The sequence below is a fragment of the Oncorhynchus clarkii genome, chromosome 9 (assembly GCF_045791955.1).
Source record: "Oncorhynchus clarkii lewisi isolate Uvic-CL-2024 chromosome 9, UVic_Ocla_1.0, whole genome shotgun sequence".
NCBI lineage: Eukaryota > Metazoa > Chordata > Actinopteri > Salmoniformes > Salmonidae > Oncorhynchus > Oncorhynchus clarkii.
The window spans coordinates 65,740,533-65,793,121 of record NC_092155.1 but is presented as its reverse complement, the minus strand read 5'-3'; the positions used below and the strand labels follow the sequence as shown (position 1 = coordinate 65,793,121).

The window sequence follows — 52,589 nt, the reverse complement described above, 5'->3', positions numbered from 1 at the left end:
ACACTTCTAGATTAACTACTGGAGGTAGGAGTAGCCATGGTGCATATACAGGAATAGCTACCATTGGAGTAAACTCCATTCCATACAGTCCCATCTCCTTCCTCTGGGTATTACCCACATACCCAAAGCTTGTGTTCTGTCTTTAACTCGTCTTCTCAGCATGCCTGTAAAATCCCTTTCACAGGATGAGACACCCCATGTCCCTGTAGGTTGACCCAATAATTAATTGCCAGCTGCTGTCTCCTTATCTGCAATGGCATATTCCCTATCTCCACCTGTAGTGCAGACACTGGGGATGTCCGAAATGCTACACTACATGTTCTGAGTCCTTGCCCCTGTATAACATCTAGCCTTTCCAATGAGGTCCTTGCTGCCTGAACTATAGGCAATACTGCCATAGTCTATTACAGATCGAATCAATGCAACATACATGGTCCTCAATGAGGAACGCCCAGCCCCCTACTCCTTCCCTATCAGACAGCGCATCACATTTTGCACTTTCTTAAAATTTTATGACTACTCTCTCAATGTGTTCTGCCCAGGTCAGTCAGTGTCAAGTATATCCCAAGGAACCTGAAGGCCAACCATCTCCAAATTTCTCCCATATAACCTCATGCATTCCTCATCTCCCACCGTCCTCCTGGTAAGCACAGTCTGAGTTTTCTCTATAGAGGACCTGAATCCCCACATTAATGCCCACCTCTCTACTTCATCAATTGCTTCCTGAATCTTCCTGACTATGTCTGGTACATTTCTTCCCCTCTTCCATAAAGCCCCATCATCTGCAAATAACGACCTCACAATATCCGGCAGTACCTGAGAGTAAAAAAATCATTGATGGACAACAGAGGACTAATCACATTCCCCTGCGGTGTATCGTTATCCACCAGGTAGCTGCCTGATAGAGACTTCTCCACCCTCACCTTCCAAACAGGAAATAATTTGTCTGTTCTTCCTCCTACCCTCATAATATCAAGCTTGATTAACAACCCCTCCTTCCACATCATATCATACGCCTTCACCACATCAAAAAAGACACCTACAACAGATTCCTTGTGCTTCTCAAATCAAATCAATTTTTATTGGTCACATACACATGGTAAGCAGATGTTAAGTGTAGCGGAACGCTTGTTCTTCTAGTTCCGACTGTGCAGTCATATCTAACAACTAATCAAACAATTCCCCAACAACTACCTAATACACACAAATTTAAAGGGGTGAATGAGAATATGTACATATAAGTATATGGATGAGCGAAGGCCGAGCGGCATAGGCAAGGTGCAGTAGATGGTATAAAATACAATATATACATGTGATATGAGTAATGTAAGATATGTAAATATTATTAAAGTGTCATTATTTAAAGTGACTAGTGATCCATTTATTAAAGTGTCCAGTGATTGGGTCTCAATGTGGGCAGCAACCTCTCTGAGTTAGTGATTGCTGTTTAGTAGTCTGATGGCCTTGAAATAGAAGCTGTTTTTCAATCTCTCAGTTGAAATCTCGGTTGAATCTTTGATGCACCTGTACTGACCTCGCCTTCTGGATGTTAGCGGTGTGAACAGGCAGTGGCTCGGGTGGTTGTTGTCCTTGATGATCTTTTTGGCCTTGGGTGCTGTAGGATGTTGTCCTTGATGATCTTTTTGACCTCCTGTGACATTGGGTGTTGTAGGTGTCATGGAGGGCAGGTAGTTTGTCCCTGGTGATGCGTTGTGCAGACCGCACCACACTCTGGAGAGCCTTGTGGTTGAGGGCGGTGCAGTTGCCGTACCAAGCTGTGACACAGCCCAACAGGATGCTCTCGATTGTGCATTTGTAAAAGTTTGTCGGGGTTTTGGATGACAAGCCACATGTCTTCAGCCTCCTGAGGTTGAAGAGGCGCTGTTCCGCCTTCACCACACTGTCTGTGTGGGTGGACCATTTCTGTTTGTCTGTGATGTGTATGCCCAGGAACTTAAAACTTTCCACCTTCTCCACTGCTGTCCCTTCGATGTGGATAAGGGGGTTCTCCCTCTGCTGTTTCCTGAAGTCCATGATCATCTCCTTTGTTTTGTTGACGTTGAGTGAGAGGTTGTTTTCCTGACACCACACTCCGAGTGCCCTCACCTCGTCCCTGTAGGCTGTCTTGTCATTGTTGGTGATCAAGCCCACAACTGTTGTTGTGGATTGTGACATCTACTCTTAGAATACGTCTAACAACATGGACATCTACTCCTAGCATGTGTGTTGTTTACTACCTTCGCCACCTGGAGGTGGAAAGTCCAGGACCCAGTTGCATAGGGCGGGGTTGAGACCCAGGGCCTGCAGCTTGATGATGAGCTTGGAGGGCACTATGGTGTTGAATGCTGAGCTGTAGTCAATGAACAGCATTCTTACATGGGTATTCTTTTTGTCCAGGTGGGATAGGGTCTGTGGACCTGTTGGGGCAGCATGCAAACTGAAGTGGGTCTAGGGTGGCCGATAAGGTGGTGGTGATATGATCCTTGACTAGCCTCTCAAAGCACTTCATGATAACAGAAGTGAGTTCTACGGGGCGGTAGTCATTTAGTTCAGTTATCTTTACCTTCTTGGGTACAGGAACAATGGTAGCCATCTTGAAGCATGTGGGGACAACAGACTGGGATAGGGAGTGATTAAATATGTCCGTAAACACACCAGCAAAGGTGGTCTGCGCATGCTCTGAGGACACGGCTTGGGATGCTGTCTGGGCCAGCAGCTTTGCGAGGGTTAACAAGTTCAAATGTTTTACTCACGTTGGCCACGGGGAAGGAGGGGGGGTGCTGTCTTTGTTAGCAAGCCACGACGGTGGCACTGTATTATCCTCAAAGCGGGCAAAGAAGATGTTTAGTTTGTCTGGAAGCGACGACGATGAGACAACCTATAGGGAGTAGGTCAGAGACCTGGCAGTGTGGTGCCAGGACAACAACCTTTCTCTCAACGTCAGCAAAACAAAGGAGCTGATCGTGGACTACAGGAAACTGAGGGCCGAGCATGCCTCCCATTCACATAGACAAGGCTATAGCGGAGCGGGTCGAGAGCTTCAAGGTCCTCGGTGTCTACATCACTAAGGACCTAAGGAAGTGAAAAGATTTTCCATGGGCCCTCAGATCCTCAAAAAGTTCTACAGCTGCACCATTTGAGAGCATCTTGACTGGCTGCATCACCGCTTGGTATGGCAACTGCTTGGCATCTGACCATAAGGCGCTACAGAGAATAGTGGGTACAGCCAGTTCATCACTGGGGCCAAGCTCCCTGCCATCCAGGACCTCTATACCAGGCGGTGTCAGAGGAAGGCCCCAAAAAATTGCCAAATAATCCAGCTACCAAAGTCATAGACTGTTCTGTCTGCTACCACACTGCAAGCGGTACCAGAACGCAAAGTCTGGGACCAAATGGCTCCTGAACAGCTTCTACTCCCAAGCCATGTGACTTCTGAACATTTAATCAAGTGGCTACCCGGTGTATTTGCATTGATTCCCTTTGTTTTGCACTGCCTCTCTTGCACTGGCTCTATGCATACTCACTGGACCCTACCGACACACTAACACATGCTACACTGACACACCAACACACACATACACATACACACACATAGACACACTTTCACCCTCTACATATACACTGCTGCTACCTATTATTATCTATTCTGATTGCCTAGACACTTTAACTGTTACCTACACGTACATATGATCTCAATTTCCTCAACGACCTCATACCCCCTGAACATTGACCCAGTACACCTTTTATATAGCCTCGTTATTGTTATTTTATTGTGTTACTATTTTCTTTTTTCATTAAGAAAATGTTTCTTAATTTTTAATAATGCATTGTTCTTAAAGGGCTCGTAGGTAAGCATTTCATGGTAAAGTCTACAGCTGTTGTATTAAGCACATGTGACAAATTAGATTTATTTTATTTCATTTGCTGTGTTTTGAAAATAGACATATAAATGGTTAGGAAATAGCAGAAAAGTCAGTAAATTACAAATAAGTCCAAGCAATCATGAGGCAGATCAGATTAAGTTCAGTTAAACTTTAAAGAGAAAAATAAGCTCAAAACATTTAGCAATCAATAGCAAAAAATAAAACAAACGTACAATTTTTTTTACACACAAATTACTATGTTTTAGAAATACATTTGTGAGAGACGGAGCACATAATAACTACGTACAGATACATATTCCTTCATTGTTTTATACAGAAAATTGCAACCCAGTGCTGAGCACCAATACACCTCCAATACATGTAACTCTTAAGAAATATGGTTATGGACTCACACTTTACAATTGAGACACAAAAATGAATACGAAATCGATCACATATTACATGTAGCCTATACTGTACGTCCATGTTATTTTTGATAAATTACTTTATGGAATATGATGTACTGTTATGCCAATCATCTAAAATGGTTTATTATAATCTTCTTTCTGCTATTGTGCAGATCTTCTGATTTCTGGGAACATTTCCGGCATCTGTTAAATCATAATGCTGTAGGCAGAGATGATGTCATCCATTGAAGAATAATAAACTCAAAAAATGGAAGCAGAGCATTGCCAGGTAATCTTACTTAACCCCTATTTTATCACTCTCAGTTTGTCTCTCTGTCTATAGTCTCTTTGTCTATAGTCTGTGCTTTGCGTCCTTGATCTCTTCTCTCATCCTCCTCAGTCATTTGGTTCCCTGTTCACAGATGAAGTTGCCAAGTTCTAACCCCTATTTTCTCTCATTTTCTTTGTGTGCTGTGCCCTTTAATCATCCCTCCTCCTCCTCCTCCTACTCAGTTGTCCCTGGCCCCAGAGGAACCACAGCTGGGGTAGTCACTCTCCAGCGACATGTTACTCCCCAGCCCGCCTATCCTCCTGCGTAACAGGAAGTGTGTCCGTCTTTGCAGTAGCCTCTGCTGCTCCTGCTTCAGCTCCACATAGGACCGGGAGAATGTATGGAAGATGGAGGTGACTGGGAACGCCATGAGAAGAATCCCGCTCAGGATACTGCTCAGAGCCACCACCTGACCCGGGATGCTCCTCGGAACCATGTCCCCGTAGCCCACTGTCGTCATGGTAATGACGGCCCACCAGTAGGTGGCGGGGATACTGCTGAACTCGTGGGTCGTAGCCATCTCGTTCTCAATGAGGTAGAGCAGCGGGGAGAAGAGGGCAATGGCCACGCAGAGGAAGAGGAGGAGTAATCCGAACTCCCGCGTGCAGCGCCGCGCAGTAAGCCCCAGAGTCTGCAGGCCCAATGAGTGGCGGGCCAGTCGCATCACGTACAGAATCCTCAGGGCACGGAGGATCCGGAGCACCAGACCCACCTTGTCAAGGTAACTGCTGCCCGAGCCCAGCTTCTTCTCCCCCTGGTAGCTGTCCACTACTAGGGTGATGTAGTAGGGCAGGATTGCCACCACGTCTATGAGGTTCAGAGGGCGTCTCAGGAAGGCAAGTTTGTCCCGGTCCTGGATGAAGCGCAGGGTGAACTCAAGGGAGAACCAGCCCACACACACCGTCTCCACTATGAAGATGTTGTAGCACATCTGGGAGCACTTGCCCTAAGAGGCACAGGAGACACTGGTTAGCACCTGTACATACATCTAATATTATGCCTCTAGCATATACAACAGTATTCTTCACCATTTGTCCTATAAGGCCACAGGGTGTGTAGGCTTTTGTTCTGAACTAATTTTGGACCTTTTGTTGTTACAAGGATGTAGTTAGACACTAGAGGGAGATATTATGCTGCCTAAAATCTAAGGGACATTATTGTGGTATACCAATTTGCATTCCTCAAATGTCAAATTGTAGACTGCAGGGCATCAAAAACAGACTCTATTTATAACAGACCGTTTATTTTCTAGTCACAGCTTGTTGCCAATCTTTTCATGTTAAACTCCAAGATTGCACCTTCTCTGTTCACTGCTCAGATGGTTCTGTTCAGAGTGAGGTGTTGTGAGTGTAGGTGTTGCTTTATTAAGCTACATAAAAGATGAGAATGCAATGTACTGAACCAAAAACCTGACAAAACTCCTGAATGTAGTTAGCACCAGAAAATCCTCTCCAAGCCCGATGGTTATGTATTATTTGGGAGGTTGTTTCTAATAAATTGTTTTTGTGAAGATGTTTCAATTGATATTCAATTGTTAACCAATTCAAAACACATAAAATATAATATAAAATGGCCTTTGAGTTGATTCTATTTCAGAAGAAAGCACGCAGTATTATTATGAAACACTCCCACACAGTCGGAAATGACTTATACCAGTGTATCTCATCTACACAGTATGTACAATAAGCTTTTTTTTCAGAAAGAACAGCTTTTAGAAAGCAACATTCTCCACTTCAATTAATTCTAACTGTGTAACAATATAATATATCAGGGATACAATTTTGGAATGCACTGCTCAGGTACCAGCCTTTGGAGCCCCATATGAAGTAATTCCCCTCTGGGGTAATGAATTACCTTCTGGGTACAAAAATATGTTCGATAATGTTTACATACAGGTAACTGAGGCTAAAGACAAATTAATTGCTTTTTCTCCACCTGAAAGTACTCTCCTAGAACTCACAATGAAACCAGTGAAGTGCAGTGTGTGCGTGCGTGTGTGTGTATGTGTGTGTGTGTGTGACTCCAATTTTCTATTTATTTTCTTTTTATCTGGCTACTGAGGCCAGAAAAAGTTAATTACCGCAGTGATTGAAGTCAGCCATGATAATGAGCACCTAAATTAGATTAGAACGAGACTTTTCCAAATGTTTTCTTTGCAAATTAGAAGAGTGGTCTGATGCCCACACACATAATCAATTATTAATTTTACTTGCCAAATGCTCTTTGAGCTTTGATATAAAAAAAGTTATTTACAATTTCAAAGTGCAGGCTTTGTTATCAAGGGTCGGGGAATAGAATTCTGTGTTGATGTAATGGCTATGTTAGTAATTATGTAATACGTATGGTGTAATTATTATGTCCATATGTAATAACTATGTAATATCCATGGTGAGAGTGTATGTCCTGTTGCCCTGTGCTGACGCTTCCTAGTCCTCATGATGTCCATCTACCTGCTCCTCCTCCTCTCTCATGGCCGGCATGGTGCTGATGGACAGGTTGACAGCCGTGATGGTGACAAACAGCACCGACAAACAGGCAAAGATCTTCCCTGGCAGGCCTGAGTGAGGCCTCTCCACCATGTCTCTCAGCTTGTTCATATAATGTTCCATCCGGGTCTCCGTAGCCCGGGCGGCGCTGCCTCTGCGGTGCCCGCTTTCGGTGTCCATCATCAGCTCCTCCTCCTCATCCTCCTGGGCTGCCCGCTCCAGCTCGTCACACTCCTCCACCCGCTGGATGAGGCGGCGACGGCAGCACCATTCTAGGTTCTCCTCAGGGACCCCCCAGTAGAGCAGCTCCTCCCTGAAGGAGAGGGCACACATCTCCCTGAGGGATCGCAGCTTCCCGGCCCGCAGGAAGGTCAGGATGGTGCGGAAGGCACAGGGCGAACGATCGAAGAAGTACTCGTTGCTGGCAATGTCATAATCGTCGCAGACGCACATGATCTCGTCAAAGCTGCTGCAGAGGCGCAGCTGGCCAAGTCGGGACAGGGGGAAGTCCTCCAAGGTGGTCCAGGGTAATTGATAACGCAGCCCGCCGACATTGATAATGGCATGGAGTTTACGGGCAGCGGAGAGCGAGGTGGAGTTGGTGAGGAGGTGGTCTGGGTCCTCAGGTAGGAGTTGGGCCCGTTTGTAGTAGGCCCCCTTGAGGGCCTCTTGCTCTGACAGGGGCGGGGGTTGAGGAAGGAGGAGGGAGGCATCGGAGGCACAGCTCAGAGCACTGTAGTCATAGTCTGAGCCGTCGCCTGCCAGCAGAGTCATCTTTACCTATACAGGCACAGAACCTCCATGTGCACTCCCACCGCAGCTCACATTCCTGTGGTCAACCTCTCACGGACACACCTTTACCTTCAGGAGGGAAAGGACAAACATAAAAAATCATGTACTATACACTCTTAAAAATACTCTTAAAAGGTTGTTAGAACTTTGTTAGAACCTATGGTTCTTGAGGGAAATATGGCCTTTTAGAATGTAAACATTTCTTGACACTTGCATTAAAGGGACAGTTCACACAAATGACAAAATTACATTAGCTTCCTTACCATGTAACCAGTTTATGGACATGGTATGACAATAATGCATGCTTTGGTTTAGTTTACCTGGCACGGTTTCCAAATGATAAATCCCATCCCGTTTTGTGGCACAAATCCCATTCAAGTCGTGGAACTGACATTAGCATTTTTTGAGCATCATGTCCAAATTGTTCTAAAGAATCTAAAATGGATTGTTAAGCTCAACAAAAGTCACTTATAGATCATTTGAATATGATGCACGAAAAATGCTAACATCGGTTCTATGACTTGCCAGCCACTGCCAGGTAAACTTAACCAAAGCATGGATTGCTGTCATACATTATCAACCGACTGCTTACATGGTAAGGAAACCAATATGTCATTTTGTTATTTGGGGGAACTATCCCTTTAAGAGTATAAGCCCCCAACATTCTTTAGGCATAGTTAGCCTCTTTCGTCAGTGGCCCGGGGCCCCAAATGCAGTAGTCCGGCCCTGTCTTTTGTATTTGCTTGAAGCTTAATGTCATACAGTACATCAAACTTAAGGACATTTTCTCCACGTCCTCCTCCACCCCTCCCCACAAGTTATCGTGCCACTTTTTCTGAGATAATATCACGTGAAGTTGAACCTCAACCTCTGTCTGAAGAACACGTGCCTGGGACGCCAGAATTGAAACTTTAGGGGAGTTACTTTTTCCTAACATTACTTCTTTGCATTTAACTGAATAAGACCTACAGTACATTAGGTAGTGTATCTTGCTAGTTAGCTACATTTATATTGTTTCTTCTTTGAGTTGGCTCGTAGCATATCAATCAGCTGGCTGGGAAGCTAACTGCTCATTCCTGTCTATGCAACTAGGTGAACATTTCTCTATGTAGGCAGAACCAGTGCCACACCTATTGTTTTTTGTTGTTGCCTATTTTGCATGTTATTTTGCCATGAATACGTGTCACATATCAGTTTGAAAACAATGTAAAAAAATCAAAAAATCTTTCAATTAACAAATCCACCTACAAACATGTCTCCTTTTTGCTTTCTTGAGTAAGGCAGCTCCAAAATGCAGGTGTTTCAGCCTAGCTCAGTGCTTTCTGTGGTGGTGGTGGGGCAGCCAGCGGAAAATACGGAGCGTAGGGGTTGGTAATGTTCTCTAGTTGCTCAATGTTTTGTCACTCATAGGGACACTACATCGCCACAAAATCTAGGTGTAGAGCTCGAAAATGTAAGCCCCTTAGGTGCTACCACAGAGTTACATTAGAAGTGCCTATCCAAGAAGGCTCAAAGTCATTGGCCACAGATAAAATTATGTCAAATCACGTTATATCCACCGTTGCTTTGATTGGACTAATCATGTCAACATCATACTTTCAAAAATTAGCTGGCAAGCTAGCAGTCATAATCATGAATCAAGTCCACAATCAACTGGCAAAGCCTTTTTAATCCTTTTTGTATGAAGATAAATTAATGATATAACGTATCGGTGCTCATCGACTATTGGACATAAACATTACACAACAAGTTGTAAATCGGAAATTCAACAATGAGTGGTTTGGAAGGAATGAGTGGCTAACTGCAAGCATTGAAAGGCAATTCACTAGCCTGGTATTAAGGGGAGTGGGTGTGTGGTCCAAGTCTGGGTTTAAGGGTCTCTTTCCAAGCTTAAAAGGATCAACATTCAACATGATTTGCCAGTTTGAATACATTGGCCATGCTGTCAATCCAGCATGACTTCTGCCGTGTTCAAAACAACTGGGAACTCGGAACTGGGAAAGACTTCAGTGAGTTCAAGACAACTGGGAACTCTGAAAATAACGAAAAGACTGGGAAAATACGTTTTGAACAGTCATCCAACTCGGGAACTCGGGCCTCTTTTAGCGCTCCGACCTGAAGATCACCGACGTCTTGATTCAACCTTGTTCCCAGTTGTAATGAAAGCACCATAAATCCAGAGAATGTCATACTTTCATGACAATGTTTGATGACAAAATTTGCCCATGAAGGACCGTCGCACCACTTTCCTATTCAAGTGAGCACAACACAAGAAGGTCCAAAAATGTATTGTATGCTGCTGCATAAGTGATGTAATATGCCAGGGAGATATGTATACTGTAGCTAAGTAACACTAAATGTATGTTATGGAGTAAGGTATTAGTAGCCTATGTGCCTCACCCTAATAATTTGGTCCCTTTCCCCCTCATGACTAAGCCTACTGTTCTGACTTGGTGGTCCACATGTAGCCTATAGTCTGTTTTAGAGAAATGTCATCATCTAATATTGTAAGAGCTTTCATTGTCTGCTTATATGGCCCCTTTATTTATCCTGCGGTTCGGACTTGCTGTAAAACAACACATTTCACTGCACCTATGTGACAATAAAACATTTAAGTTTTAGGAGTATATATTGAACTTTCAACATTAATTTTCAATGGTATTGTCCTTAATCAGGTAAAAACTGCTGAATGAGTCCAAAAACCGCTGTAATTTATTTATTTTCATGGCAGTTCATTCAGCCTCATTCACTGCTGTTAAAAAACATAGCTGATATAGCTGACTTGCTTAAACAAAATGTGGTTTCTACTGACAATTGGCATGCACAAACTATGACATAATGGGGCGACGAGCAGATAAGAGGCAATCCGTCATTTTGATTAAGACATTAATGAGCGAGCCAGGATGGACATAGTCAATATAACTATTTGTTCAGCCCTTTGAAATGTACAGCGACTGAATTAATAACATGGGCTACAGTATTACAGTATTCTCCCTGAACACCAAGTCAGAAGTGGAGGATAAATAAGGGGGCATATAAGCAGACAATGAAAGCTCTTACAATACTCAATGATTATATTTCTCTATAACAGGCTATAGACTACAGTACATGTGCACCATCAAGTCAGAACAGTAGGCTAAGTTATGAGGGAGGAAAGGGACCAAATGTTTAGGGTGAGGCACATGGGTTACTAACAGCTTACTACACAACATGCCCTTAGTATTACTTTCTTGGCTACAGTATACATATCTCCCTGGCATATTTCATCATTTATGCAGCAGCACACATTAATTTTTTTGACTCACGTTGTTGTGCTCTGCTCACTTGAACAGGAAGCGGCACAGGGGTCCTTCTTGTGGGCTCTAGAAAGAGGCCTGAAATCCCGACTTCGAATTCAGAGTTGGATGACCATTCAAAATTATTTTCTGTATTTTCACAGTCAGAGCTAGTTTGATCCGAGCTCCCAGTTGTCTTGAATTCACTAAAGTCTGAGATTTCCCAGGTATGAGTTTCCAGTTGTTTTGAACGCAACAGAAGTCATGCTGGATTGCCAGCATGGCCAATGTATTCAAACTTTTCTGGCCCGTGGCGTTACCCCCTTTTTGGTGATATCCAATTGGTAATTACGATGTTGTCTCACCCCTACGGACTCAGCAAAGGTCGAAAGCCAAGCCGCACTGCTTCTTGACACACTGCTCACTTAACCTGGAAGCCAGCAGCACCAATGTGTCGGAGGAAACACTGTCGAGCTGATGACCGAAGTCCACTTGCAGGCGCTCGGCCCGCCACAAGGAGTCGCTAGAGCACGATGAGACAAGGACATCCCGGCCAGCGAAACCCTCCCCTTACCCGGACGACGCCAATTGTGCACCGCCTCATTGGTCTCCCGGTCACAGCCGGCTGTGACACAGCCTGGGATCGAACCATGGCTGCAGTGGCGCCTTAGCACTCATTGTTGAATTTGCAATTTCCAACTTGTTATGTAATGTTTATGACCGATGAGTACTGATACATTTTATCTATAATTTCTCTTCATATGACAGGGATTGAAAAGTATTTGCCAGTAGATTGCAGACTTGATGCAGGATGATAACTGCTTGTCTAGCTTGCTAACTAAGATTTTGAAAGCATGATGTTGACATGATCAATCCAATCAAAGCTACGGTAGATATAACATGATTTGATGTAATTTTATCTCTGGCCAATGACCTTGAGCCTTCTTGGATGGGCACATCTAATGTAAATCTATGGCAGCACCCAAGGGGCTGGAATTTTCAAGCTCTACCTGTAGATATTGCGGTGATGTAGTGTCCCAATGACTGACAGAATACTGAGACAATCTCAGCGAACATTACCAACCCCTATACTCTGTACTTTCCGCTGGCTGCCCCACCACCACAGAAAGCACTGGGCTAGGCTGAAACACCTGCATTTTGGAGCTGCCTTACTCAAAAAAGCAAAAAGAGACTATGTTTGTATGCAGCTTTATTAACTGAATTATACATTTTTGTACATTGTTTGCAAACTGATATGTGACATGTATTAATGACAAAATAACATGCAAAAATATATATACACCTACTATATACACCTACTCATTCTGAGGCTGGTAACTCTAATGAACTTGTCTTCTGCAGCAGAGGTAACTCTGAGTCTTCCTTTCCTGTGGTGGTCCTCATGAGAGCCAGTTTCATCACAGCGCTTGATGGTTTTTGCTACGGTTTTGCAACTTTCAAACTGCTTGATTGACTGACCTTCATGTATTAAAGTATTGAGGGACTTGTTTCTCTTTGCTTATTTGAGCTGTTCTTGCTATAACATGGACTACCATATAGGGCTATCTTCTGTATACCACCCCTACCATGTCACTACACAACTGATTGGCTCAAACGCATTAAGAAGGAAAGAAATTTGACAAATTAACCTTTAACAAGACACACCTGTTAATTGAAATGCATTCCAGGTGACTACCTCATGAAGCTGGTTGAGAGAATGCCAAGTGTGTGCAAAGCTGTCATCAAGGTAAAGGGTGGCTACTTTGAAGAATCTCAAATATAAAATATATTTAGATTTGTTTAACACTTTTTTGGTTCCATATGTGTTATTTCATAGTTTTTTCCACTGTTATTCTACAATGTATAAAATAGTAAAAAATAAAGAAAAACCCTGGAATGAGTAGGTGTGTCCAAACTTTTGACTGGTACTCTATATATTTTTTATTTACTTTTTTTAGCTAAACAGGTAGTGCTCAAAACAGGTGGGTCTGCCCTGAATGACGGGTCGCGACTGCACCAATCTGAGGTAAAATGTTGGGTAATATACATTAATTAGATACGGGAAAATTATTTAATTTTATAGTTTAGCATGATAGTGAATGAAGCAAACTCGCAGATTTTTTCAGTAATTAAATATATTTCTCACTAGTTAAAAAAATGAATCAAATCAAATGTTATTTGTCACATGCGCCAAATACAACAGGTGTAGACCTTACAGTGAAATGCTTACTTAAAAGCCCAGATTTAAGAAAAACAAGTGTTAAGAAAGTATTTACGAAATAAACTAAAGTAAACAATAAAGAAATAAAAATGAAAAAAATAGGAAAATGGAAAAATAAATAATTAAAGAACTGTCACGCCCTAACCTTAGAGATCCTTTTTATGTCTCTATTTTGGTTTGGTCATGGTGTGAGTTGGGCTGGGCATTCTATGTTTTGTGTTTCTATGATTTTCTATTTCTATGTTTCTATGCTGTCTATCATTGTCTCTGATTGGGAACCATACTTAGGTACCCTTTTTCCCACCTGTGTTTGTGGGAAGTTAACTTGGTTTGATGGCACATAGCCTTAAGCTTCACGGTTTATTTTGTATTGTTTATTGTTTTGTCGGCGTCATTTCGAATAAAAGAGAAAATGTACGCTCACCACGCTGCACATTGGTCCAGTTCTTTTAACGGCCGTTACAAGAACAACAATAAAATTTAAAATAGTGAGGCTATATACAGGGGCTACCGGTACAGATTCAATGTGCCGGAGCACAGGTTAGTCAAGGTATTTGAAGTAATATGTACTTGTAGGTAGAGGTAAAGTGACTATGCATAGATAATAAACAGAGAGTAGCAGCAGTGTAAAAAGTGGGGTTAGCCATTTGGTTCGCTGTTCAGGAGTCTTATGGCTTTGGGGTAGAAGCTGTTATAAGCCTTTTTGACCTGGACTTTGTGCTTTGTATCGCTTGTCATGTGGTAGCAGAGAGAACAGTCTATGACTAGGGTGGCTGGAATCTTTGGCAATTTTTAGGGCCTTCCTTTGACACCGCCAGTTATAGAGGTCCTGGATGGCAGGAAGCTTGGCCCCAGTGATGTACTGGGCAGTACGCATTACCCTCTGTAGTGCCTTATGGTCGGAGGCCGAGCTGTTGCCATACCAGGCGGTGATACAACCAGTCAGGATGCTCTCGATGGTGCAACTGTAGAACTTTTTGAGGATCTGAGGAACCATGCCAAATCTTTTCAGTCTCCATAGGGGGAATAGGTGTTGTTGTGCCCTCTACCTGACTGTTTTTGCGTGTTTAGACCATAACAGTTTGTTGGTGATGTAGAGACCAAGCAAATTGAAGCTCTCAACCTACTCCACTACAGCCACATCGATGAGATTGGGGGCGTGCTTGGCCCTCCTTTTCCTGTAGTTCACAATAATCTCCTTTGTCTTGATCATTTTGAGGGAGAGGCTGTTATCCTGGCATCACACTGCCAGGTCTCTGACCTCCTTCCATTAAGCTGTCTCATCGTTGTCGGTGAACAGTCACTGTTGTGTCGTTGGCAAACTTACTGATGGTGTTGGAGTCATTCTTGACCATGCAGTCATGGGTGAACAGAGAGTACAGGACGGGACTGAGCATGCACCCCTGAGGGGCGCCGTGTTGAGGATCAGCGTGGCAGATGTGTTGTTACCTCCCCTTACCACCTAGGAGTCGCCCTGCAGGAAGTCCAGGATCCAGTTGCAGAAGGAGGTGTTTAGTCCCAGGGTCCTTAGCTTAGTGATGAGCTTTGAGGGCACTATGGTGTTGAACGCTGAGCTGTAGTCAATGAATAGCATTCTCACATAGGTGTTCCTTTTTGTCCAGATGGGAAAGGGGGCAGTGTGGAGTGCAATAGAGATTGCGTCATCCTTAGATCTGTTGGGGCAGTATGCAAATTGGAGTGGGTCTAGGGTTTCTCGGATAATGGTGTTGATGTGAGCCACGACCAGCCTTTTAAAGCACTTCATGACTACAGATGTGAGTGCTACAGGTCAGAAGTAATTTTGGCCTGTTACCTTGGTGTTCTTGGGCACAGGGACTATGGTGGTCTGCTTTGAACATGTTGGTATTACAGACTCGGTCAGAAACAGGTTGAAAATGTCAGTGAAGACACTTGCCAGTTGGGCAGCGCATGCTCGGAGTACATGTCCTGGTAATCCGTCTGGCCCTTTGGCCTTGTGAATGTTGACCTGTTTAAAGGTCTTACTCACATCATCTATGGAGAGCGTGATCACACAGTTGTCCGGGAACAGCTGGTGCTCTCATGCGTGCTTCAGTGTTGCTTGACTGGAAGTCTGCATAGAAGTAATTTAGCTCATTTGATAGGGTCGTGTCACTGGGCAGCTCGCGGCCATGCTTCCCTTTGTAATCGTAATAGTTTGCAAGCCCTGCCACATCCAACGAGTGTCAGAGCCGGTGTAGTAGAATTCAATCTTAGTCCTGTATTGACACTTTGCCTGTTTGATGGTTCATCGGAGGGCATAGCAGGATTTCTTATAAGCTCCTTCAAAAGTGGCAGCTCTACCCTTTAGCTCAGTGCGAATGTTGTCTGTAGTCCATGTCTTCTGGTTGGAGTATGTACAGTGGGGAGAACAAGTATTTGATACACTGCCGATTTTGCAGATTTTCCTACTTACAAAGCATGTAGGGGTTTGTAATTTTTATCATAGGTACACTTCAACTGTGAGAGACGGAATCTAAAACAAAGATCCAGAAAATCACATGATATGATTTTTAAGTAATTAATTTGCATTTTATTGCACGTGTTACCCAGTCATTCACAATAGCTTGATTAGTGATTGCTAACTGGCTAAAGTTATATGGACTAGACATATGGGTCTATTTATTGGGGGAAAATTGTACTTGATAGTTAGGATTTCTAATTGACATTCTATATGTATCCTGCAATTTAACTTATAAGTTAATTCAAAGAAGTGATGAGTTAATTTCATAGCTGTAATATATTTTTGTTACTTTTAAAAGGATTATTTTACAATCATGTAAGGGATAATCAATGAGGAGCTATGCGTTCTAAGGAAAATAAAGTATGTCGTGGAAGTTGTTAGTCACAATGCATAGCCTAAGCAGAGTGGCACCAAGAATGCATAGAACTCTGAGTTGATTATCCCGCTTATACTACAGCTATAATTTAACACATTTGCCACTAGAAATGTGTTAATTTCCGGGTAAAAATGTGTTCTCCATCCACTGCAGTAGCTAGAAAATGCATCAGATAGCTACAGCCTTGGTAATCAAACAGACTTGCTAGCTTAGCGAACCAAACCATCAGTCCTCCTACAGTAGCTTGCTGTTATGAACATTTAATTCAACAATGCCAATAATGTTTTCAATTCTACTTTCAAACGCAGCTTAAACATAGAACATGTAAAAATGAACTTCATAGCCTTTGAATATTGCTGGGCATTATAGGGAAATCATGCATGCCCTAGAATGCCCTTCAAGCCAATCAGAAACAAGATTTCAAAAATCCCACGGTATAAGTGGACATAATGTACATCACTATACCACAACATGCATGGCACCAAATGTACAGGGTGTTGTGACAATTATGGGAAACATTGAACACTACAAACATGAATAAATCATTGATTTAGCCTACTGTCTTTTCTCATTATGCCCCTAATGGAGAGATTATTGTCACAGCAGAGCAAAAGCCTCAAAAACAAAAAAAACTATTGCATTTAGTGGTCGATTCAGGATGTTTGAAACAGTTACTGATTGTGGCTGATTTCCCATTAATGCACATAAAAGCTTTGCGCATCAAAAATTCTGACTCAGGATTTTAGGCAACAACATGATTTCACTGTGATCAAAAGCTGAAATGATCCTGGCTTCTGATTATGTAGGGGGTGTCATTGTGAAATATGTCAATGTGAATAATTGTTGTTACGTGTCACCACACACACACTTTGTTCAATTCAGCCAGAGGGGAACCATGTATCATGTAGTGGAGTCATGTACCCATGAAAAACACTGGGTTGAAATGAAATATTTACTTGTAACCAAAACACAAGTGAAAACACATTCAGAGCCAAAGGTGAGGTGGTTCTGTTGTGATGGGAATCAAGATCTTCTAGAAAACTGCTTCTATTTCAGGAGCTTTGCATAACAACACTTATAGACAATAGACACACACACACACACACACAGATACACAAACGCAGATAGCAATATGACATCATCAAACACAGCGGGGTGACTTCCTGCTTACAAAAATGGATTTCTAATCTGCCAAGACTGTTACTATCGACTCTTCCTAATATGGACATTCCTGCCACATTGGTTCTGACTGCATTGTTGTTCTTGATGGCTGGCCTTTAAGCTGTCGAGGCAGCAGAACATTTATTTTTCCAGACTATATGTTAGCAAGAGCATTTAGGGCTGGATTGATTGCATGTAGTATCTAAGACCAAAACTATGTATGTACTGAACACTTTTTAACAGTACAATCACCTCTGCTTTATACAGCTACACTCCCTACAACTAAACTCAGCAAAAAAAGAAACGTTCTCTCACTGTCAACTGCGTTTATTTTCAGCAAACTTAACATGTGTGAATATTTGTATGAACATAACAAGATTCAATAACTGAGACATAAACTGAACATGTTCCACAGACATTTGCACCCCAGTATCTATACTTGCACATTCATCTTCTGCACATCCTACCATTCCCATGTTTAATTGCTATATTGTAATTACTTCGCCTTCATGGCCTATTTATTGCCTTACCTCTCTTATCCTACATCATTTGCACATGCTGTATATAGAGTTTTCTACTGTGTTATTGATTGTATGTTTGTTTATTCCATGTGTAACTCTGTGTTGTTGTATGTGTCGAACTGCTTTGCTTTATCTTTGCCAGGTCGCAATTGCAAATGAGAACTTGTTCTCAACTAGCCTACCTGGTTAAATAAAGGTGAAATAAAAAACATTAAAAAAAACATGTGACTAACATAAATTGAATAATGTGTCCCTGAACAAAGGGGGGGTCAAAATCAAAAGTAACAGTCAGCATCTGGTGTGGCCACCAGCTGCATTAAGTACTGAAGTGCATCTCCTCCTCATGGACTGCACCAGATTTGCCAGTTCTTGCTGTGAGATGTTACCCCACTCTCCCACCAAGGCACCTGCAAGTTCCCAGACATTTCTGGGGGGAATGGCCCTTGCCCTCTGAACCAACAGGTCCAAGACGTGCTCAATGGGATTGAGATCCGACCATGGCCATGGCAGAACACTGACATTCCTGTCTTGCAGGAAATCACACACAGAACGAGTAGTATGGCTGGTGACATCGTCATGCTGGAGGGTCATGTCAGGATGAGCCTGCCGGAAGGGTACCACATTTCTTCTCTGTAACGCGATTGCCTGCAATTACAGCAAGTTCAGTCCGATGATGCTGTGACACACCGCCCCAGACCATGACCGACCCTCCACCTCCAATTCGAAGAGGCTGTCTTACTAACAGGCCTACAAGCCCTCAGTCCAGCCTCTCTCAGCCTGTTGCGGACAGTCTGAGCACTAATGGTGGTATTGTGCGTTCCTGGTGTAACTCGGGCAGTTGTTGTTGCCATCCTGTACCTGTCCCACAGGTGTGATGTTCGGATGTACCAATGCTGTGCAGGTGTTGTTACACGTGGTCTGCCATTGCGAGGACAATCAGCTGTCTGTCCTGTCTCCCTGTAGTGCTGTCTTAGGTGTCTCACAGTTCGGACATTGCAATTTACGGTCATTGCAATTTATTGCCATGGCCACATCTGCAGTCCTCATGCCTCCTTGCAGCATGCCTAAGGCACGTTCACGCAGATGAGCAAGTACCCTGGGCATCTTACTTTTTGTGTTTTTCAGAGTCAGTAGAAAGGCCTCTTTAGTGTCCTAAGTTTTCATAACTGTGACCTTAATTGCCTACCATCTGTAAGTTGTTAGTGTCTTATCAACCGTCCACAGGTGCATGTTCATAATTTTTTTATGGTTCATTGAACAAGCATGGGAAACAGTGTTTAAACCCTTTACAATGAAGGTCTGTGAAGTTATTTGGATTTTACGAATTATCTTTGAAAGACAGGGTCCTGAAAAGGGGACGTTTTTATATAAAATTGCCTTTTGTAACACTTCAATTTCCGTCATGTGTGAAATACCGTAACTACCAATCCCACAACACAATACATTTTGTAGCTGTAAAAAAAAAACATGATTACAATAAATATTCTAATAGTATTTCTCTGATTCCTGACAGACTTTCCTTGGCAACGCCATAACAACCAAAAATACCACTAAGAAAACAAAATTGGATTTCAATTTTTAGAAGTTTCAGTGTGCAGCCATAAGACCAACCACAAATTAAAACTATTCACTTCATCAGTGGCTCTGAGGGCCTTGTGGCTTATGTCCAAACTAATTAAATAAATGATTGTGATTAAGGAGAGGCAGGTTAGCAAGTCGCAAATTGTGACAAATTAATGTCAGAGCGCAGGCGTCTTCAGCCACCAATCACTGGGTGAGGAAGGATCCAAGGGGTTCTAAAAATGGATGGATCGGAGTGCGTCACGGTCAGTGGATAGTTATTAGGCACCTGCACTGTCAGTTCCTCTGAGCCAATGATTACAGTTACTGTTGGCCTTCTCTCTGTTTCCCGCCTGTCACATTAGAGTGAACCACCCCAAACGAAGCCAAAGATTATGGAGTACATTGACATTCGCCTATTCCTCTCTGGCAAAGCATCACTGTAACATTTAGCCTGCTTGGTATCCAATTGGAGGAATCTGTGTTTGGTTTGCCACTGGTTGTTTCTAAAGAACAGAGGGAACCAGCATTACTCATAGAAGGATATGTGTAAGATGAGGAGAGACACTTAGGTCACAATGATCAGCATCTTGAATCGACTCAACAGCTTGAACAAAACCAGCTTGAACAAGGCCACTGTTGTGATGGTCAATAGAGAGCAATAGTAATAGCATCTTTTTGTAGGCACTAACTCCACCATGGTTCGTGGACAAAGCTTATAATGTTTTTATTTTTTATTTCCTAATAAACGCTGAAAATATGTCCTGTGGTAAACACATGCTTAGGATATCTTATAGGTTTTGTTCTGTGAGATAGCTGATGAAGATTAACATCACTTTTTTGTGAATTTTTAAGCATTTATGTAATCACAATGAGCACATAAAGAACATAAAGACCTCATAATTCATAAAGTCCATGTTAACTGACTGATATCTCATAGAACAAAACGTATACGATCTCCTTAGCCTGTGTTAACCTCAGACCTTATTTTCTGCATTTATCCCAAAACTCCATTAATTTCCCCATAGGAATGATTGAACGAACTCATTCCCGGTTCTAAGGACGACAAGCTGGTGAGCTCTATGACACTGCAGTGACTCCCAACAGCATTCTCTGTCTTTATGGAATACCACAAAAGTATAACAAATAGACCGTTTTAGTTTCAACAAACCATATCCCATCTGCTTCTAAAATCCTAAATATCCAGTAAATCTTTCATGAAAATGACGAATTTATTGATGCTCCAAGGATATTATACTGATAAAAATCAAGAATAGAAGTTATTGAGGCATTCTTCAAATCCTCTCCTCTTCTTTGCCCAAAGACAGTAAACATGTGTTCCACTCTAAATTGCAGAACAATTAGTTATTTATTCTTCATGCTCCAACGGTCAAAATTCTCAAATAAATTATCTTAAAAATTCCTCTCCTCTTCTTAGCCCAAAGACATGGATGGCAAAGATACGATAGATAAAAGCCTTATATTCTCCAGTTTTGTTTACTCTCTAGGGCCAGTAGTAACAGGTGTCTCCAGTCACAGGAGAACCCTTGTAGTTGTGGTGTTTTAGAACTCTGCTGTGCCTTTAAACACCTCTTTCAGGGAGATTTGTATTTCCCAGGGACCTCGGAGAAAGAGATGAAACAACACAGAGCCAGATACATTTTTCTCTTTCCACCAGATCGGGTGAGGTCTGGCCCTCTCTCGATGTGCCTCTCTGTGCAGGCTCTATGCCATGCTATCTATCGCAGCTTTGCCACAGGGCATGTTCTCTCCAGATTGCTTGTGAGTCACTGGCCTGGGCTGTGATTCCCTCTGTCTGCAGTGCTCATGCATTTCCAACTGTGCCTCGAGAAACTGACTCAAACTGTCTTTGGAAAGCACTACCAGAACATTTCAAGGGTCTGAGAAATATAGGATTGACTGTGGCTTTGAAATGCAACACGAATGAAGCAGATTTCCAACAGTACCTTGAGAATGTGACTGAAATTGCTTGGGAAATATAGTGAGCAACATACTTCATGTGTCTAATGAAGGCTATGACTGAGATCCTGGAATTGTGCCATTCAGGCCATCGTAATGTGACAAATATGAAGTTGATCCTAAGTGATCCTTATTTGGTGACATTTTCTGGTCACACTTTGAATCAACATTGACGTTTCTGTTAGCTTTCAGAGGTCATTGGTTTGGTAATGAGTAAAAGGTTTCAGAGAAGTCTGTGTAAACACAAGTACATTATAGTTTATTAACTATACGAAGCTTAAATTCATCATACATTTTTTATTTAATATTTTACCCCCTTCTTCTCCCCAATTTCAATCTTGTCTCATCGCTGCAACTCCACAACGGGCTTGGGAGAGGCAAAGGTGGAGTCATGCGTCCTCCGAAACATGACCCGCCTTAACACCCGGCTGCTTAACCCGGAAGCCAGCTGCACCAATGTGTAGGAGGAAACACTGTTCAACTGGCAACCGGGGTCAGCCCGCAGGCACCCGGCCCGCCACAAGGAGTCACTAGATCACGATGAGCCAAATAAAGCCCCTCCGGCCAAACCCTCCCTTAAGTGGGACGATGCTGGGCCAATTGTACTACGGACCCACGAATGGACCCTGTATTAATGCCTCTAGCACTGTAATGCAGTGCCTTAGACCGCTGCGCCTCTCAGGAGGACCCTAAATACATCGTCTTAAATTATTTTTAAACTAGACACATTCATGTTCAGTTTAGATCAAATGACCGAAACCGAGTCTAAATGTTTCAAATCTCTTATTAATGGAATATTTGGCATTTAAAACAGAATCTCGGTCTGTTAAATATAAAACTCACACCGAGGTTGAATTAAGCAAATCATATATCTTATTTATCATACTGTTGGTTACTTTGATTAGTTTTGTATTCTCTGTCATTATTTAATAACCCTGTCTACTTGGTATGAGCAGAGAGATTTGTTTCACCCTCTACTATAGACTGGTTTCTAAATAGACAATTTTCTCTGTTTCTCCACACGTTATGTGAAATGGATTTTTGACCACAGAGATACTGAGCTCTGTCTGTCACTCACTCTCTCTTCCCCTCTCTCTGGCTCACTTGCTCTCTCTCTCTTTCTCACTATGTCTCTCTCTCTCTCCTCTCTTTTCAAATCAGTTTTTTTATGCAGGCTAGAATCAACGCCTGGAGCAAACCTTATGCTTATGAATCGCGGAATCGAAAAAAGGCCCTTTTATGATGCAAGTGGGTGGATTTAATAAATTCTGAATACATTGGCACAAGAAATATCTCCAGGGCTATAATTGTTTTGCTAGCCTTCAACATTGTCCACCATATCCAAACGTCATTTACTTTAATCCACACAATACTACTACTTTACATTTTTTGTACAGTATAATGTACGATGATTAAAAGCTCTCTGCGCTTTTAACGGACCTCTGAGACTATCACAGTGCAGGTGCATTTATACGGAGACTTGATTACACACAGGTGGATTGTATTTATCATCATTAGTCATTTAGGTCAACATTGGATCATTCAGAGATCCTCACTGAACTTCTGGAGAGAGTTTGCTGCACTGAAAGTAAAGGGGCTGAATAATTTTGCACGCCCAATTTTTCAGTTTTTGATTTGTTAAAAAAGTTTGAAATATCCAATAAATGTCATTCCACTTCATGATTGTGTCCCACTTGTTGTTGATTCTTCACAAAAAAAATACAGTTTTATATCTTTATGTTTGAAGCCTGACATGTGGCAAAAGGTTGCAAAGTTCAAGGGGGCCGAATACTTTCGCAAGGCACTGTACATAAGTATTCCGACCCTTTACTCAGTACTTTGTTGAAACACCCTTGGCAGCGATTTCAGCCTCCAGTCATCTGGGTATGGTGTTACAAGCGTGGCACACCTGTATTTGGGGAGTTTCTCCCATTCTTCTCTGCAGATCCTCTCAAGTTCTGTCAGGTTGGATGGGGAGCGCCGCTGCACAGTCTCGCCGCTGCACTGTCTCAAGTTTGTTTCATCCGGTTCAAGTCCAGGCTCTGGCTGGGCCACTCAAGGACATTCAGAGACTTGTTCTGAAGCCACTCCTGCGTTGTCTTGGCTGTGTGCTTAGGGTCGCTGTCCTGTTGGAAGGTGAACCTTCGCCCCAGTCTGATGCCTTGAGCGCTCTGGATCAGATTTTCATCAAGGATCTCTCTGTACCTTGCTCTGTTAATCTTTCCCTCGATCCTGACTAGTCTACCAGTCCCTGCCGCTGAAAACGTCCCCAAAGCATGATGCTGCCACCACCGTGCTTCACCATATGGATGGTGCCAGGTTTCCTCCAGACATGTTGCATGGCATTCAGGCCAAAGAGTTCAATCTTGGTTTCATCAGACCAGAGAAGAGAGTCTGAGAGTCATTTAGGTGCCTTTTGGCAAACTCCAAGTAGGCTGTCATGAGGCTTCCGTCTGGCCTGATTGGTGGAGTGCTGCAGAGATAGTTGTCCTTCTGGAAGGTTCTCCCATCTCCACAGAGGAACTCTGGAACTTTGTCAGAGTTACCATGGGGTTCTTGGACATCTCCCTAACAAAGGCCCTTCTCCCCCGATTCCTCAGTCTGACCAGGCGGCCAGCTCTAGGAAGAGTCTTGGTGGTTCTAAACTTCTTCCATTTAAGAATGATGGAGGCCACTGTGTTCTTGGGGACCTTCAATGCTGCAGACATTTTTTGGTACCCTTCCCCAGATCTGTGCCTCAACACAATCCTGTCTCTGAGCTCTACAGACAATTCTTTCGACTTCATGGCTTGGTTGTCATGACTTCCGCTGAAGTCGGCTCCTCTCCTTGATCGCCGTCACCGGCTTTCTAGCCATCGCCACTCCATTTTTTCATATGTCCATTTGTTTTGTCTTGTCCCATACACACCTGGTTTTCATTCCCTAATCAATTTATATGTATTTAGCCCTCTGTTTCCCATCATGTCTTTGTGTGTAATTGTTTATTTGTGTTGTGGATTATTGTCGGGTGCATTACTTTTGCCATGTTCTGTGTTTTTGGCACGTTATTGTTTTTATGTGCTGTATTTTGTAGTACATACAGTGGGGAGAACAAGTATTTGATACACTGCCAATTATGCAGGTTTTCCTACTTACAAAGCATGTAGAGGTCTGTAATGTTTTATCATAGGTACACTTCAACTGTGAGAGACGGAATCTAAAACAAAAATCCAGAAAATCACATTGTATGATTTTTAAGTAATTAATTTGCATTTTATTGCATGACATAAGTATTTGATCACCTACCAACCAGTAGTATTAGTATCCTGTTACAGTATTGTCCATTCATGTCTCGGTAGGCGCAGGGGAAGCAGGTTAAATTCAGGTTTATTTGAGCCCCAACTCTGCTCTTCAGCCATTGGTAAAAGCATCCCAGTAGGGATGTGTACCTGAAGGCAGACAGCTTGACACTGCATGGACAGAGTGTTTTTAAAGGATTGCTCTATGGGATTGCTCTGCTTCCTTAGAAGGGATTGCTCAGTGTGGCTACCAGACCAAACCAGACCCCACTACAAGCCTCAGCGGGATGGTCTGGCAGGGAGGACAGGGAATGACAGATCAAAGAGATGGAGGGATGAGGGATGGATGGTGTTGGACTGAAAAATTGAAAAATCAACATCCAGTCTTTCTGGACAACATTATTAGATTGTGTCAGCCTGAACAGAGAGGGGAAACTACTTTAGTTGATGGGATTGATTAACAGAGCTGGGCTCTAGGTAATACCAACAGGGGGAAACTTGTTTTGTGTGGAGTTGAGTGAAGAGTTGAGTGCAGTGGTAGCAAATAGGATTGTATAGAATGGTAGGGCCTCAAAAGGAAAAGCTATTTTACTTGGAGCGGATTTAAGACTGATATATTCAGCAGTGGTTTTGGTAGCAAATCGGATAGATTTGATAGAATGTGTAGTGGCTCAAAAAGATGGACAGTAGGTTCCTCTGTCATTTATAAACTCTTGCCAGCAGGGATTTGTACTATAACATGCAATTGTACAAAATGAGATATAAAATGACAATCTGCCCTGTTGGTAAAGTATAATGCAGTTTAAATGCACATAATTAGATGTAAGCCTCTGTCTGCTTACTGTTCAGCCAGCGTTGGTTTACTACCCAAATGACCTAGACCCCAAAAATCTAAAATCATTCTAAACTGGGAGATTTGTACTGTACATCAATTGCTATTGAATACATCTAGGAATAGCAGTTTATAATTACTCTGGCCTTGGCCAAATCTGAGAGTGGGGGAAGCATGACTGCTAAAGATGTAGGTACAAGAAAGTCATTAGTTCATCTCATTCAAATCTGAATGACCCTGTAGAGTGGGAGAAATTGATCCATGGGTTACACACCATACATCATAAATAGGTCTAAAGAAGAAATGAGCATTTTGCGCACTAATACATCTGCGGAAAATCATGATCAGGTTATTGATATTATCACAATTGATGAATGACCCTACTAACAAATCCTGTGATCAACAGGAGTGCAAGTAAATCAACTCTGCTCATTTTCCTTCACTTCTTAGCTCTCTTATCGCTCATCATTTCCCAATAGGCTATTTCCAGTAGTGGATTTAAGAGATGTAGTCAACGTTTTGAGCATTGCCACCTTCATGTTGCCTGTTGCAAATGAATATAGAAAGTCAGTGTGGGGTTTACAGTGTATAGCAGAAATATTTAGGGTTTTATGGAACAAAAAGGAGCTTAGGTGGTGGGTGTGGCAGGGGGCGTGGTAGGGGGCATGCCAATGGGTGCTGTCGGCCTGTCGGCATGGCTGAAGTTTTGACAAAATGTTTGTCTGTAACCAACTTCCCACCCAACCTTTTTGTCAGATGAAACATGACAGGCCTGATGGAAACAGAAACATTTTCAGTCAACTTTCCAAATGTGACAAAACAAAATACTATTTTTGTTTCTGTATAATTAATTATGTGAGAAATCGGTGGAAATGCTTTTATTCGCAAATATTGACATAATAGTCCTCAGGGAAGCATGCTGTTAATTAGGCTACAGATTAAATAAATTATGATGAACTTCACAGGATGGTGATGCTTGTGTCACAACTTCCGCCGAAGTTGGTCCCTCTCCTTGTTCGGGCAGCATTTGGAGGTCGACGTCACCGACTTTCTAGCTACCGCTGATCCACTTTTCATTTTCCATTTGTTTTGTCTTTGTTTCTCACACACCTGTTTTCAATCCCACAATCACGTGTTCATTATTTAACCCTCTGTTCCTCACATGGTTTTTGTGAGTGATTGCTTGTTGTATGGTGGTCCGTATTGTGTGGTCGTATATATTATGTGTATATATTTAGATTTTTTAGTAAAAGTGTTTTTATTACTCATATCTGCTGTCCTGCGCCTGACTCATCTCACCAGCTACACACAGACGACGTTACAGCTTGATGCTCTTTTCCAATTAATATCAAGGGTCTTATTCTGGTGACATGATGATCGTTGCCTGTCTGTCATTTGACAAATCTTGCTCTTTTGTCCAAATGTTATTTTATTTGTCACACGCGTCAAATACAACAGGTGTTGTTACCATGAAATTCTTACTTACAAGCCCTTAACCAACAATGCAGTTTTAAGAAAAATAATAGTTAAGAAAAATATTAACTAAATAAACTAAAGTAAAAAATAAAAGAGCAACAATATAATAACAATAACGAGGCTAGGGTGTACTGGTACAGAGTCAGTGTGCGGTGGTACAGGATATTTGAGGTAGTTGAAGTAATATGTACATGTAGGTAGGGGTAAAGTGACTATGCATAGATAATAAACAGTGAGTAGCAGCAGCATAAAAAGGGGGGTGGGTCAATGCAAATAGTCAGGGTAGGCTTTTGATGAGCTGTTCAGAAGTCGCATGGCTTGGCTGTTAAGAAGCCTTTTGGACCTAGACTTGGCGCTTCGGTACCGCTTGCCGTGTGGTAGCAAAGAGAACAGTCAATGACTAGGGAGGCTGGAGTCTTTGACATTTTTTAGGGCCTTCCTCTGACACTGCCTGGTATAAAGGTCCTGGATGGCAGAAGGTTTGCCCCCAAGTGATGTACTGGGCCGTATGCACTACCCTCTGTAGCGCCTTGCTCTCGATGGTGCAGCTGTATAACTTGTTGACGATCTGAGGACCCATGCCAAATCTTTTCATTCTCCTGAGGGGGAATAGGCATTGTCATGCCCTCTTCATGATAGTGTGTTGGTGATGTGGACACCAAGGAACTTGAATCTCTCAACCTGCTTCACTACAGACCTATCGATGAGAATGGTGGCGTGCTCGGCCCTCTTTTTCCTGTAGTCCACAACCATCTCCTTTATCTTGACCACGTTGAGGGAGAGGTTGTTGTCCTGGCACCACCCTTCCAGGTCTCTGACCTCCTTCCTATAGGCTGTCTCGTTGTTGTCGGTGATCAGGCCTACCACCGTTGTGTCGTTTGCAGACTTAATGATGGTGTTGAAGTCGTGCTTGGCCACGCAGGTGTGGGTGAACAGGGAGTACAGGAGGGGACTAAGAACGCACCCTTGAGGAGCCTCTGTGTTGTTACCTACCCTTACCACCTGGTGGCGTTCTGTCAGGAAGTCCATGATCCAGTTTCAGAGGGAGGTGTTTAGTCCCAGGGTCCTTAGCTTTGTGATGAGCTTTGAGGGCACTATGGTGTTGAACACTGAGCTGTAGTCAATGAACAGCATTCTCATATTGGTGTCCCTTTTGTCCAGGTGGGAAAGGACAGTGTTGAGTGTAATAGAAATGGCATAATCTGTGCATCTGTTGGGGCGGTATGCAAATTGGAGTGGGTCTAGGGTTTCTGGGAGGATGCTGGTGTTGATGTGAGACAATACCAGCCTTTCAAAGCACTTCATGGCTACAGATGTGAGTGCTACAGGTCAGAAGTCATTTAGGCGGGTTACCTTGGTGTTCTTGGGCACAGGGACTATGGTGGTCTGCTTGAAACATGTAGGTATTACAGATTCGGCTAGGGACAGGTTGAAGATGTCAGTGAAGACACTTGCCAGTTGGTCAGTGCATGCTCTGAGTACACGTGCTGGTAATCCGTCTGGCCTTGCGGCCTTGTGAATGTTGACCTGTTGAAAGGTCTTGCTCACATCGGCTACTGCGAGCTTGATCACACAGTCGCCCGGAACAGCTGGTGCTCTCATGCATGCTGCAGTGTTGCTTGCCTCGAAGTGCACAGGATGCACCTGAGCTCAATTTTGAGTCTCATAGCAAATGTTCTTTATACTTGTGCAAAAATGTCTAAAAACCTGTTTTCCCTTTGTCATTATGTGGTATTGTGTGTAGATAGAATCCATTTAAAATAACGCTGTAACGTAACAAAATGTCAAAAAAGGGAAGGGGTCTGAATAGTTTCCGAATGCACTGTACGTACATACATAAAATACATGACCAAAAGTATGTGGACACCTGGTCGTCGAACATCTCATTCCAAAATCATGGAAATCAATATGGAGTTAGTCCTCCTTTGCTGCTATAACAACTTTAACTCAACTGGGAAGGCTATCCACTAGATGTTGGAACATTGCTGCGGGGTCTTGCTTCCATTCAGCCACAAGAGCATTAATGAGGTCGGGCAGGGTTCTGTGCAGGCCAGTCACGGTCTTCTACGCTGATCGTGACAAACCATTTCTGTATGGACAGGGGAATTGTCATGCTGAGACAGGAAAGGGCCTTCCCCAAACTGTTGCCATAAAGTCGAAAGCACAGAATCGTCTAGATTGTCATTGTATGCTGTAGCGTTCAGATTTCCCTTCATTGGAACTAAGGGGCCTACCCCGAACTGTGAAAAACAGCCCCAGACCATTGTTCCTCCTCCACCAAACTTTGCAGTTGGCACTATGCATTGGGGCAGGTAGGGTTCTCCTGGCATGCTCCAAATCCAGATTCTTCCGTCGGACTGCCAGATGGTGAAGCATGATTCATCACTCCAGAGAACGGGATTCCACTGCTCCAGAGTCCAATGGCGGCAAGCTTTACACCACTCCAGCCGACACTTGGCATTGCGCATGGTGATCTTAGGCTTGTGTGCGGCTGCTCGGCCATAGAAAACCCCATTTCATGAAACTCCCGAAGAACAGTTATTGTGTTGACATTGTTTCTAGAGGCTGTTTGGAACTCGGTAGTGTGCTACGCACTTCAGCACTTGGTGGTCCTGTTCTGTGAGCTTGTGTGGTCTACCACTTCACTGCTGAGCCGTTGTTGCTCCTAGACATTTCCACTTCATAATAACAGCACTTACAGTTGACCGTGGCATCTTTAGCAGGGAAGAAATTTGACGAAATGACTTGGAATGGAAAGGTGGCATCCTATGACAGTTCCACGTTAAAAGTCACTGAAAGCTGCAGGACAGCCATTTTACTGACACTGTTTGTCTATGGAGATTGCATGGCTATGTGCTAGGTTTTATACACCTGTCATCAACAGGTCTGGCTGAAATAGCTGAATCCACTCATTTGAACGGGTGTCCACATACTTTTGTATATAAAGTGTATGTATGTACTGTATGTATTTGTGTTTTCTTGTTGGTCTTAGGTGGCCCATTAAAATGGGGGGGGGCACACCACTTACAACCAAATATGGGTAACTGTTGGCAAGGAATATAATAAAACATTGTTATGCAGATCTTTACTTTAGAAACATTTATATTATGTTCAGAATGATCTGCAGTTATTATTATCCACTGCTTCAAATGTCTGTCTGACAGCAAAATGACTAAATACCAATAATACTGGAATGTTGTCGTGTGACTGTTTTTCAATTCATTCTTTTTATATATACTCCTTGCCAACAACAAATACTGTATGTTGCTCAGATGCTACAGCTACGGAATTTCAACAAAATCTGTCCTCTAAGAAGAAATACATGTGACTCACTATGTAGCGTATCTGCTGTATCTGCCACTCTTTTACCATGGGCTGATCAACAGTATGCTAATCATAGTCATCTGTTAGAGACATGGAGATGGAGTGATACAACGAGAAGAAATGAACAGATGGAATCATTGGATAAAATCAGAGTGGACAGTAGCTAAAATGTTTCATATGACACTGAAAGGACAGTATATTACTATGATTTAATTCAGAACCTGGGGAAAAATATTAACTTGCAATATGCCCATAGATACTCAAATGGGTGCTGCGTGCAAGAGTACCAGTATCAAAACTTGTTAACGCTGAAAACTATGATCTCTGGATGACTGATTTTTCCAACTAACTGAAAACATGCTCACCAGATGAACATGTTGATTGATCACCATTCGTTTACATTTTGAACTGTTTAATCATAACCATGTAAACTGTGAGGGTGATTAGTACAGTAGCAATACTGCTGTTACACCACCCAATGTTTTACGTCTCCACTGAAAATTGAAAAGTAATACAATACATTAAATGTTGAAAGGGTGCTCAGCGTCAACAGATGCACACTTGTTGTAAGTCTTGGTAAATACTGATAGCGCGTGATAGCACTATGCATTTACTATTACATGAGCTGTGAAAACTGTATTGTATCAATATCCTCTGAGATGAGCTAAATAAGAACAAATATGATGAAATACTCACTGTGGTTGTGCATCAGTTCTTCCAACAGTTGTGAGTTTTAGTTGATACAAAAAAGCCAGCGGCTCTCAAAGTGATCAATAAGAGAAGAAAACATGAAGTCCTAACTGTTGCTGTTGCTTCTGCATCGCACGACAACTCTGCTCTCTCTGCACACAGACACAAGGCATGCAGAGTATTACCAGGTTATTTGATGATCATGAGCAACAGGCTACAGCCTCGCCCCTCCCACCATATCAACAGCTAGCCTCACAGCTCTGACATCACAGGTGGGATGTGCCATTCTAACATTATTCTGAGAGCTTTTCACAGAAATCCATAGCAACCAGCATCTAGCTAGCGAGCGGAGCGAAGGGTTCCCCCCTGAAACAGGAATAATCACTCGCTTTTGGCCGTAGACTCATGTGGATGGTTTATATTTTTACCCTGAAGTTAGCGCCTAAGAAGCTTCACTCACTGTGGTTCCTCGTTTTTGTATATTTTTTTATTTAACCTTTATTTAACTAGGCAAGTCAGTTAAGAACAAATTCTTATTGACAATGATGGCCTACCCCGGCCAAACCCGGATGACGCTGGGCCAATTGTGCGCCGCCCTATGGGACTCCCAATCACGGCCGGATGTGATACAGCCTGGATTTGAACCAGGGACTGTAGTGAGGCTTCTTGCACTGAGATGCAGTGCCTTAGACCGCTGCGCCCCTCACTCTATGTACTCAGATAGCCGTCGCTGAGTCCAAAATTTGACAGGTGTGAACTCACTGTTAGAATGAGTTGTTGGAGGTACAGTCTACCATTATCAACAGTAGGCTATCAGATATCCTCTTCCTCCATCCCATTCTCTATGTCCATTTCTGGTAACACTTTACAGAAAGTAGATTTTATACCTGTGTAGTAACTTTGTAATTACACTCTTAATAATCCCTCAGGCATTCGACAGATGTTGATAATGGTAATGCCTATACTTACTGTAGCTTGGAGAGCCAAAGGGTCTCTGTCTTGTAATTCTGATCAACTCACAGTAGGCTCTCTTTGGGTTGATTCCCCAGTCAATACATGTAATGCCTACTTAAGAATATTTGTTTATCTTCTTGTTGATATGGCTTTATATATCATGGCTGAATATTGCACACATAGAAGAAGTAGCTATGGATGTATCTCACGTATTGGCTATTACAGAATGTTTTGGACCATCATTAACTCTTTACAAGTTTTTTTCACAGACAGCTAATTGTCATTTCACAGTTAATGAGGCCAAGGGTCCAAGACAAAAGCAACTCTGAGTTCATCACTTCTGAAGTTAATCCACATTATAGTTAACATGCAGTTGAGTTGATTTGGTCCTTACTTTATACTCAGTGGCCTGTGAAGGGAGAATCCCTATAGGTTTCAGGACTATAATCCAAGGAAGGTAACTACCACATTATTCCATACAAGGAATTTTTTGATGGAAAATCAAGGTCTTTAACTGTATGATGAGATCGAATCGGTCTGTCTTTGGTGGTTGAACTGACTGGTTTAATCCCTGGTCCAGCTTTCAACTGACCCACACTAATCACCCCAGATCTCTCCCTGATATAACGTTACACACAGAATCTCATTTATATGCAATACACTGGAGGGGAAATGAAGGTCTCCTTGAGAGTATTGTAGTTTGCTTCATTAAATTGTTCGTAGTTCACCTGATTTGTCTTTTGTGAAAGGATAATACTCAAATTGTCTATTGACATTTTATTGTAGCAGGTTTCATTCCATCATTTTTGTCACATTGTCAATAGAGCATTGATAACTGCGTATCAGCTTCCTACAGTAGGGTTGTCTTGCTATACTGTACTGTTATTATTAGGATGTATGTAAAGCTACAATGCAGCAGCATCACACAGTGGGGAAGTATGTGGGAGGCAGCTATGACCCCTGGCTATTTCTGACAGATTTCAGCTCTCAAATCCCTGTGTAATTCAGGTGTGAATAACAGCTTGATTGTACTGTACATTCACTTTGTTTACCGTTGGATAACAGACACCTTTACAGTATAGGTATAGCAATATTGCAAAAAATTCAATTGGTTAAGAGTAATTCTTGAATTCAAGTAACTCTCCTCTCTGCCATGTTAGGTATTCAACTCACTTCTCATAATATCCTCCTCTCTAGGGCCAGCAGTGGAAAATATCAGCTCACAGACAGTACTTCTGGACAAGTCCTTCAGTATATCTGCATTATCATTCATCACAGAACACAGAGTATGAACTCAAACAACTATCCTCTTCACTGTGTTTGGTATTCAACACACTTCCCCTTCCACCTCATGAAATGTTAAGCCGTCCACCTAGTAGCTCTGAAAACAGCCTCATCCATTCAGTTGTACTAGCTAACACGTCTGTTGTGTGAACCATCTTGCCAAAGGGTAGGTCTTCCAAAGTATTAGCAAACAGTTGATTCAGATTAGTCATCATTTTGGGGTAATGGCCACTTTGAATTAAAAAGACACTAAGTATCCAAGCAGTTTGGATCATTGTAAAAAATAACCAAATGTTTTTAAAAATCTGAATACAAATTAGGAGGAATCTAATTGCGCTATTAAGTGTATTTGACCATGGCATGGGAGTAACATATATTCATATTCACTCACATTACTTATCATGAACATAACAATTATTCCAATTCTGTAAGTGGTTTATGTACAGGTAACTGCCAAAATAATGGAATCGCCAACATAAAGTATCTTAATAGGGCATTGGGCCACCACGAGCCACCAGAACAGCTTCAATGTGCCTTGGCATAGATTATACAAGTGTATAGAACTCTGTTGGAGGGATGTGACACCATTCTTCCAAGAGTAATTCCATCATTTGCTGATGGTGGTGGAAAACGCTATCTCAGGCACTGCTCCAGAATCTCCCATAAGTGTTCAGTTGGGTTGAGATCTGGTGATTGAGACGGCCATGGCATATGGTTTACGTCGTTTTCATGCTCATCAAACCATTCAGTGACCACTTGTGCCCTGTGGATGGGGGATTGTCATCCACTCCCATCAAGATAGAAAGGATTCAACGTAGGTTGAACGTTTACCTTGCCCTCTTAGGGGTTGAGTGGACCTAAACCATGGCAGGAAAATAAACTCCACAGCATAACAGAGCTACCAGAACCCTCATTTACTCATGTGTTTCCATTATTTTGTCAGTTACCTGTATATTAGATGTGTGCATGCACTGTTAATTTTCATTTTTACAATGACAAGTTAATAATAATAAATATAATGTAATAATATAATACAATTAGGCATCTATTTGTTCCTTGTGAAAATGTTTATGCATGTTGACAATTAATTTAATGAACCATAAACTATTCAGAACATTAAATGTATATTGCCACATTAATTACATCAATACAATACATACAGATGAATCTTAACCAGAACAAAAACTACCATGAAGTCTGTTTATTAAGCTTTCTCTAGACTGAAATACAAACAATCAATTAAATTAAAGTAGGTTGTTTTGCAGGCTTTATTTCAGACACATTGGCACTTAATTAACTGACTGCTTTTTGTTCTCCTTTTTATTGAAATTTTAATGACACAATTAGGAACCAGTGGGCAACTTAATTCCTCTCCTCACCAGCAGGGCTGGAGCAGAATGTCATTTGAGGAGCGTACAGTGTCAGTCATCCCTACTCCCGTTCCCTTTCTTCGGCCCTCGACGTCGCCAGTCTACAAACCACCAGTCCTGGCAACCCACATCACGCACACCTGGCAACCATCATTAAGCTCATCTGCTCCCCTTCGTTAAGCACACCTGGACTTCAAAATTACCTTGATTACTTCCCCTTTATTTAGCTCTCAGCAGCCTCAATCTTCAGGTAGTATTGGCTTTGTTTACGTTCAGTACGCTACTTCTGTTTTGATATTCTTCATGTTTCTTATTATTAAACTCACCTTCTGCACCTGCTTCCTGACTCCCTGTGTATACGTTACATACAGAGAGCAGTATGACTGACCATGATGGAGTCATACAGTTGAAGTCTGAAGTTTACATACACATAGGTTGGAGTCATTTTTCAACCACTCCAAAAATGTATTGTTAACAAACTATAGTTTTGGCAAGCTGGTTAGGATATACTTTGTGCATGACACAAGTAATTTTTCCAACAATTGTTTAGACAGATTATTTCACTTGTAATTCACTGTAACACAATTCCAGTGGTTCAGAAGTTTACATACACTAAGTTGACTGTTCCTTTAAACAGCTTGGAAAATTCAAGAAAATGACATCATGGCTTTATAAGCTTCTGTTTGGCTAATTGACATAATTTGAGTCAATTGGAGGTGTACCTGTGGATGTATTTCATGGCCTACCTTCAAACTCAGTGTCTCTTCGCTTGACATCATGGGAAAATCAAAAGAAATCAGCCAAGACATCAGAAAAAAATTGTAGACCTCCAAAAGTCTGGTTCATCTTTTGTAGCAGTTTCCAAACGCCTGAAGGAACCACGTTCATTTGTACAAACAATAGTAAGCATAAATACCATGGGACCACGCAGCTGTCATATCGCTCAGGAAGGAGACGCGTTCTGTCTCCTAGAGATGAACGTACTTCGGTGCGAAAAGTGAAAAAAATCCCAGAACAACAGCAAAGAACCTTGTGAAGATGCTGGAGGAAAAAGGTACAAAACTATCTATGTCCACAGTAAAACGAGTTCTATATCGACATAACCTGAAAGGCAGCTCAGCAAGGAAGAAGCCACTGCTCAAAAACTGCCATTAAAAAGCCAGACTATGGTTTGCAACTGCACATGGGGAGAAAGATCATACTTTTTGGAGAAATGTCCTCTGGTCTGATGAAGCAAAAATAGAACTGTTTGGCCATAATGACCATCGTTATGTTTGGAGGAAGAAGGTGGAGGCTTGCAAGCCGAAGAACACCATCCCAACCATGAAGCAACATGTGGTAGTAAGTAACATGTTGTTGTGGGGGTGCTTTGCTTAAGGAGGAACTGATGCTGTTCACAAAATAGATGGCATTATGTGGAAGGAAAATTTTTGGATATATTGATGCATCGTCTCAAGACATCAGTCAGGAAGTTAAAGCTTGGTCGCAAATTGGTTTTCCAAATGGACAATGACCCCAAGCATACTTCCAAAGTTGTGGCAAAATGGATTAAGGACAACAAAGTCAAGGTACTGGAGTGGCCATCACAAAGCACTGACCTCAATCCTATAGAAAATGTGTGGGCAGAACTGAAAAAACATGTGTGAGCAAGGAGGCCTACAAACTTGACTCTGTTACACCAGCTCTATCAGGAGGAATGGGCCAAAATTCACCCAACTTATTGTGGGAAGCTTGTGGAAGGCTACCCAAAATGTTTGACCCAAGTTAAACAATTTCAAGGCAATGCTACCAAATACTTATTGAATGTATGTCAGCTTCTGACCCACTGGGAATGTGATGAAATAAATAAAAGCTGAAATAAATCATTCTCTCTATTATTATTCTGACATTTCACATTCTTAAAATGAAGTGGGGATCCTAACTGACCTAAGACAGGGACATTTTTACTAGGATTAAATGTCAGGAATTGTGAAAAACTGAGTTGAAATGTATTTGGTTAAGGTGTATGTAAACTTCCGACTTCGACTGTATATAACCTGCTCTTCGCACATAAACAAAAGCATACAAAATGGCCCAAAGCAACTAAATTTCACTTTATGGCTTTGTAACTAAATGTATTAAGATTGGAAGATGTGTCCTCTCCACTCTCCCAAATACCACCCTAACTAATTGTCTGAAGTATGAACATAATCCAGTGGCAGAGCAGGGGTACTGTATGCAATACTGTATGCAGTACTGTATGCATCTCATTGAGCAGGTCCATATATAATGGTTCAGAATTCTACTGTAATGATCAGGATGGAGGTTTGAGCAATCAACCAAGATGAATATGATGAATGGTACTGTACAAATCAATATATCAGTAATGGATCAATACATCTTAAATGATACCTCAACTCCTGTAATGTCGAAGAAGAATCTTTCTCTCCAGTTTGAGTTATTTACCCATTGTGAATATGCATTATGCATGACGGAAAACCCATCCTGCCTCTGCCTGGGCACACTCTCAAATTCTGTTGCTGCAATTTTGAGACACAGCACATCAATCATGGTACTGTTGAAATATGTGCAGAAAATACCTAGACCTCTCTATCCATCACTAGTTTTACAATAAACTGGGGAGCAAAGTTTTATTGTGGATGAACTTGGAAGGGACATCTGGGTGCAGTAGCCTTCTTTTTTATATATCCAACAGCAGTCAGTAAATCATTAATGCAATCAGGAGCAATACTAACTGCAAAATAATTATAATGCTAAAATACTAACACTAAAATAATATCAACTCTAAAACAAACATCAATAAAACACTCGTCCCTATCTGTCTACTACAGTAACTGAGGTTCTTTTGTTATTCTGGCCGGGCACTCAAAGATCTGTGAAGAAGAAGGAGAGGATGAATTTGACCGCTCCACTCTGCTGAAGAGCCTTTGATGGGCTCTTCGGGGGAAAATCAATGAAGTGTTACCGCTAGTTCAGTCACAACTGAGAGTCAAGACAATAACACACAGCAATACTATAGGTGCTCCAAGACAAAGCAATAAGAGCACATTCACAGGATGGGAAATGTAGGCCATTCATGTCTTACTTGTCTTTATTGATAGATGCTTTGTCGTTCTGGAATGTTTTTGTAGAAAGAATGTACAGTAGACAAATTAAGATTTTCTAGTAGGTTTTGCAGAACAGCTCTGCTTGTTACAAGCAAACTGAGCAGACCTGATAACAGATATCAAGGGCCAGAGACATGAAAGCCTTCCATTCTGCAAAAATCTGTAAAGTAACTAAGTTGGAATCAATAATCATCTTGTCATTGGAAGGGAGAACAAAAATAAATTGCTTCATCAATAGTTTTTCTATGTGGTCTAGCTGTAACTTCAGACAAGAAAGCAAAGGACTCTAAATCAAATCAAATTGTATTTGTCACATACACATGGTTGGCAGATGTTAATGCGAGTGTAGCGAAATGCTTGTGCTGCTAGTTCCGACAGTGAAGTATCTAACACTTGTGCTGCTATCTAACAAGTAATCTAACAGTTCCCCAACAGCCTCTCTGAGTTAGTGATTGCTGTTTAGCAGTCTGATGGCCTTGAGATAGAAGTCTCTGGGTCCCATCTTTGATGTACCTGTACTGACCTCGCCTTCTGGATGGTAGCTGTTATGTTCTGTTAATTACTGATGTCCCCTTTAAGGATGGAGCACCCTTGGTCATGCGCAGTATTGTTCTATGTTATTCTGGTACTAACTAGTTTGAGTAAATGTGAAGCTCCAGTTCAATTGCTTGTATTCCGAGTCTTTCTTATTACATAAATAAGTACTAAGTGTTAAGACACTACAGTAGCGGTGTGAACAGGCAGCGTCTCGGGTGGTTGATGTCCTTGATGATCTTTTTGGCCTTCCTGTGACATTGGGTGCTGTAGGTGTCATGGAGGGCAGGTAGTTTGCGATACAGCCTGACAGGATGCTCTCGATTGTGCATCTGTAAAAATTTGTCAGGGTTTTGGGTGACAAGCCAAATTTCTTCTGCCTCCTGAGGTTTGTCTGTCATGTGCACGCCCAGGAACTTAAAACTTTCCACCTTCTCCACTGCTGTCCCTTTGATGTGGATAGGGGGTGCTCCCTCTGCTGTTTCCTGAAGTCCATGATCATCTCCTTTGTTTTGTTGACGTTGAGTGAGAGGTTGTTTTCCTGACACCACGCTCTGACTGTCCTCACCTCCTCCCTGTAAGGGTGTCTCGTCGTTGTTGGTGATCAAGCCCATTACCGTTGTGTCGTCTGCAAACTTGATGATTGAGTTAGAGGCGTGCATGGCCACGCAGTCGTGGGTGAACAGGGAATACAGGAGGGGAATGAGCACGCACCCTTGTGGGGCCCCAGTGTTGAGGGTCAGTGAAGTGGAGGTGTTGTTTCCTACCTTCACCACCTGGGGGTGGTCCGTCAGAAAGTCCAGGAACCAATTGCACAGGGTGGGGTTGAGACCCAGGGCCTCCAGCTTGATGATGAGCTTGGAGGGTACTATGGTGTTGAATGCTGAGCTGTAGTCAATGAACAGCATTCTTACATAGGTATTCCTTCTGTCCAGGTGAAATAGGGCAGTGTGCAGTGTGATGGCGTCATCTGTGGACCTGTTGGTGCGGTATGCAAACGGAAGTGGGTCTAGGGTGGCCGGTAAAGTGGAAGTGATATGGTCCTTGACTAGTCTCTCAAAGCACTTCATGATGACAGAACGGGGTGGTAGTCATTTGAGAATTATGTTCTCAATGTTCATAACCCAAATCAATTATACTACTCAGTCTGCAACCCAGAATTTGTAAGATACTGTCAAGACCCGGTTACGAACTCGGGTCTCCGGTGTGAGAAACAGTCACTTAGCAAACTGAGCTACTAATAGTCGGCAGAACCGAGAAGATGAGGCAGACACAGCAGTACTTGAGACAGTTTTTTTATAAAGTAAAAAGGACAGTTCTTCAGGCAAAAATATAAATCCACAATGTCAAAAGTAATTCCAAGAGAACAAAGGTAATCCTCCAAGTCAAAAGGTAAATCCACAAGGTGGTAGGTACAGCAGAAAAAGCCTCAAAAGATAATCAAAAATAAATAAACGAGAACAAAAACAGAGTACCACAAGAGAGTCCAACTGGAGCTACAAATGTTCACAGCATCGCTGGGGCTGGGTGCTAACATTCAAACACAGAGCAAAGAACTGAGGGTTTAAATACATTCAAGGGAAACGAGGCACAGGTAATAACTGGGAACAAGGGAAAACAAAAGGGTCAAAAAGCACAACGGGGGCCTCTAGTGGCAAAAGAAGGAACAACCCTGGCCAAATCCTGACAGATATTCGTAAACGGAGGCCCAGCTACGATAGTCAGAAAGTTTATTTACAAGAGCACTGGTTAGTTGTACAAAACCATTCATTTTATACTGGCTTCTTACGCACATACTTTCACACACAAACAGACTCCTTACGCACATACAGTACTTACACACACAAACATTAAGGATCCTACGTACATACTGTCCTACTACCCAGCCGACAAAGATTAGGTGAGGCCGTGAGAATCACTCCCCATCCTCCCTCAAGATAGGGAGACCGTGTGAAGTACCTCGCGTCCCTTCCTCAATATTTCAGAGGCCCCTAGCCAGGTCAGCACTGAATTCTGCTAAGACAGTCTGTGTTTAAGATACCATAGAGACATATTGTACAATTATATTGTTTTACTCTAATTCTGACTAAAACTACACACATCATGACTGAAACTACACACATCATTAATTATAATTTTATGATTCTGTTCAATTTCACTGTCCTTATTAGAGGTCAACCAATATGATTTTTTCAACGCCGATACCGATTAATGGAGGACCAAAAAAGCGGATGCCGATTAATCGGCTGATTTAAAAATATATAAAAAATGTATTTGTAATAATGACAATTACAACAATACTGAATTAACACTTATTTTAACTTAATGTAATACATCCATAAAATCAATTTAGCCTCAAGTAGATAATGAAACATGTTCAATTTGGTTTAAATAATGCAAAAACAAAGTGTTGGAGAAGAAGGTGCAATATGTGCTATGTAAGAAAGCTAACGTTTCAGTTCCTTGCTCAGAACATGAGAACATATGAAAGCTGGTTGTTCCTTTTAACATGAGTCTTCAATATTCCCAGGTAAGAAGTTTTAGGTTGTAGTTATTATAGGACTATTTCCCTCTATACCATTTGTATTTCATTAACCTTTGACTATTGGATGTTCTTATAGGCACTTTAGTATTGCCAGTGTAACAGTATAGCTTCCGCCCCTCCCTGGGCTCGAACCAGAAACACAACGACAACAGCCACCACATCGAAGCGTTACCCATGCAGAGCAGGGGAAACAACCACCCCAAGGCTCAGAGAGAGTGAAGTTTGAAACGCTATTAGCGCTCGCTAACTAGCCAGCCATTTCACTCCGGTCACACCAGCCTCATCTCGGGAGTTGATAGGTTTGAAGTTATAAACAGCGCAATGCTTGACGCACAACAAAGAGCTGCTGGCAAAACGCACGAAAGGCTTTCAACACTGGATCACACCTTATTTAATCAATCTACGATTGGCTTAGATCGGTCTGCTTGTAGCTGGTTTGAAAATTATTTAAAAGACAGAACACAGTGTGTACTTACTGACTGCGTTAAAATCAGGATTTCTAGACATAACAAAAGGTGTCCCACAGGGTTCGATTCTTGGTCCAGTTCTTTTTACTATTTACTATCTGTACAAAACTGTAACTTTCATCTGTACGCAGATGACACTGTTGCATAAGCTACTGCCCCTACGGCACCTCAGACTCTGTTGATTCTTTAATCTGCTTTTACTACCTTGCAGAAAGCCTTGTTGGACTTGAAGTTGGTACTAAATGCTGGTTAAACCAAGTACATGTTTTTTTCCAAATCATGTAATAATGTAACTGATGATTTGTGCATAAGTACGTTAGATGGTGCCACCATTGATCGTGTCCCCGCCTATAAATATCTGGGCATCTGGATTGATGAAAAGCTATCTTTTAAAAATGAAGTTTGGCTTCTTCGATAGGAGTAGGGCTTTCCTTTCGTTAAATAGTAGAAAACAGATAATTCAGTCTACATTAATTCCTGTAATAGATTATGGTAGTATTATATAAATGACTGCAGCTACCAGTGTTTTGAAGCCCTTGGACACAATTTATCACAGCGCACTTCGTTTTATAACATCTGGCAGTTTTGACACTCACCACTGCATCCTTTATCATAAAGTTAGTTGGACCTTGATAAAAACTCATAGGTCACTTCATTATTCTGTTTTTGTTTATAAAGCCTTACTCAGAAAACTACCAATTTACTTGACGTCGTTGTTGAAATGTACTGTAGAAACTCAGATTACAACACTAGGTCAGAGGGTTAGTTAATGCTGGAGACTCCACGTGTATCCACAGAGTTGTGTAAATCTGCCTTTAACTACCAGGCCCCTGTCAGGTGGAATAATCTCCAGGTGACGTTTCATTTGGATGTGTTGTTGTCTCTGGGTCAGTTTAGGAGAAAGTGATTATTATATAGATAAATGTGTTTGTTTTGTTTGATTGTTTATGTGTATATAATATTAGCTATTTAATTAATTTTGTGTTTTAAATTGTGTATAAATGTATTTTCTGTATTGTTCCCAGGGCACATTTGCAAATGAGGCCTAGGTTTCAATGTATTTTTCCCTGGTTAAATAAATAAATCAAATAAAAAACCGAGGAAGGCTTAGGCCCTTATTTGTTTAATTAAAATACAGAAGATATTGTTTCCTTTTAAGCATAATTAGTCCTAAGAGACAGAATTTGCCCATCAGTGCTCCTTTCCTAAAGAAAACAAACAAGAGGTGCACAACACAGCTGCTCAACACCGCTGCTCAACACCGCTGCTCAACACCGCTGCTCAACACCGCTGCTCAACACCGCTGCACAACACAGCTGCTCAACACCGCTGCTCAACACCGCTGCTCAACACCGCTGCTCAACACCGCTGCACAACACAGCTGCTCAACACCGCTGCTCAACACCGCTGCACAACACCGCTGCACAACACCGCTGCTCAACACCGCTGCTCAACACCGCTGCTCAACACCGCTGCTCAACACCGCTGCTCAACACCGCTGCACAACACCGCTGCTCAACACCGCTGCTCAATACCGCTGCTGTATTTTCAATACATAACATTCATTACAAAGTGGGTGGGGATGGCTAAGAGTTAGGGGATAGTAAACATTTGTTGATCACAGAAACAACGGCATACCTGTCACGCAATGTCATTTTTAAGTCTGTAGTGTTTTCATACTGGCCTTTTTACCCTAAAGGGAGATAAACTTGTTATGGACCAGTGTCACCCTTTTATGAACAGAACACAATCAGAGAATGGTCTCACAGACCTACAGTACAATTGAAAACTGTGGCACTCACTCAAAGTGCTTTTTATGTACAATATGGTCATAATTTTTTTCCCCGACATGTTAATTGCAGTGTATCAGTAAGAGGTTGCAGAACTGGGCCAATCATCCCTATTAGCCCTACGGTATAATAAAGTGATTAGAACAGATTCCCTTCTTCCAAAGTGGATAGAATGGCCTTTAATTGATAAATTAATTACTAATAGTCCATTTTTCACCATATTCTGTTGCAGTATTCTGTAAGAGGGATGGGACAGGAGCTAGCTAGAATCCCTTAGCTACTAATGTAATGTTCAATGTTTTTCTCTGATAAAATATTGTCATGCAACAGCACCTACAGTATAGGTTGAATCTTTTTGATTAATATCCATACAGTATCATGATGGGAGAGAATACTGCGTTGGAATTCATTTCTGCGCACAAACAGTCAAAAAGATGACAGTGGAAAAAGGTTCAGTGACAGTAATCGAAAAATGGTCCTCCGATTTCCATCATTTAAAAGGGTCATCCATTCCCTTACTGTCCTTCCCATCTTTATGATCATGTCAAGTCAGTGGACCACAGGAAGAGTAGCTGCTGCTTCAGCAACAGCTAACGGGACCCTAATAAAATACTAAACATTAACACATACTGTATGATATGAAAATCCTGTCTAAGTATAATTCCATCATTATTTGGATAAGAAACTCATGAAGAGGTTAAATCTCAATCTAAGTTAATTCTCAACATACTATATTTATTTCCTCGTGGATGTCTGAACCCTGACTTGAATTGTTTTTCTCTCATCTCTAACTCTCCGAAAGAAGAGTCTGAGTGGGCGGAGAGCTTATATTCATGAGCTCGCCTTGACTGACAGCACTTTGAAACGCCCTTGTGGTGGTTGCCAGGTAACAAGGTAAACAATGGCAACATGTTATTGCTGACAAGGTAAACAATGGGCCACATGTCATTACCAGCATAAATAGTATGCCTCTCCATTTTCTCAGCAAAATACTATCGTGCTCAACAGAACTGATCATGGACTGTTGGATATCAGACAAACAGCAGCAATACACAATTGCATTTCTATTGTTTTGTAACTAATTAAGGAATACAGTTGACTGATACACTTCTTCACAATAATTAGACAAGCCGGAGTCACCTTAGAAGCTTAGATATAAGGGAATGTACATGAAAACAGAATACAATAAGTGTACTGGACAATTTATTCGTGCCTCTGTAAATGACTATGTTCAGAATTGTATCCATTGATCAGACATTTATTGGACCATTTAAAATAGGCCAGCCAAAACATTGATCACCCTGAAGTGTGCAGGACCCATTGATCCATACGATTTGTAACACTAATCTCCCGTCTGCATGCTTGAAAAAAATTAAAAAGTAACAAAATGTGATATCATATAAGATAAAAATGAATTACTTTTAGGAAATGGCTTTAGGAAATGCAACTAAATACAGACATTGATGGGGAGGGGAGCGGGGGAGGGGATCCATGCACCCCGCTTCAATGAAGCAGGCTTCAGTCACCCCCAAGATTGAAGCGGGAGACAAATCCAGCTATATCCTCCTCCTTGTCAGGCCTCACACTGCGCAGACAAGGGTCCTGGGGTGGACAGCTAGCACAGCTTCCCCACATACGATGCTGGATCAAGGGTGACCTCATTGAAGGGGAGATCCAGGAGCCTGGTTACCTAGCCGATATTTAACCTTTATTTAACTGTAATATTTTTGAAAAGGAAACATTCGTTAAATGGTAGTGACTTTCATTTCCTTTTATTTACTGGTCTGAGTTATGATGCTGCATATTTGTTCATGTAGTGATCTAGTCATTCTAAAATGTGTTTTCTGGTGTTTTTGAAGTACTCAATTTGAAATATGCAATATTTGGTCCAGCACTTTTAGTGAAACTTTTCAATGTTTGTATTTGGAGTTTTTGTGGCCTGAAAAGCTCAATGGATGCAGATTTGAAATGAATAACGACACTACATGGCCAAAAGTATGTGGACAGCTGCTAGTCGAAAGTCTCATTCCAAAATCATGGGCATTAATATGGAGTTGGTCCCCTTTGCTGCAATAACAGCCAACACTCTTCTAGGAAGGCTATCCACTAGATAATGGAAAATTGCTGCGTGGACTTGCTTCAATTCAGAACACAAGAGCATTAGTGAGGTCGGGCACTGATGTCGGGCTATTAGTCCTGGATTGCAGACAGCATTCCAATTCATCCCAAAGGTGTCCGATGCGGTTGAGGACAGTGCAGGCCAGTCATGTTTTTCCACATCGATCTCTCTTTGTGCACGGGGGCATTGTCATGCTGAAACAGGAAAAGGCCTTCCCCAAACTGTTGCCACAAAGTTGGAAGCACAGAATCATTTAGAATGTCATTGTGTCCTGTAGCGTTAAGATTTCCCTTCACAGGAAATAAGCGGCCTAGCCCGAACCACGTAAAAACACCCCCAGGCCATTATTCCTCCTCCACCAAACTAGTTGGCAGTACGCATTCGGGCAGGTAGCATTCTCCTGGCAACCGCCAAACCCAGATTTATCCGTTGGACTGCCAGATGGTGAACCGTGATTCATCACTCCAGAGAACGCATTTCCACTGCTCCAGAATCCAATGGCAGAGAGCTTTACACCACTCCAGCCAATGCTTTGCTCGTGACGGTTCCACATTAAAAGTCACTGAGCTCTCCAGTATGGGCCATTTCACTGGCAATCTTTGTCTATGGAGATTGTGTGCTCGATTTTATACACCTGTCAGCAACGGGTGTTGCTGAAATAGCCAAATCCACTCATTTGAAGGGATGTCCACATACTTTCAAATGCTGACATAGTGTATGTCAGCATCTGCAAAGCCATCATGGTTGAGTACATGGTTTTGAACTGGAATGTAAATTGAACAGCAGAATATATCCTAATATGTGCCTTTAACTTGTCTTATTTGTCTGGATTAAAGATGACCAAGTGAGGTACAGTATATAGCAGCAGGGAGGTAGAGGTTGCAGATGGGATGTTACCAATGAGGGGCTGGCTCTTCCACTGTCTGAAAAATGAGCCTTTACTGTAGGAACATTTCCACTCCACAGACAAGAATGTTCCCTTCACAAATCTTGTGACATTGCACACCCTTGTGCAGATGGGGCAGTCTTGGAAAAGTTCCAACAGGCAATCCTCATACACAATGTATTTTGGTATGTCCTACATAGATTTCAGGGGTCATGTGTGAGGAAATAACGCACGCACGCATGCACACACACACACACACACACACACACACACACACACGCACACACACGCACACACGCACACAAAGGACTCAATAAATCTCCCAACTCGCCAAAAATTGTCAATCATGGAACTAAGGTTTTGCAGATGAATCTACATTATTACAGTATGAGTGTAGGAAACATGCCCATAGTAAATGTCATATCAGAACTCCAAGCTCTGTCTCATGTCAGAATTAGATGTTCATCTGTGTTTCTCAGACGTCAAATTTCTAAGTTGTTCCAAATTTCAAAGTGCTTAAGGTTAAGTTTAGGCATTAACTCTGAATTGTTAAGGTTAGGCATTAACTCTGAATGGTTAAGGTAAGGGTTAAGGTTTTGGATTGGCCACCATCCCACTCCACAACACCCACAAAAACAAACTTGAAGGTAACAGAATTCACTGTTGCCCCTAGTGGCCGGTTTCCACATTATCTCCTGATGTTCTCAGACATGAGTGGACGTTAAATATTGACTTGTATCACAGGTAACCGGCCCCTTTCAGAATTTATTAGAGTAACTGTCAAATCCTTGCTTCCTCCCATCACTGTTGTCTCTATTATTCACAACCTCTCTAAGCACGATGGATGAGAGGATCAAATGTCTATCCACTTAGATCTCCTCCTCCAATGAGCAATGACATTGAGACGAGGAATTGAGGACACGTGGATAGGAGTAAATAAGTATTTGATGTCTAGTGTAGAGACACTGAGAGCAGTGTCACAACCAGTCCCAATTCACTCCCCAGCCCTCCCCTTTTGCCCTAATCCTTTACTGTTTGTTGATATGTAAGGTGTAAACAATATGATGGAAGCTCCGCTAGTACTTTTACCTATCCACACTATTCAGATCTGGAAACATTGAAGTGTTCGGGACAAGGGGAAGTGGGGGGATTTGGGACTGGTAGTTCCTCTTCCAATGCCATGGTAGAGGATAATAGAGAATATCTACAGATCCATCAAGATTTACAGTAGCTTACTGTTTAATTGGAGATTCATCCAAGCAACTGTCAAAGAAGCCACAGCCACAGTTGCATTATCTAACTTTAGCCCCCCGATCCCCGGAAAATGTTGGCTACCGTGTTAAACTCATCAAACTCTGATACTTACATTTGTGGTCAGCGCTTGCAAGATCCACTGTCAATGAAGGTATAGCATCCGTCTTCAGGATTGGGCAAGACTCATCGAATGTTCTCCTAAATTGATAAAGCAACTTCACTCTAAATGCACAATGCATACATACATGATTGTAATTTTCAGTGCAGATTTTTCACCTGAAACGAAAAGCAGCACCTGCTCTCTGATGTCTTCATTCTTCGGAAAATAGTTTAAAGTTAAATTTACACTATGGCATTGAGTCACAACACAGTGTGATGTTGCTGACGTGCTGGTAAGTAGCTTGCTAGCTAACACACTACAGATAAAAGGTGAAAGGTTACTAGTGACTTTGGCTGTATATTCTGCTTGAGCTAGCTAACTTCCAGTTTGTAAACAAAGTCAAAGAAGGCATAGGTACACATGTGATGATGGTTTTAAGGCGGTACATATTTAAATGAGTTAAGATGATAAGACGCTACCATTGGTGTATTACATTTCTTGGCTTTGTGTGACATTGCATAAAGCCCGGAAGTAAATCCTTGGTAATGCCTGCCTCCTGAATCCAAGTGTTTGACACAGGGGAAGGGGACCTGTACCTTTATGATAAAACTTTATCAATGTACTAGCTACAGTCATTTTTCATTCTTGCGTCACCCTACTTTGAACTTGTTTCATAGAAAAACCTGATTTTCACTGTTCGGGACCTTTAATACTCTGAATTGAATTGATATATTTTCTATATGAATCATCACCCTTTTATCATTGCAGACATGTTTATCTAGAAAACAAGTCAGGAATTCAATCAGAAATTGTTGTCACGTTTTATTGCTTTGGCTTGTTTTTAAAAGCAAAACAAACACATTCCCAGAATGTAATAAATGAAACCTAAAAGAATTCACTTTGTTGATCTGCTTGAGTGGAACTTATTCAGCACATATCCTGCAATGCTGTGACTGTGAGGGCACTCATTTATATTCAGAGAGAAATATGATGTGTTAAAAAGAATCAGCGCCGCAGAGTTTAATAGATCACAGATTGGGGGAGCATAATTATAACCTAGTGTGACATGCATCACCTGACTATGATTGTGCCCAGGTGCGTCTTGTTATTGTGTGATACGGTTTTTCCCTATAAAATGCCAGCATTTCCCTGTGCCCAGCAGATTCCTATTATTCACAAAGGTTGCATTTCGCTACACCCGCAATAACATCTGCTAATATGTGTTTGTGACCAATAAAATTTGATTTGATTTGAGGAGACCTAGCTAAGCTTCCTTGGTCGGTGCTGCTCTCTGTCAACCAGTAACTAACAATTGAAATGCATTCCTCATCAATCATTTGGAAAACACAACAAGGACCAGGCCAGATTTTGTCCACCATCTACAGTATATGTACCTTAAATGGAAATTGTTATGGTAATACAGTCATTGAACTGTCAGTATTTTACTGAGCTGAGTGCAGGCTATTCATCTTTTCACCAATACATTTTTTTGTTGTTGATACAGACATGTTCATAGCAAAGTTGAAAATATGTTAAATATAATTTATGTACAATGTAATTACGGTATCTATAGTTGAAAATGTATAATCTATATTAAATATCTATATACAATTTAAATATCTATATTTGAATATCTATACACAATGTAAATATCTATAGTTGAATATCTATATACAACGTATGTAAATATCTATAGTTCGAAAAGTGTAATGAATGCGAATTAATGTACAGTTTTCATAATAATCTATAAACTAGTGGTAGGATGACATTTCACTGTGTGACTGTGACACATTTGGCAAGGCTTGTATCTGAAAAATAGGTGCTTCATTTTCACATCCCTACCAAAATGAATATAATGATGGGGTTATGACATGAGGAAACAGATCCGTAGGAGGGGTGCTTTTAAGGTTCAGCTCTGTGTTCTTAATTGTGTTGTTGCCATGGACAAGTGGCTCGTCTCCCCCTCACTTCCTCTTTCCGGAGACCATATTATAGTGTGACCCTGTTAGACTGTCTCATTTAGCATATTCAATTAACTCACTGTGCTATATGTCTGCTTCCCAAATTAGCACCCTATTCCCTATGTAGTGATCGACTAGAAGTTTTTAATAGACTTCTAATAAAATGCCAGGCCAGTCAATGAAAACCACAGCACACTGGTGATCTTTGCTCCACAAACAATTTAATGGATCTCACACCAGGTCTATACAGTCGTGGCCCAAAATTTTGAGAATGACACAAATATTAATCTTCACAAAATCTGCTGCTTCAGTGTCTTTAGATATTTTTGACAGATGTTACTATGGAATACTGAAGTATAATTACAAGCATTTTATAAGTGTTAAAGTCTTTTATTGACAATTACATGAAGTTGATGCAATATGAAGAGTCAATATTTGCAGTGCTGACCCTTCTTTTTCAAGACCTCTGCAATCCGCCCTGGCATGGTGTCAATTAAATTCTGGGCCACATCCTGAGTGATGGCAGCCCATTCCTGCATAATCAGTGCTTGGACTTTGTCGGAATTTGTGGGTTTTTGTTTGTCCACCAGCCTCTTGAGGATTGTCCACAAGTTCTCAATTGGATTAATGTCTGGGGAGTTTCCTAGCCATGGACCCAAAATATCTATGTTTTGTTCCCCGAGCCACTTAGTTATCACTTTTGCCGTATGGCAAGTTGCTCCATCATGCTGGAAAAGGCATTGTTAGTCGCCAAACTGTTCCTAGATGGTTGGGAGAAGTTGCTCTCGGAGGATGTGTTGGTACCATTCTTAATTCGTGGCTGTGTTCTTTGGCAAAATTGTGAGTGAGCCCACTCCCTTGGCTGAGAAGCAACCCCACACATGAATGGTCTCAGGATGCTTTACTGTTGGCATGACACAGGACTGATGGTAGCGCTCACCTTGAAAAAAGCTTTTCTGGATACCCCAAACAATCGGAAAGGGGATTCATCAGAGAAAATTACTTTACCCCAGGCTTAAGCAGTCCAATCCCTGTACCCTTTGCAGAATATCAGTCTGTCCCTGATGTTTTTCCTGGAGAGAAATGTTTTCTTTGCTGCCTTTCTGGACACCAGGCCATCCTCCAAAAGTATTTTCCTCACTGTGCGCGCAGATGCACTCACACCTGCCTGCTGCCATTCCTGAATAAGCTCTGTATTGGTGGTGCTCCAATCCTGCAGCTGAATCAACTTTAAGAGACGGTCCTGGCACTTGCTGGACTTTCTTGAGCGCCCTGAAGCCTTCTTTACAATAATTGAACCGCTCTCCTGGAAGTTCAAATCAAATCAAATCAATTTATATAGCCCTTCGTACATCAGCTGATATTTCAAGGTGCTGTACAGAAACCCAGCCTAAAACCCCAAACAGCAAGCAATGCAGGTGTAGAATGGTGTAGCATGGTGGCTAGGAAAAACTCCCTAGAAAAGCATAAACCTAGGAAGAAACCTAGAGAGGAACCAGGCTATGAGGGGTGGCCAGTCCTTTTCTGGCTGTGCCGGGTGGAGATTATAACAGAACATGGCCAATATGTTCAAATGTTCATAAATGACCAGCATGGTCAAATAATAATAATCACAGGCAGAACAGTTGAAACTGGAGCAGCAGCACAGCCAGGTGGACTGGGGACAGCAAGGAGTCATCATGCCAGGTAGTCCTGAGGCATGGTCCTAGGGCTCAGGTCCTCCGAGAGAGAGAAAGAGAGAATTAGAGAGAGCATACTTAAATTCACACAGGACACCGAATAAGACAGGAGAAGTACTCCAGATATAACAAAAGGACCCTAGCCCCCCGACACATAAACTACTGCAGCATAAATACTGGAGGCTGAGACAGGAGGGGTCAGGAGACACTGTGGCCCCATCCGATGATACCCCCGGACAGGGCCAAACAGGGAGGATATAACCCCACCCACTTTGCCAAAGCACAGCCCCCACACCACTAGAGGGATATCTTCAACCACCAACTTACCATCCTGAGACAAGGCCGAGTATAGCCCACAAAGTTCTTGATGACCCGATAAATGGTTGATTTAGGTGCAATCTTACTGGCAGCAATATACTTGCCTGTGAAGCCCTTTTTGTGCAAAGCAATGATGACGGCACGTATTTCCTTGCAGGTAACCATGATTGACAGAGGAAGAACAATGATTGAGCACCACCCTCCTTTTGAAGCTTCCAGTCTGTTTTTCGAACTCAATCAGCATGACAGAGTGATCTCCAGCCTTGTCCTCATCATCACTCACCCCTGTGTTAATGAGAGAATCACTGACATGATGTCAGCTGGTCCTTTTGTGGCAGGGCTGAATGTTTTTTGGGGATTCAGTTCATTTGCATGGCAAAGAGGGACTTTGCAATTAATTGCAATTCATCAGATCACTCTTCATTACATTCTGATGTATATGTAAATTACCATCATGCAAACTGAGGCAGCAGACTTTGTGAAAATGAATATTTGTGTCATTCTCAAAACGTTTGGCCATGACTGTACACCTGTCCTTACCCACAACAACAAAAAGGACACTGATGCTCAAAACCCAAAGCCTGTGACTAGCCAGCAAGCATTGAGAAGCTTTTAAGATCCTTTTAACGTGGTGATTGTTGTTGTGCAGTTCATGACCATTGGCCTTTCCAGACAGTTCCAAGCCTCATCGCCTTATCCCAGTCTTTTCTTTCTCCATCTCGGGGGGAATTGAGGATGTCTCTCTCCAACAAAGCAGAATGATGGTGATATATTGTCCTGGAGGGAAAGTCAGTGACTGGAGGAAAGGAGAAAACAAACTCCAGGCTCCTTTTTATGAACCAATTATTACCATTCAAAGGAGTAGCCCCAGGTTCATGGCTAAAGTGAATGCACTTGACATGCTTTGATGTCTCAGGGTTCGGTTGGTGAGAGCAGCATGTGTATGTTGGATTCGGTCTGTTTGATCATTGAATTCCTATATATCCATTGTCAATGTTTACAATCAAAATGCAATTAAAAGTAGCAGATGTCTACATAGACTACATGATCATTTAATGATCAACATGTGAATAAGTCATAATTTTTTTTCAATCTAATATGTTTGACTGGCAGAAAGCATGTAGCAATTTATTCATGGTAATGTTGTAATAGTATATGCATAACAG

At 41.9% G+C, this 52,589-nt stretch overlaps 1 protein-coding gene across 1 annotated transcript; it reads right to left on the bottom strand.

The window, feature by feature from the left end:
• Nucleotides 1–3,906: 3,906 nt before the first annotated feature.
• LOC139417367 (voltage-gated potassium channel regulatory subunit KCNG1-like) lies at nucleotides 3,907–31,210 on the bottom strand. The gene is made up of 3 exons (XM_071166637.1): nucleotides 31,062–31,210; nucleotides 7,052–7,948; nucleotides 3,907–5,547 (listed from the first exon to the last, which is right to left on the bottom strand). Exons 2-3 carry the CDS (start codon nucleotides 7,859–7,861, stop codon nucleotides 4,780–4,782), a joined length of 1,578 nt encoding a protein of 525 aa, XP_071022738.1. The 5' UTR covers nucleotides 7,862–7,948; nucleotides 31,062–31,210; the 3' UTR covers nucleotides 3,907–4,779.
• Nucleotides 31,211–52,589: the final 21,379 nt, after the last annotated feature.

Coding starts and splice junctions, on each gene's coding strand:
- LOC139417367 (XM_071166637.1), bottom strand. CDS start 7,861: ATGACTCTGCTGGCAGGCGACGGCTCAGACTATGACTACAGTGCTCTG. Junction 5,548..7,051: donor TGAGAGAGGAGGAGGAGCAG/GTAGATGGACAT, acceptor TGTGCCTCTTAG/GGCAAGTGCTCCCAGATGTG.